Raw genomic sequence first — 72,089 nt, forward strand, 5'->3', positions numbered from 1 at the left:
TAAAGATGATATGCCTTCTTCACTTGAGAATTGATACTTTTCTTCTGGTTGGCAAATGTCACTTCCCCACAAATATAGCAAAAATTGTCCGCGGTATTAACACACTTTCGAGGCATTACTGTTCTTTATTGTACGTAAATGGATAAAATAATAAGTTTTATGTAACAGTAGCTTGAACTGTCTCGCACAACGTCTAAAATATTTTAAATGCTGAACCTATCTGATTGGGCTTTATATAGTACACTGCTTACGTCAGCTTCAGCAGCCGCCTGGCATTAGTATAATAGGCCTACACATGTATAGTACACTGCTGACGTCAACTTACTTCAGCAGCCGCATGGCATTAGTATTGCATTGCATCAAAAAATGATGCAATCAACTGTGGATGATGTGAGCATGATGGTATTATGCAATGTTACATCATTATTCCGGATGTTGCTGCAGTCCTACTGGAGAAATTTACACAGTGAAACATAGAAAATGAGGTATATGAATATCTTCAAAACGAGAGCCAATACAAATTTTTCACGGTTATATTCGTGTTCGGCACACCAAAATACTACAGATTAGGGCCTTTTCAAGTCAGTAATGATTTCACTGTTGACCAGTGTAATAATAATAATAATAATAATAATAATAATAATAATAATTCTTGACAAAATAAATTGTTTGCAAGCGTTTCAAGCTATAGCCGTTCATATCGAATTGTTGATTTTCATGTCTGGTAATACCATACTCTAGCAAACAGGTCTAGCGTTACCGAAGCAATCAAGCCAGTCTAGATTAGTCACGTTGTGAGATGCAAGAAAGAAAAACCGATAAATAAATTCACCTCCCCATGAGAATACATGCCAGCTGTTGCCTGAAATGTATTACTAAACACGCCTGGCGGCTTTCTTTTTATTAAAAGTATGCGTTGGCTGCTGGTATTGCTTTGTTTTACCGCTGATCTGTAATTGCATTAAAACAGAATACAATGAGACATTAAATGAAAATGACACCAGGTTTTGATACACTGCGCACACACGGAGCCCATAATAATCAACCAGCGATCATACCTCTTATTTTGATGAACCAGTCATTCTATTTCTGCGATCTGCCAATCTGTTTTGTACGTTAAACTGATGCAGATCTTACCAACTGCCCTACATCGTTATGCAAGCTAATCAAATTCAATAAATACAAAGATGAAGTTTTTGGCATGGATATTTTTTGAAGTTATTGTTATGGGAAATTTAGTGTGAAAATCAACGCCATTGATTGTAGTTTATAATGCAGAATTGACATAGATGGCTGTCACTGGAAATTTTTTTACAGTCATTGGGTTCTTCACAGAAATTTGCGGGTAAATAGATTATTGAAATTATTCAGCAAGCTTTTAGTATAAAGCAAGAATAGTATTCGCTCTATTCAGAATCTTTGCTCAAGCTTTCTTTTTTATTTTGTTTTAAAAAAAAGACCTCTGGAAAGCAAACCTACTGAAATTAGTGGCGTTGTTTGGCTTCCATTTTGAAACCGCACGTACTCTAGTAAGCTCCTTATATGATATCTTCAATTAGACGTAAAATTGATATTTGGCCTTCAAACCGATTACCCTGTGAGTCGGTCGGGAGAGGCGTCAGAATGAATGTCTAGCGGTTGCAGGGCCCGTCGGTACAACGGTGACCGTTAGATGGTTGGTAGCCCTTCGCAACTACTGTTTTCCGGCTGAAAACACTTGACTGTTTGAGGGTGCCACTCCCCTCACGAGGCAGTATAAAAATGGGTATTTTTAAAAAATCAGTTGAAAGAAATGTTTCTTCTTTTTTTTGTAGACTGCTTAGTAATTGTGCATATACTCACTTTACGCTCGACATTGTATTACGATGCAAATACGAGTGTGATTGACTTAAAGAAGCGAGTAAAGATATATGGTGGACAAAGCTGCTTTGTATGGTATAAATATGGCAGAGTTTTGAAGCGAATGTAGAGTCTACTATGCTGGAAATTTGGTACTGGAACGTGGTCAATTACATGATATATGTGAGTTTTGGTGTCAATAATGTGTTAAGATTCACGAAGAGAATAGAGAACAGATCAAGGAGATACATTTTTGGCAAGTAGGTCAATTCCGGCCACGAGGCAGCCCCAAGCCCAACTGTCATTTCTGAATCATAGCCAGCCGATTCACCTGGTTTAGTGGTTGCCAACCTTTATTTTGCTGCGACCTTAAACTGGCCACCGACAGGACCTCCCGCACCTCAGGCTTCTTTACCTAAACCTAAATCTTTATGTCAAGATTTAAATGCACGTCACGAAGTTTCACCGTGCGCTTGCGTTTGACCCCAGAGCGCGGATGACGACATGAATATGATTCAATACGGATCTGAGAACCAATTAAAAGTGCACAGTAATATCGGTGAACCCGTTTACCGTTGTACTCTTTTCCGGTGATAGGTACCACGGTACTTTTTCGCTGTCCTGGTACTTCGGTAGTTTCTTTCAGTAAGGAAGGCAGGGAAATTCCAGAGTAATCTTCTTAGGAATTTAATGACAGTAGCAGCATGTTTTCATTTTGCATGACAAAATAATTTTAAAAATTATTTAATTTTATACAAACTAGTCATATTTGTCACAAGTAAATTTTAAATATTACAGGTTTGACAAATGCCAACGTCGTGGTCAAACGGGATGTATGAAAGATATTCAGGCCAAACCAAATTATTAGAAAAAGGAAAGAAAGCAAATGATATTTGAGTGATTTATTAGCATACGTAATGTGTTGATCACGTGCATTTCATTGAAAAAGACTATACATCGTCCTACTATTTTCAGGAGAGGTGTTATTTTCTGATTGAATTTTTTATAATTTATAAAAAGTCCATACAATATTTGATTGAATTAACGTGTCTAATGCTTATTGACCCCTTCTGATAAATATCTTACCCGGGTGTAGTCATCCATCTTAAACTTTCCCTGCCTATTGTGTCAATTGTGTAGCTAGCGAACTGTAGGCTTTAGCGTCGACACTTCCTATTTGTATCAACAAGCTCTCCAATGCCAGTACAATGTCTTTCACAGGGTATCATATATAGCGTAAGCTTAATCATCCCACTTTACTTACGTCTCTTAAATTACAACTTACATGACAATTAACATACACCTAACAATTTCATCTACTATAAGGTACTGACCATTAATTTTCGGGGTGGGTGCGGTTATGGTTTTCTTTTGAGCTGAGATATTTTATTTTGTTTTATTTCAAAATAATTAATTTATTTCAGATAGTATAATGGGAATAATATGGTGTTAGTGCTATAAATAAGAGCAAACATTTTATACACTTATTGACGGACAGAAATATTTCTTAAAAAAGTATAAAACCCATGCCCCTGAATTTCTTAAAAAAGTGTAAAACCCATGCCCCTGAACATTAAATGGTTGGTCCCTAATATAATTGTTGTATACCTTGGTACGTATCGCAGTATGTTTGTTTCCTTTTTCATTCATAACAATTAACATACACCAGTCAAAATTGTTAGAGGTACCTAGCTCTAGATCCAAGGCGAAGCCAGAGTTCGAAAAGGACTTCTTCAAACTGATGAACAAATTTGTCTTTGAGAAGATTATGGAAACTAAGAAAACGGACTCGTTTGCATCTCACGAGGCCTGAGGGTGAGGAATAACAGGCCCGTCTTTTTGCCCACCCATCACTCAAAACACAAAAGAACTTTGACAGCACCCTTTTTGCTTTACAGTCCGCAAAGGCAAACCTGAAGCATTACCGCCCCTTCTAAAGGGAGCGGACAATTCTCGACCTGATCAAACACCTTATGTACGACGTGTACTATAATCAAATAAAAGCGCGCCACAGCAACAAGGAACACCCGCTGTACACGGACACTGACAATTTGCTGAGACCATGACTACCGCACTATGTTGAATCACCTCTCGACACGAAGGACATCCTGGAGAGTATATGCTATACAACATAAGAAATATAGAGATAGTAGGAAAGTTTACGGATGAGAGTTCGTGATAAACCAATTGCTCAATTTGTCGGCCTTCACCCCAGCATGCACTCTATCCTGACGGAAAACATCACAGAGAAAGGTACTGCAAGGATATTTCAAAGGTATAGTCGGGCACTTGATGGTCATAAGATGCTGATTCGAGCGGTTCACAGGCATGCACGGTCTAGCCGTGGCGACTGATGATCATGACAGTGTGTGAATGCATGTTATCAAAGATCTCGCGTTTGCTTCAATGTAGCAGTTGTAGAGGCTAGTAAGAACTTGCCATCTTGCATGTTGGCTGTGCGTCCATGATGATGAATCGTGACATATAATTATAGCTGCTGCCTGGAATTTCTTTTCAATTGTAGCGTTATGCCTTCGCTTGCGTTTTCAATGTTCCTCTCTGACTCATGGAGCATGTAGTTTTCCGTTGACCTCGTTGAAGGGCAAACTGGTTTTGGATAAAAGCACAAACATCAATCGCCTGCAACTCCGTGTCCTTGATAGAATCCCTCGTCGATGTTTAGGGCCTTTTCGCACTGCTGGTATCTCAACTGCCCATCGGCATCCATCTGGTTTGGGATTCCCTCGATTGTAACGGACATCTTGTTAATAAAAGGTTGCAGTATTTGATCGTGTCACGCCCAAATGCAACATTCCTTTCCACATCATCGAAGAGTAAAACTATCACATTCATTCTTTTCGCCTGAGTCTTTAGGTTGATGTTGCATGTATCGTCACCACCGTACTGTGATGTTGCATCACTGAATTATACAATATAGCCATTTTTTCATAGACTTCTGTTTGATCATGCTTGCGAGTTCTGCGTGCTACCGATACATACCGCTTAACTATCTTGGTATACCCTTCACAGGTGACAACGGGAAGATCCATGTCAGTTGGAATCCCGTAGAGGCTGCCGACAAGACGTAATCTAGCTTTCTTCTGTCGAAGCATGTCTTGTTACTTTTGTCTCGACTTCTGGAGGTCTTCGACTTGTGACATCATATCATCGACATTTGCAAGAAACTGTATTTGGTCATGAAAGGTGGTTCCTACCCCTATTGGTGAAGTCATGGTTTAATCTTGTGTGCCACAAATTTCTACACATATGCTTGAACGCTATCTTCGAGAAGCTCTACTCCGGCTAAAGTTAAACCTTGTGATTTAAATAGCATGCAGTGTGCTAAACCGTTTGCAGTCATATCGTCTTGCGCAATATATCGAACGTGTCACATATCGTTGGTTGTTGGTCCCGCAAACGGTTAATGAACGGTGTCCCACGTAACAGTATTTAGTCCATATAAGCCAGTACGGCTGACGTTAACGTACATTACGTAGTGATCGTTAGTTTTGACTTTCTTTTGTTGTCATTGTGTATTTTTATCCAGATGAAATTAATTGCAAATGATCTTGTAGGCATCCATGTTGACAGTATTATCAAATGCGTCCCAGCCTGTTTGGAGCGGAAGGGAACCCTGCATCTGGTTGAGGTTATTTTATCGTCTAGAATTTAATATTGAACTGGTAAAAGCTGCACATCTGCGATTCCTACAATGTTGACATTATGAATGCTGACATATAAAGACACTAACATTATCGCCTCAACCGGTGATCGCTCAGCAGTAGGCAGAGTTTAAGCTCATTTTGACAAAATTTCCTCTGGTCGCTTGAATTACGGTCCACGAATTCCTGTGATCCGTGAAGAGGTAGCACATACTTGTTTGTTATGTCGATTAATCCGGTTTTATAAGAAACAGCCTTTCGCAAAAACACTCCGGGGTTCAGCAATGCTTGCGAAAGTTTGCTATCCCACTCACATATGTATTTAAACGTCAGCGACGCTATATTTGGCACGCTGTTGAAGCGACATTTTTGTAGTACTCGTATCATTGCCTCACTCTCAAAACGCTGCAATGTTACAGATGAATGTCGTATTGACGAACCTTCTAGCTGTACATAGAACAGTTGATCACATTTGTCCTGGTACCTGTGTAGAACTCCGAGAACTTTTATTCATCCAAGGACGCAAAACATTTCGGATGCGTTTCGTACACCAGATTTGATGTGAAATGAACCCCATCCAGCTGGTGAGTAGCCGTTCACGTACTCTACGTGTATTATAGCATGAATACGCTCTAAAAGGTGATACAATCTTCCACTCCTGTAATAAGTGAGAAGTTCAACGCGGCAACCGGATGGGCCAGTACCAAGTTCACTGACTCGTACTATCAACTACATCACGAGACGTTCGCCCCCATCTTCGGATTTAAAGGCTTATACAAGTTTTACGAAGTTGACATGCACACAGCACCCAAAACCCCGCGTTTATCCGCGTTCCGCGGATTTATGTCCACCCTAAACATAAACTCTGCATGGGATGTTGATGCGAAACACTGAATCCTGCAACAAGTTTTTGTTTTTGTGTAGGTTGTGAGTTCTATGGGAAATCAAGTTCTGTGTCTTTTGGAATGCTACGTAGGTATAGACTGCAAGACGGTGGAATCCATGGAACTCCTATTAAACAAAAGAAAAAATGAATAACTTACTATGAGTCTACCCAGTCCTGCAAGCGCGTTCGGACCACCTCCCCGTTTAATGTCACGTCTAGATGCTCCGACTTTTGGCCATGAAGAGCGCAGTGGAGTTATACCTGATCAAGCACAGAAACTGGTGCCGCCCTAACGTTCGAGCACTTAACGGACCATAGTATCACGTAGGTCAGCGGAATGTGTCAATGCAAAAATTCAGGGCATTGATGGTTGTACCTTCAGCATCACCAACAACATTGTTGTCGACCCATAGATTGGGTTTGACTTCATTATATGGCCGAATTAAGGCTTTGGGGTAGTACTTAAGATGGTGAGAGGGCTTATAGGCCTACAGATACACCCTGAAAGCAGTCCTTAAACTGCCCTTTATATGTGTATACTTATTATAGATATATTAGTCTAAGTATTAGACAATATAGTTTATTTGAATATATTGTAGTAAATTTAGAGTATGTGCACGTGGTTGCAGTGCCCCGTTTTAAGCAATTCTTAGATTTGTGTGATTACTTGTTTGATTATTGGAATTTGGCGCCATGGAAATATTCCTGGCCCGAACTAATGAGCTAATTAATAGGAGCAAACGTCACGGAGTGAAGTGTTAGTGTGTTTCCATGATGTCCTGGTTCACTAGTAGTGAATTCCGACCAAAACCGAATGACTGTCCCTGTCGTAAAATAGTACATATTAAAATCTAGTGGTATACATTGGTAGCGTGACTGCAAGGACAGCACTTACGGTATTAAACCGGTAAATTACACAAGGGCATAAATAAAAAGGGACTTGGCAGAGACCGTTTATGTCGCCATGCGGGCGAATATGGTGCAGTTATATCGGCGAAATGTGCCTGGAAAGCATACATTGACTGGCCTAAGGTGGCGGAGTTAAAATAGTTCCCATTGTTAGGGAGTACTCGTATATGTTCTAAGGCGTGAACGGTTGGTGGTACGGAAACATAATGAAGCCAAAACACGCAGATGTACGGTTGATGGATAGTTGACAGTTTGGTTTATCTGTGGTCTTGCATTAATTAGAGGAAAATTTAGGTATAGAATGGACACGTCGGGCTTTCTGATTTACAACTGAGGTTGTATGGAAGTCTTTGGAAAGTCGGAGAAACTTATGACTTCTAGCGAGAATCGCGCCAGGGTTTGACAACCGCTCGGTCAAGTAAATACCCGTGTGCGTGTAACAATATGTAATTTTATCCACGACAACCAGGGGGCCCCATGCCTGGGGGATGGATGAGCTGGAGAATCTACTCCCTGTGCTCCCTCTCTTAATCTGGCCCTCCTTGATTAACCTCCATAGGAATAGATGTGACGGAACATGGACAATCTTTAAGTTCGTGTAAACGGATTTGTATGGGCACTTAATGACAGTTGTAATCATTTTGCAGTTCTCTATTACGTCGCACACAAATATTTACAATTAGTTTTGCGTATATTTTTCCTGCTGATGCAAGGGCCTCGGCATCAAGTCACATGCGTCGGGGTTTTCCGTTACTTTAACCATTGCATGCTTTTGCAATTAGAACTATATTTACTTTAAAGACGAAGAAACAAAGCCATTGGGGAGCGAAGTGACATCGGCAAGGAACACGACTCGTTAGTGCATCATGCCAATCGACGACATATAGGGATTATTGGTATAGCTACATCATATAGGTGAGGAATACAAACTGATGGTGCAAGAGTATCTGCATCCTTTTGGGGCTGACACGTATCCGTTCATATTAATTTGGAACTAGGATGCAAAGCAGATGGATATCAAGCACTATGGTCAGGGCCTGTGCAAGAGTATTTGGCGCCTTAGGCGAACCTTCCACCTTGCCCCCTCCTATCGGATCATCGCTTATCATAAACTGTTCATTAGTAATAATATACGTTCGGCTTGATAATTTATTAATTTCATTATTTCGCCTATATATTTAATTATAATAAATGAATAGCATACAATGTACTTCGTTTTTGTCTATCTTCCCAAATCTTGGCGCCCAAGGCGGCCGCCTAGTTCACCTAATGGTTAAACCTACCCTGACTATGGTTACCCGGATCATGCCAAACCAACCCGCGATCAGCTAGGGTTAATTACGATTGCTTTGTCAGAACAACACCTAAAAGTACAACCCATAGGGACGATGGAGGGATTCCTACTGCAATCTTCCCTTTGGGATATTGTATACACCCAATCACTCGTCTCGCCTGCAAAACAAAAGACGAGATATGTTTGAAAAAGGCTCGCTCTGTCGCACCAGAGCAATCGGTCAGAAAACAAACATTCGGTACACCTGCGATTCGGTAACACTATAATGACTTTGAATCTCTGAATGTTCATGATCGAACCTATAATTATCAATATAATCACATTCTTTATGACAGTTTTTGCATAGAGAAAATCATATGAGCTATGGCATTATCTTGCTCTATATGTGTTCGAAACGCGTATTTGTTGTATGGTATTTGTTGTTGTTGTTGTTGATGTTGTGTTGGGTTTAACACCATTGTTTATTACACGATAGTCTATACATGGCGGAGAGCATATTTCGTGGAGGAAGAAGCCGGAAAAGCCCTTGCAAAAACCACCTACCCATGGGAAGCTAATGGCAAGCTTTCTTACGTTCCCACATTGGCCAAGCCCGAGACGCGAACCAACGAGGACAGAGATGAGATGAGAGTGTTTGGTAAAGGCGACTTCTTTAGATCAATCGGCCACCAGGGCCATAGACTGGTATTTGTGACTATTAGTGAGCGTGTTGATGATAGTGTTATTTTCAGATGTAGTAACATCAGTGCACCTGACGCCTTCATTGGCATAACTGCTGTCTTATGAGTTCATCACGGTGATAGATTTGTGGTGCATGTCCGTAGTGGACCTAACTCCACCACTTCAGGACTCACGTCACTAATTCGTGATAATTTTTTTATAATAACTTTGAATCTCTGAATGTTCATGATCGAACCTATAATTATAAATATAATCACATTCTTGATGACAGTTATTGCATAAAGAAAATCATATGAGCTGCGGCATTATCTGGCTCTATATGTGTTCGAAACGCATGCTTTCAATTCTGCAACAAAGAGTCACCCGCTAATTTCAGTAATGAGTTTTGAAAACTCAAGTCTGTAAACGGACTGAAATTCTATCAATAAAACAATTACTCAAGTTTATTTTTAGTTACAGCTAGGACAAGCTCTCAAACGATTCTTTGTACTAAAAGCTTACATTCATTATCATCAAACCTTGGCCAATCAAACCTATATATATATTTTATCTTCACCAATTTCTAGACTGGTTCCCTTTCTTCTGTGTCATTAGTTCCGTGAGTACTTCAGATCAATGGCACTTATATATCACATTGCTTTTGAGCAATTATAACGTCACTATAAAATATTTTTCTAAATTCCAAACCCAACAACAAGCGAAGCTGCTACAGGTCCGATTCATCCAGGGAACAAACTAGGTATGAACAAGAAATCATCCAGTGCAAATTTTACCCACAATCTTTCATTTCTAACAATGCTTTGTAACAAGACTTTACCATTATATTTTTTCATTTAGGAAAAGCAGAAAACATAAAAAAGACCCCACAAGAAAATAAATAAAGTTAGGAAAACAAATGCACAATACGCCACAATCATCAAACAGAATTTGCTATGGTATTGTACGTAATGTACAGGCAATGTGAATAGAAAATAACAATGAGTATTGTCAGAAAGTAAGTAAACGGATCACTCGATATTTTCAATTTTAAATAAAACAAAACTATGCGCTTTGCTAATATACCACAGTGAATATGCGCATTTTAACACCTAGGCACTAAACAGAAGAAAAAAAAAAAAACGTAAGCATAATCTTTTCGAATATGGCATGCAATGACTTTGTCAAATGTGAAATTCACACGTACAGGCTAACCTTTTAAACCTCTTGAGCAAATCGAATTTCAAACAACGCGGAATCCGGTAATCACAACTGGTCAGATAATAAACTCGTCCCTTTCTTTAAAAATAATAAATTCATAATAATTATTCGGAGTCTGCGTATATCTATACAATTCCCTAGTGGCCGAGTGGTCTAAAGCGCTCACCGTTACGGATCACTGCCATTTCACCTCTGACTGTGTGGGTTCGAGTCTCGGATTCGGCCAATGTGGGTATGTGAGAAAGCTTGCCCAGCTTTTCGTGGGTCGGTGGTTCATTCCGGGGTTTTCTGGGTTCTTCCTCCACCATTTATACTGGCCGCCATGTATAGCCTCTCTTGTGCTGAAAAATGGCGTTAAACCCAACAACAACAACGACAATATAATTCCGTAGCTACTAAATAAACACGTCAAGATATATTACCTACTTTTTAAAGAAATTTCGACTGAAACGAAAAAGGCATATTACTTGGCCTGTCCTTGCAATCTTGTGCATGCAATGTACGTATCTTTTTAGCTAGTTTCGATGACTAAAATTTTCAAGCACAGTGACACTACTGTAGGAATAAGGTCTTTCGCTTTGGGAACGGTTGACAGGCACGCTACGGTCAGTCCTAATTAGTAGCTTGTCCTGTCAGCTTTCGGTATCTAACTTTGTCGTACATAACATCATTGTTACACATGTTTCATAGTTTAGGCTTGAATACATTTTTTAAATATCGAAATGATTGATGTTCGTCTCTATTATCTAGGCAAAAACTTCATCATTTATCAATTATTCTCAAATTCAGTAACACTACCAACAGGGTGAATTGGCACATATCTTCATGACCTTGTTTGTTTGTTAGTTTTTTTATATTTTTTATTTGTATTATATGCTATGGTTAATTGTATTTTGGACTTAACCTTGTCCAAAATCAAGTTCATTTTCTACCTGACCTGAATCATTGATTTTGACCACTTTGTTCCCAGATGTTCCAACTCGAACGAACAAAATCAACCATAATGTTGATATTATTATTACTGGATGAATCCTCTCAACTTTAAAATAGTTTGAAAAAGGAAGTTAAATAAGTATTGGAGAACGACGTTATTAAACAAAACAACAGAGACTGGAGTTCGCTTTGTATTCTTGTGCCGAAGCCAAATATTTGCACAGATTACAGAATAATGAACAGTGTCGGCAAAACAGCCTCACTACCAATACCAAGAATTGATGACTGTATTGACAGAATTGGAAATGCAAAATATGCCACCAACTTTGACCTGTTAAAATGATTCAAGCAGATTCCACTTACGGACATAGCAAAATAAATTTTCGCCTTTTCAACTTCAGATGGAATCTACCAATACAAAGTGATGCCATTTGGTTTGAACAATTCTCTCTCTACATTCTAGCGCGTAATGAAAAGGATAACATCAGGTATAGATAGCTGTCATGCATACATGAACGACGTAATTGTTTACCGCGATTCCTGGAAAGATCACCTGTAAACTATCAGAAAATTCTTCGTTTCCTAGAGTGATTCATATTGGACAATTGATCTAAGTTGAAGTGAGCTTTGCAGAACCCGTGTCACATTTTTAGGACATAATGTGGTTCATAGTCAAGTCAAGTTTCTAGAAACTAAAGTTAGAGCTGTCTCTAAAAGTCCCTGTGCCTGTCAGTAAAACGTAGCGGATGCGATTTTTTTGTGTGTGTGGCTGATATTATCGGAAATTGTGCTCAGAATTTTCAATAATTGCTGAACCCCTGAACAATTTATTGAGTAAGAAGACCACAATTTTTTGGTCTGACAAATGTCATGAGGCGTTCGATTAATTAAAGGCCATACTTAAATGTGCATTAGTTCTTTCAGCTCCAGATTTCAAACAATCGTTTTAAATGTCTATTGATGAAAGTGTTTAAAGGATTGGTGGCATGTTAGTTCAGGAAGATGCAAATGGTATGGATCATCCAGTGAGCTATTTTTCTTAAATATTAAAGTAGCACCTAAGAAATTTGTCCACTATCGAGCAGGAATGTTTGGCTTTAATTTTGGCCTTACAACAATTTGAAGTGTAAATCAATTCCGCTCCTTCTCCGATTATTGCATTCAGTGATCACAACCGCCTTACTTTCATCAACAAAATGAAAAATAAAAATTGAAGATTGTTGAATTGGAGTTTGTTGTTGCATTAACACATTATCGATATTCATCACATCAAGAGAAAAGAAAATGCAGTTTCACGTGTAAAGGAGTTTGATATTGCTTTATTTTGTATATATGTTTGTATATTCATTATACATGATCCTGTGTAATTTCATTATTATCATTTGTGTTTGATTAATATGTAAATTGAAAGCTTTAATGCATACACCTTTTTTTTCATAATGAGGGGATGTGTTATGTAATCTACATTTGTTAACTCCTAGTACATGATTTTATCTCATTTTTGTAATTTTTAGTCATGGCTGTAAATTGTACACAATATCTTTAGTAAATTTTGCTTATGAGACATGTAACAACATTACATAGGATCTATAAATAGATGCTTGCGTATGTGTTGACAACTATTAATAATAACCTTAACAATAAGACTTAATGGATTAATTTCGCATTGGCTGATGGGGTTTCCACGTTTCTAGAATTCAGTAACTTCCAATTAGTTGAGCTAGGTCACATGAATAGGCAATGTTTGGTCTGTCACGTGAGGTATATTGTGAAATAAGAGTCGTAATATTAGGTGTATACAAGGAATGAACCGAGAAATCATATTAATTCCGATTTTGAAGCCATTCTCATTACTTGTATTTCTTTTGTAAGTCTGCAGACGTGTTTTATGTTGTACTTTGGTTTTCATGGAGAGGACAAAAATTTATTTGGACTGTTCAGTGAAAATAGAAAGGCATCTTCAATTGGACATTAATATTATTCTGGAACTGTTTCGAATTATTCGAAGGAGTTCTGGACGACACCATCTTGACAGCGTCGCGATTCTTGGTGGACCAGTACATGTCCGGTTTTTAAATTTATGCAGAACTTTTCATTCATTTTGGACTGTCAAAGACTTAATCTAGATTATTATGGATTCACATCATAATGCAGTCAGTTCCTCTCAAATTTCCATTTATATCTTTGATGATTAAATTGTTTGTTTAGTTTGTAAAAAACACTTGTTAATTTTGCTTCTTTTTGTTGCTTAGTTTGTTACCATGGAGTCGTAACAACGTGTGTGTGTGTGTGTGTGTGTGTGTGTGTAAATACATTGAAATACCGAAAGCTTTAGGGATGCATTAAAGTTTCGGTTTTCAGGTGTTTCGGGTTACTAAGGTTCCTAAGTATCTCTTAAAAATGAGACGTGATATCGCTTATAATCTTAAATCCTAAATATGTTTTGGCAAAACATCAAAAGCCAGTCAAGTTTTAAAAAATATTTTCTGATCAGGATTTCATTATCTATTTGTGTCCTTTCTGTGTTTTATTTCAAATCTGAATGACTTTATTTTGTTTAAAACCCTTTATCTGGTCGCGTGCTTGGTTAAGTTTATATTATATGGGGATCATTTTAGGGTACATTTATTGCTTTGGAGCGAAACAATCGCTCATTTGTCAGCGTAGACAAATATTGGTTTAACGAATAAACATTTATTGAATTTATAGAAGAAAACAATTCAGATACATACAAGTTATCCTAGATTCATAGGGATTTCGATTTGTTGAGATTTCTGTCCTTGAGTGGTTTCCATATCTAGATAGTGTTACGCATTTTTAATTTGCATTGTTTGTTTATTTTTGTTTATTTTTTTTTTATTATATGCTATGGATAATTATATTTTGGACTTGACCTGGCCCAAAATCAAGTTCATTTTCTATCTGATCTGAATCATTGATTTTAGTTTTGTAGTAAATATGTTTATCTTAATCTGAGTCCTGAACTTTGGAAAGTCCCATGAAATGCCGGGTCTATATGTTGTTTACTGCATTTTATATAATACTTTTAGAAAAAAATTTTGAATTATAAGTAAGATTTTATCTTGCAAACATTGGGAGCCTTGAGGAAGGAAACTATCAATTAGGTAATGTATTTTTTTTTAAAAAAATGCTAATTGTGACCTTAGGTTGGGAAGAGAACTATATACTCTTGTTTTCTTTTAATAGAAATTAATTACTTCGTGTTGTAAAATCTTAGCAGAATCAGTTGATTTTGTTGTGTCCAGCAATTTCTCTGGCTGGAATTTATTTATTCAAATTGTTTAATTCAAGTGATTCTTCTCTGGAAATACAAAGTGCTCAAAAATAGCATTCTTGGAAATATAGACTTTGAAATTTCAAATAAGGATATATTCTTGGATAATATCATTGTGATCCAAACAAAAAGACTCTTGACACATCACCACTAGACGAGCCACCACAGACTCATCAATACTTCCAATGTTGGATTTAATTTGGATTTCCACAAATGTTTATTCAGATCGTGAATAATTATTACTCGTATCTATAATTCTAGGATTATTTGGGATTTAATTCGCAGTACCGTGAGTTTTTTTAATTTACATTTTCACTTTATATTCCAGGGAAATAATTTATTTGTTGAATTTTACAAAGCTTGTTGCTTCTCACTCTTTTATGTTACTTGTTTAAAACCGTTGAGTTGTAATAATAGCTAGATGGATTAAGTGTGTGATTGTAACAATGTAAAATATTAGGAAAACATCTTCAAATTAATTTCATTTTATTGGATTACAATATTTAAAAACAAATAACAGTAACTGAATAAACAATTATATTAAAGTGAACATAGTAGATATTTAACATTATCAGCACCTTTGAATTGAGCACACATACACTTAAATTAAACAGCTGTGTCGAGAAGAATTTTGCTATTTCGTGATTCGTTTTCACTGAAACTTTCAAGTAAGATCGCTCTCAGAGGGTTGTAGATGAAAACTAACCGAATAAATGATGCATAGGAAAACTTCTAATTCAAGTTCTACATATGTTTTTCTTTCATCGTGAGTCGAAACGAGTTGCTTTGAAATCACTTCAATGTAGAAATCACTTTCATCATTTGATATAAACTGGACAATGCCATGCCGTTTCTATGTTTTTATCTGGACACCTGCAATGATATTATTTTAGATTTCAAATTAATTTCTTCCAGGGCCAGCACAAAAAACATGTTTAGGATGAGCTAGCCGACTGTACATCAAAACTTTAAATGCCACCTGTATATGCTACCATCAATATGACACAAACAACATAAAGCTTATATATAGTAAATATAGTGTATGAATATGTTGTAAATTGTAAACTGTACTATTTTCATCCAGCTGCTTAGATATGCATCTTAACGGATCTTACATAAACATTGCTCGCAACTTTAATGAAACCCTTGCTTCCAGAAACAAAACAGCGTAATAATTTTATTTCCTTGACATACATCCTAAACAAAGAACAAATTGTTACTCCTCCAAACAGTTTAACGGCTTAGTTCTTTTGGCAAGAGGACACTACTAACACGTCTGTCTGTCTGTCTGTCTGTCTGTCTGTCTCTCTCTCTGTCTGTCTCTCTCTCTCTCTCTCTCTCTCTCTCTCTCTATATATATATATATATATATATATATATATATATATATATATATATATATATATATATATATATATATATATAAAAACTAATTTCTTTCCCTTTTATCCCTTACATATTGTTTGTAGGATGTAACATGAAGTTATCCCTCCTATGCTTGCGAGATTTACCATGAATATTTCCCTCCTATGTATGTGAGATATAACATATGTTCCCTCCTATGCCAGTGAGATATTACATATAGTTTTCCGTCTATGCCAATGAGATATAATATAAAGTTATTCCTCTATGCCTGTGAGATATGACATTCAGTTGTAATCCACTGACAACAGTCTTAATATGTTGCTTTCCAAAACGTTTTGATAAAAAAATTGAAACATGAAAACTGTCCTACCAGATTTGTCTTTGGACAGAAAATATTGTTTAAAAATATTTAACATTTTAAATACTTACAGATATTTCTTAGGGTGCATCTTTTTAAGACGTCCTTCTATGACTTGTTTTTTGAATTTTAAGATAATCTTACAAATGAAATCCACGCCTCTGAATGAATGATATAGTTTATGTTACTTTGATTTTGCTTTTGTCCGTTTTTTTATTATACAAAGTACAGTATCACAAAATCTCCTCAGGATAAAGAGTATAGCTTCCAGATGTCGTTGTAGAGCCATCGTCATCATCTCGGGATTGCAATGTACCTGTATTTTCAAAGAAAGAATTCACTGAGGAATCTCCCGTAAAGTCCAAGGGAGAACGTGCTGTGACGTAGGAATTTCTCAACGAAGAAGATTTTCTCAAGTCCTTGAATGGTCTATTTACATAGTATCTATTTAGGGATCTGTCATGATAGTAGTTTGATGTAGTATTGTCGCTAATTTTAGCACTATTTTCATTAGGTAATAACGATGAACACGGTCGCTTCAGCTGACGATAGAGGTCTTGACTATAAGGCTCCAGATCACTGACCGGACGTAGGAATTCTGGACACTTTCTCTGTATTTCTGCTTGGGGAAAATGAAATACTTTATGGTCATCTAGAAAGAAAACAGATAAAACATGAATCAGAAAGCTTGAAATAATTCTCAAAGTTAAAATAGTTCTTACAAGAATGATGGCTCTTCTAGTACAGGTAATATGTGCAAAACATATTAGACGAATTTTATTCATGCATTGATTGGCTTCGTTTTATGAGTTTAACCCCTTTTTTTCCAGCAAATAATAGGCTATACATAGCAGCCAGAATATTTGGTGGACGAAGAACCCGGGAAAGAGCCACCAACCAACTGGCAAGCTATCACACATACCCATGTTAACCAGCCAAGACTCGAACCAACACAGACAGAGGTGAGATGGCATTGATCGGTAAGCGAGCGCCTTATAACATTTAGCCTCTCGGGGCATTTATCCACTCGGCCACCGGGGCCCCTCATAATTGATGATGAAAGGTCCTTGGCATTACTGAGGCACAACTGATAAAATATGATAAGTCACTGGCTTTAATCCGAATCCATTACCTTCTATATTGAACATCTTGTAATCTTCAGCTGTGAATTTATGATATACAATACGCTTAGACTGATGATTCGTTGTATGTCACCAGTCTTTATCACAAAGTTTCTAGTTCATCTTGCATTAAAGTCAATGGTGCTTGACCCTGCACTCGTTATGTGTACGTCCGCCAACAAGTGCTTGTTACCACTCTTTAGTCCATATTCATGATCAGCTGAGCGAGATCCACGCATAATAATGAGATAATATTCCATCTAATTGGTTGACCTTTTTAACACTCTAAAGGCCAGAATTCTGATAAGGTCGACTGTCAAATAAATCAAATCAGCGATATCAGGTCTGATCGGGCCTCTTGTTTGCTATAATTTTCCTGATTTTACGTGCGTCATTTTCTAGAAACTCTAAATATCTTCATAAGTATAAACATGTTTGAATTTAAAGTCAATACAGATTTCTACGAGCAATTCAAGTTTGAGGAACATTTTTCCCCCCTAAACCAATCTGAAAAGTACGATATTATCTGCATTTTTAGGATAAGGGATAAACAAAAATAATTTCATGACTTTTCATGGTTTAAGAACAACGGTGGCTGAGAAGTAAAGCCTTGAAAAGTATCGACAGAAACGAAGAAGACCTGGTCATTATATTTTTAATCGGTAAGTTTTTGATTATATTGTAAAGCACGTACGTTCGACTTATCACATGATAACAAAAGTAAACTAGTGCTTTGATCGAATTCTTCTAAACCGATAGCATGCTTTTACCTGCAGAAGTTGGCACGCTGGACATATCTTCTTCACTGCCACCTTTCCCACTGTCACTTGGAATTGTCTCTCCAGACGAGTGGCTGTGACTGTCCTCCGGATGACCGGGGGACTGTAAATCAATCAACAGCAACAGTGTCAATTTATGAATTGCAGTTAAGTTCTATATCCGTTTTTGATTGCTAGATAACAAATAATTTTTCGATAGTCATCGATCGATCATTTCCTTCGTCTAGTTATCACTATTCTTACTTCTATGGATCATTGCGTGTGTGTGTGTGATTTCGGAATTTAACGTAGCCCTAAATTTTTCAGTCATATCGCTACGATGCCTGCATTGTGGAGGTTTATAGTGATGTCTAACACTGGGGCATCATGCCGCAGACATGTTGCATGATGTCCCACCCAGGCCGACCAGTCGTAACCTAACCTCTTAATGTTGAGCGCCTAGCGAGGCAGCTGTTAGTACAATTTGTGTAAGTCTTTGGTATGACTCAGCCGGGATCAAACCCACGACCTCATGCATCCGAGACGGACGCTCTAGCCACTTAGCCACTGGTGCAGATTATAATGTATTAATATTAAGTAGTTGAAAGTACATGTTGAAATATAGTGTGGCACAAATGAAATTCGATGTCAGGCAGCTAACAATTGTATTGACCATGATTGTATCTTTTTTAACAACATCGTTGTCATTTTTGTCGTTGTCATCGTCAGCATAATCGTCTTCATGATCAATCAATATCCTTCTTCTTCGTCATGTCATTATTATTATTATTATTATTACCCATACCTGCTGCTGATGTAGCTGATGTTCGTGTACCCACTGTTTGTCGTGTGCCTTTGACATCATCCGCTGCACTTTAATACTTTGCAGCTGCGTGTTGCTCTTGTCCTGTTCCAGTAGGAGACTGGATCTCGTATTACTGTACAAGCTTGGAGAACGGGGCTGCAATTGTAACGGATGATATTACTATGAATGACAACTTTCAGCTGGTGTATTTTAATTCTATTGAATCTGTGTGTCTCTGAGACGAGCAGACAGACAGAAAGACCTATCTAATCATTTACACATTAATTTTAGTAAGATGACAAGGAACATGGAGTCATTAAAGTTTGGCCTGAAAGGATTATAATATGTAGGAACACTGCAGAAGAAAAATGTATTCTTCAAAATAGACGTCTTGTCGCTAATGTTACAATTTAGCGTGTAACTTAGTACTAGCATTCCTTGAGTTGCAATACTTTTCTAATGCACAATTCTTCTCCTAGCTCTTTCTTGATGCAGAACAAGCATATTTTATTATGTATTATCTGTCCATTTAGAACAAACTATCTTAAAACTGTGCACAGGACAGATGGAGCATTTACCTAAAATGACCAGTGTATTATGAATGAGAACGTATTACCTGTCCATCTGTGTCAGAATCCATTTGAAGTGTGGAGTAGTCAGACAAACTGATGAGCCTGTTGCCGTTTAAAAGGTGATCATAAGAATTAGCAATGCTTAAATTCACATCGTTCTTATTCTGTTCATTATGTTTTTCTGTCCGACTGTCTGGACCTTTTTGAAATCTCTCTTTCGTACTTAAGGGTGTATTTGTTGTCAGTTGCGACTGAAATCCGAAATCAGACTCTGATGGGCTTTGCTCCTGAATAGGTTTGTGTTTTCTCCCATCAAGGTGTCGCAAGAAGAATATAACACCAATTATTGCTCCTGAAATCATAACTGTTGCCAGGACAACCACCACAGAGATAATAATATATTTACTTTCGTTGTCTGATGCTAAAGACGTAAGAGCACTAAAATTAGAATATATGAGGTCAATATTGAGAGTTACTGAAGAAGAAAGGGGTATTTTGCCTTTGTCTTTCACATGGATCGTCAGTAAAACCTTTATGTCAGAATCAATTTTAACAACATTTTGTACGAAAACACGTCCAAGGTTTTCATCAACTCCAAAAATTCCAAGATCGTTTCCTGCCGATATACCGTAAACTAGAATGCTGTTGACTCCTTCATCACTGTCATATGCCTGAATCTGGCAGACAAACGTATTCTCTTTATCTGGGTACAGAATAGAGATGGTGTTGTTTTTTTCGCTTGGATAAGTAATCCTTGGCGCATTGTCATTGACGTCTGTGACAAATACAGAAACATTAGCAATGCTGCTAAGTCTGGGTTGACCCTGGTCAGTAACCATGACTTGAAAATTGTAGCGACTCTGCTGCTCTCGATCCAGTTCCTTGTTTGTCTTGATTAGTCCATCTTTAAACACAACAAAAGGGACAGATGAATACTCTCCTAACATTGCAAACGATAACTGAGCATTGATTCCAATGTCCCCATCTTCTGCCTTTAGATAACTGACACTAGAATCAGATGGCAGGTTTTCTGAGATTCCAAAAGGGTCGGTAGTGCTAACGAACCGTGGTACCTGATCATTCTTGTCCTCAATATGTAAAGTCACTGTCGCAGTACCTGTCAAGGCTGGACTACCGAGATCTATTGCAAGAATCCTGAAGATAACGCTTTCATTTGCTTCTCTATCGAAGATTGTCGCAGCATAGATAATGCCATTATTAAGTCCAACTGTAACTATTCCCTGCCCATCCTCATGTATATAATACTGAACCAGTCCATTGTTGCCAATATCCTGATCAGTGGCAGAGACCTGTAGAATGACTGCAATGATATCATTATTTTCTGGGATGTATCCAATATAGTTTTCAGACTTGAATAATGGTTTGTTGTCATTCTTGTCAGTTACACGGACAAGAAACTTTGTTAAAGAACTTAGTCTGGGAGATCCATTGTCAAAGCAAACTATGGTAACATTATGTAGATCTTGAGTTTCTCTATCCAGTAAACCATTTACCGTCACTATGAATCTCTTAAGGGTTCTTGTGCTTCCAAGGTAGCCAACTGAAAAGAGTGAGCTGGATGACACACAAGAATTATTTCCATTTTGACCCGAATCAGTATCGATAATCTCTAGATTTGCCACAAATGTTCCTAAAGTAGCTGATTCTGAGATATTGATAAACCGTAAATTTCCTCCTACCGATGGAACAAGTGAGACTTCTGGAGCATTATTTTCAGAATCTATTATGTCAACAATTACTTGTGACTGGGATACCAAAGGCTCCACGCCATTGTCTACGGCCTCGACAATAAATGTGTAGCTATTTCCTTGTTCATTCACCACATCAATTTTTGTCTGTAACTCACCACTTTGGGCGTCAATAGCAAACATCGTCTTGATTGTGTCCGCGTCTGACTGATGATCACTAATTCTGTAAGTGACTTGACCATTTTCGCCAATGTCGGCATCTGTTGCAGACAGAGTTAGAATCACCGAATTTGGAGGTGTGGTTTCATTTATAGAAATTGTGTAGGTTGTGTTGCTGAACTCTGGTCTGTTATCATTCACGTCTAGAATTGAAATATTTACAGTTAAAGAACCTGACATTGGAGGGTCACCGCCATCTTTAGCCACAACGATGAGCTGATAAAAAGCTTGCATCTCTCTATCAAGTTTGCTGTTGACTATTATCTTAACCTGTACACTTCCATCTAAATTCGATTCTATCCGCAATCCAAATACACTATTTCTTGGGACAATGTCAATACCCTGGATAGAGTTATTTGCCCCTGTGTCCCTGTCCACGGGACTATCGATGCGGAAAGCTGAACCAATCTGCACTCCTTCTGATATCTGTAAGGTCGTACTCTGCTTTGTAAATAATGGAGGGTTGTCATTTATATCCTCGATATACACTTGCACTGTTATATATTTATAAAAGCGACCATCCTGATAATTTATTCCAACATCAAACCTCAAAATACATTTGAATGAAAACTCACAGATTAACTCTCTGTCTATAACAACCAATGTGGTGAGATCTCCCGTCTCTCTGTTAATGTGGAACAGACTCTGGTACTGTGGGGATGAGAAAAAGTAGTATTCATATGTTCCATTACTTTGGGTTATGTTGGCAAGGGCTGTTTGCTTTTTTAAGCTTCCAACCAGAGTGCCGATTTTTAATTCCTCAAGCATGGTGAAATTCATGATTGGTGCACTGGTTTCAGCAGAACTACAGAATGTCAAAACAGAGCACATTATCAAAAATAGGTCAATATTTACAATCAGAATCACGCTTGCCATTCTTGACACTCAACTTCCTTGTTCCAATATCAACCAAAGTAGATGACTTTATCTGAAAAGATTAAATTAAGAATATTTTAAATCTAACATAGATAAAATTACCTAACAACAAGAACAATCCTCCAAAGAGTATAAATAAAATAAATAAGCGGCTTATACTAGTAAGCTTAGTAAGTTTGAAAACAAATACCAAGAAGAAGAAGAAAAAAAAAACAATTGTTGATCAATCTTTGCCATTTTAAATGTTCCAGCTTTTGCGCCACACAAAACCGCATGCAGTTTAAATGTCTCAGCTTTTGCGCCACACAAAACCGCATGCAGTTTAAATGTCCCAGCTTTTGCGCCAAACAAAACCGCATGCAGTTGTAAAACGTGCACAAAAACTCAAACGCAACGACCTGGAAGAAATCGAAATTATTTTGAAAATCCTCAGATCGGACATGCTGTACGATTATGAATGACCAAAATCTCCTTCACGCTATGTGCGTTCCAACTAACGCAATGCTCTAATCATGCCACCTTTGAAAAGAGAATCGGAGAGGTCAAGGGGTGCCTTAGAAGGTGTGCGTAGAAAAGGAACTACACTAAGGATGCTGTTAACAAAAGTAGACTTTTCGACAGACGAACCCTCCAGAAATTTAAAACATAGAAAACCAAAATGCGTTTCCCTTTCGTGCAAACTTTCCACCCCTATGCCCCAAATGTACGATCATACGCAAGCATCGGCATCATGTTAAATCATCCTAACGTCTCAAGGATATGTTGAAAGTTTCTATGGTTGCGTACCGTAAACCTAAAAGATATGTGCCACTCAATATGTTTGCAAAACCATTGAATTCGGAAAACGAATTAACAATCACAAAATCCACATTCGGAATAAAATCAATGTTATCAAAATTACAGCCAATTATTAGTTTTTCACCCGACACTAATTTTGCGCTATTTTTTGAGCAAGTAATTATATTTTATTACGTTATTGCCTTTATTATTATTATTATTATTGTTATTTATACCATTAATATAGTTTTTGTCCATTACACAGTTATCTTAACATCATCCCTTTAAAACCTCCTAGCATAACTCTACCGCGATATAATTTTTTTACCAAATCTTGTAGATGGCGATCGATCTCTCGCCACTCTGTGTTTCCGTCCGTTGTTCACAAATTAGAATTAGGTCAAATTATACTGGCTCGCTATGTGATAGACACAAGAACCGGCTCGTCTATTAATTTTTGCATTACTTTGTATTGCTATAGCTCTCGTTGTAAATTGCGATAGTGATTTTCTAAAATGTAATTTATTTAGTAGATTCTTGTTTGTTTTATATATTCAAATTGTTTTTCCCCGACGAAACGTTATCAATATTTGTGTGTGTTTCTCTCTATACACAGACAATGGAATGATTTAATTTTTTTATGTTTTATTTCAATTACTGTTTTATACACGGTAGTTACAGACGCTAAACTTGTGAACTTTATGTGAAGACGTAACAGTTTATTTTATATAAAACAAACTTCACAACCCTGGCATCACGAGATAATAATAAACCATGGCATAGCAGCAGCATAATGAACTGATCACAGAAGGTAAGAAAATGATCCCAAAACTGCTTGACTTAAACTCTCTTGTTTAGGGCAATAATAATAAACAGTTAAATAAAGAAGCAAATTACCAACACAATGCCACCTAAAACCTTATGATTTCCTACGAACAAAAAAGATATCGATATGAATTGCTTTTTTAAAAAATATATACACCATAAACAGTATTATTGTTATTATTATAGATTTTCTTACTTTAAGGAACGTTCTCCAAAGCCAAGCACACACGATTGGACTGCCCATTCAAAGGTACACATCTCTTGGACATGGAAACGTTTGAAATGATGTCATGGCTGATTTTATATGTATCTCTGAGACATATTTCAATAAGGTTATTTGTAAAAAAAATGCATTAATTTATGGAAAATGAAACTGGCAGCAAGCAGTATTTTGTACATAGTAAAAACAACAAGAGGGAAAACAGGGTAAGGTCTGATTACCGACTTAACAGCAATTGCGGTTACATGACGAAAATAGTTTTACCTCATGGAAAATTCCAGTTTTAAAATTCCTTCCATATCCTTGTGTTTACTCCGAATAAGTTGGTAGTGAAATATACAGAAACTATACATACAGCAGAAAGACCACGTTCTTAAAACAAGCTGCAAAAGTGTTAGATTCCAATAATAAAATGGACCCGTAATGAGAACTTCTTGCACTCATGTTTACCTGAAAGGTAATCATTTCACTTTCATGCTGGATCGTTTCCTCCTTTAATAGGTTTAATATATGTTTATATCTTATAGATATTTGCACATGTATCTACACACCTGGCAGTTATAAAGTCTGAAAGCTTCGTTCGAAATGATATTGTCTAATCCTGAATATGCCCACCTTTTATCTAATTCTGTATTATGTCACCAATCTAAATTTTGTTTAGCCAACATAAAAGAAGAGCTTCACTCCAGTCTTAGAGTCAATGTATGTTATTTAATTCTTCCGTTTGTTCTGGTTCCATAAAATCACTCCGTAGATCTATCAATTCAGTGCCTGATTGACAACACAATAATTTCCAATAAAGAAGAGAAAATCAGGAAATCCCATGGATTATCAATGCCCAAAACATGAAAGCCTTGGTATCTGTATCAGTAACAACTCCAATAATAAGTCACTACCAAATGCTACCTAGATCAAGTCATATAAAGCTACGAGGAGCGTCTCCACATTTATCACTCTTAAACTGCGGGAGTCTATGATAGACGGGTTCCCTTAACTCCTCAGCACAAAGGCGCTAAAGCTTAATAACCAACAGCGAGTCTCGTATTTCATATTCATAATTAAGTTCAAATGTTAGGCACTCAAGCAGACACTCCGATGCTCTCGAAACGTCCTGTGATTTTGCAAGGTGTTTGCAAAGAGGCGCATCGTTTTCATGTCCATCCACTTTTTGATACAAAAGCCCTGGTGTGTCTCGAGTGAATTTTATCAGCGCAATAGGGCAGGCCATGCAGGTCGCAATATCAGGGTTAAGTGCAATGAAATACATCGATTAGTCTGTTTAGGTGTATCGTTGATGGTCTACCGCACAGCGATTGCATTTGAAAGCTATTTTAAGACATATCGATTAAATGGCTTGGTATGAAATGATTTGCTGTGAGTGAAAGTCGGGTGAAAACTTCAACAAAGAAGTTAGAAATGATACACTGCTGATGACAAGCTGTTTAAAAAGAACTTAAATGCACTCAAGACGATAAAAGATAGAAATAAAGTAGCATGTTTGATTTAATTATGACTTCAACAAACTCCTATTCAATCAATAAGTCTGAAATCCTTTTCTTTACTTGTTTTAAATCAAGAATTCCTGTCAGTGGAATCAAACGGACTTTAAAAATATTTTCACATTAAATTCTTTTTGTAAATAATAGTTTTGCTCAATTTCTTGGTAATTCCACAACATTAAGAAGCACTTTCGATTGCAGAATACGTCATGATCTTAGCAATTTGATTTTAATCATTTAAAGAAAAAGAGACACGTATTTATTCCATCCCTGATATTCTGCATGAAGTCTCGTGCTAACATTTAGGATAAAGTGCATAATATTTCATGTCTCTCGAACACACACGCACGCACACATACATACACGTACGCACATATGTATAAAATATAATATAAAACCCTCGATCATAGTATTCTTTGAGTAAAACGTGATGACATTGATTGTGTGTATGACTACCACGATTACATTTAAGATGGAAGTGTCAGGCCGCCTTACAAGAAGAACAATATGTGACCCGTCACCTTCTCGTCATTGAAGCATAGTACAGACATTCGTAACAGCTACCTTTCAGTCAATGGTCGGTTTTTCTTGCACGTAGATGTTTCGTGTAGGACTTAAAAGATTGACGTGTTTAAATTTTACGTGAAGAAAGCTTCTTAAATTATAAAAATAAAACACTTGATCGTGTTAACGCTCTACCTACATGTGCCTTTTGCAAGGAAATCACGCACCTTTTCAGCATCAGTGCTAGAAGCCCAAATTATGCTTATGAAAAATATGAACACTAGAGGACACATACTGCTCTGCGCAATCGCGTCTCGGCTATATGGTTATTTACTCTACAGATTTGGATATTATCCATACACAAAACAAGTCGGCAGACATGTATATACATGAAGAGTCTAGTTCCAAACAATTGGCTCCTTTACCTTGTTTACTGTGAGAACTTGCTTTGGTCAGTCTAAATTATGTCTTTGAATGTAATTGGAACTAAGTACAACTGTTCGTAAAAAAGGCGTTAACATCTGTTTTTACGAAACGTAAAATTACCCTTGCTTATTGGAGCACTTCAGTTATCAAAGTTTTAGTTTCAGTAGTGCGTAGGTTTTCACCCTATCAGGCTCTTTACATTAGGAAATATGTCAGTCTTGAATGTAGTCTATATTTATATATTACCTAAATGGAAGTGGTCGGTTCAGAAAAACAACGGAACTTATGAGGTTTGGACAAATAGTACACGTCCCATACACTCTCTAAAACTCAGGTGGTCCAGTCTATTCTGCATATTTAATAACGTGATGCAAACGGTAGACTGTAGAACATCAGCTGATCTAATTTCAGGGCTGTAAGCTATATCCAGGACTGTAAGCTATTACCACTTTATCCAGGAATGTAAGCTATTACCACTTTATCCAGGACTGTAAGCTATTACCACTTTACTCAGGACTGTAAGCTTTTGCCACTTTATCCAGGACTGTAAGCTATTACCACTTTATCCAGGACTGTAAGCTATTACCACTTTACTCAGGACTGTAAGCTATTACCACTTTATCCAGCACTGTAAGCTATTACCACTTTATGCAGGACTGTAAGCTTTTACCACTTTATCCAGGACTGTAAGCTATTACCACTTCATCCAGGACTGTAAGCTATTACCACTTTACTCAGGACTGTAAGCTATTACCACTTTATCCAGGACTGTAAGCTATTACCACTTTATGCAGGACTGTAAGCTTTTACCACTTTATCCAGGACTGTAAGCTATTACCACTTTATCCAGGACTGTAAGCTATTACCACTTTACTCAGGACTGTAAGCTTTTACCACTTTATCCAGGACTGTAAGCTATTACCACTTTACTCAGGACTGTAAGTTATTACCACTTTATCCAGGACTGTAAGCTATTACCACTTTATCCAGGACTGTAAGCTATTACCACTTTACTCAGGACTGTAAGCTATTACCACTTTATCCAGGACTGTAAGCTATTACCACTTTACTCAGGACTGTAAGCTATTACCGTTTTACTCAGGAATGTAAGCTACTACCACTTTATTCAAGACTGTAAGCTATTACCACTTTACTCAGGAATGTAAGCTATTACCAGTTTAATCTGTTAACATGTACTATCTCTACATGTGACTGCACTACAAGCTGTTGTATCATCGTACACTATTCCGTATTTGCAACACATAATATGTAACAAAAGTTTTCTCTACCCACAATTCCCTCGTAACGTATTATGTAAACTCCAGGTGCAACTCTGTTGATTAATAATGGGGTTGGCTAGGAAATATACATTCTCATTCACGAAGGCCTTTGTGTTTAAAATCACGCTTTTTCGAAACAATTAAGATGATGAATAAACTAATACACTAATATTGTATTACTTCTGTCAGTTTAACAACCTCATAAAATGACTCGAGATAATTGCTGATACTTTGCTCCCAGTGGATTATTGTTACTGAAATTTTACACGTTTAGATGAAATTCCGTGCCGCGATATAATATATTATGGCTAAAATAACTTGATTGTAATGAATTAATTTTGAAAAATGATAATTACGCCAGAGCCGGTTACATAACTCTTAATGCTAATTGAAACGGGTTTTTCATTTTCCTACACCGTGTCGTAGTGTGTCATATTTCGTCTCCTTTGTTAGAGCTCTGTAGTTTTTCTGAGTGAATGAAAAGTTGTTTCCGTAGTTTCTAATGGCACTTTCAGCAATTTATTTGACTATACCATCCAGAGGTACAGGTAACAAAGTTCCGGTCTCAAAGTCAAACCAAAGCAGACAATCCGGATAGTCTTGAATGGACATTGAACATGTGACCACTAGGTTACGACTCTGACGCTCAACCAACTGAACTTTCGCGGCATCCACGTGGATGTCGTTAGTTTCCCAGCGATAAATCAATCTTTTATAATGAGGACTCTAATCACTCCGAAATGTGGAACATTTGCTTGGTGTTTAAACGCCAAATCCGCTTATTATGTTTCGCTTGTGACTGGTTTCAGAAATGTATCAGTGAGCTGTTTGATATATATAATGCATCCATCATCGAGGTATTACTGGAGAAGTATGACATGTTGTTTGATATTCTAGGTTACCTGCATGCAGGTACAATGTACCAAGGATTTTCATCCAATAATTATAGCATATGCCAGAGAAAACGTTTTATGTGGCAAATCTGAGATTACTAAAGTTGTCTAGTGTAATACATAGATCAGACAGAAAATGAATCTGCATTCAGCATTTAATAATATCCACCCCTTCTCTCAGTAAACGAGAAATCATTTCCGTTGGACAACTTGATATAAATTAACGTATTGTCGTGTGTCACTCGAACTCTAACGCGTGCCGGTACCTGTAGACCACCGACTAATACTATCTGAGGCAAAGGTGTGAGCATCACGTGATTGCCAGGCACACTGCCAGGATGATGGACTTTCAGGCCTAATGTCCGTCACCTGTTGGACTGCCACTATGTACATATACAAATTAAGATCGTCATAACTGAAAAACTTTCATTCAGTTTCAGTATACACCACAAATCAACACTTCTTCACACTAGATAAGTGACTACAACATACTGATTTGATATATGCAGGCGATGTTATGTCCGCTCTGGCAATAGGTCATTTGTAACTAATATAGTAGTCATAAACTTACATGAGTGATAAACACAGTGATGTTATGTCTCTTTTGAAGATTCTTGTCATTTTTCTTTTCACATATATATGCAAGCCATTGTAATATAAAAGTATGCCTTAAAACGTGTTTTTACTGTCGAAAGTAGTATATGAATTTGGATCAGTGTTTCACAATAGTTGCGATAAACGTGTAACACTTGAGGAAGAAATATAGCAAAACCATCGAATCTTAATTCTGCATACATGTCATATCTAAAATATTTCAGTCAATACGATTCACTTACTGGTAAATATCACTCCATATCTGTGTCTGTTCATAAGCTAGTTTCTGGTCCCCGTGGCATTCGGTTTACGTAAGTTTCACTGCATATAAAGAAGTCAAATCTTCCCAAACAGATAAAAAAGAGTACATTTGTACTTGACATATCTTTTTCATTGGAGACAACAAAGTTTACCCCGGTAAAGTGACACCAGACGTCATAACTACAAGTCCTTGTACATAAAAGGGAAAAACAAATGCATGCATGCAGTTGTTAACTCCACAGTATGTTGACCATATATGATTCCTGTCAGTGAATGCATAAATATCCGATTGCAAATGTCAGCTATATATGACCCACAAGGGTGATGAATTGCAGTGTTTTGTTCATAACAGGGAAAGCTTACACCTTACCGTATTACAAACCCACATTGTAACTACCATAATGGTTTTTTTTTTCACCGTTGAATAATACCTGTTATCATGCCGGTACATCATAAAATGACTATTTATTATCAATCTTGTAGCTAGACCCAATCCTGTGTATTTAAGCTGTTTATCTGATGTGACGGAAGAAAAGTCGAAAATGATTGCTCTCGATCAGGTTATTTTGCTTTCTATAATAGATGAGATGTCTCTCCCAGGGACCACTCCGGTGGCCTAGAGGTTAGTGCGTCCGCCTCGGATGTGGGAGGTTACGGGTTCGATCCCCGGCCGAGTAATACCAAAGACTTATAAAAATGGTACCTACAGCTGCCTCGCTAGGCGTTCAGCATTAAGAGGTTAATGTTAGGACTGATTGGCCTGGTGTGACTGGGTGGAACATCATGCTACATGTCTGCGGCATGATGTCCCAGTGCTAGATATCACTATAAACTGTCACACTGTAGACATCGTAGCGATATGACTGATTTATATATATATATATATATATATATATATATATATATATATATATATATATATATATATATATATATATATATATATATATATATATATATATAAAGCTACGTTAGAAGTCTTAATCACACACACACACACACACACACATAGGTAATTTTAAGGCTTAGGCTTCAATGCAGTTTATTGTAATGGATACGTTCATGTTCAATGAATTTATAATCAGAAAGCATCATGAGTTTGTTACGCAGTTATTATCTTACGACCATTAGAGTGTGGACATACATGGTTCTAGATATAGTGGATCTGAAAGACTGTCTGATCGAAAAGATGATAATCCATTTGCCTGTAAGCATATGTTCATAAATTAGGTTTATATTTCGTGTTTTGAAGGACAAATAATTATCTGAAAAATACTATCTACATGAAAAATATATCTATCTGACAAATACTAAATACATAAAAAATATGAAAAGCTAAATTGAGGAAGTGTATTTAAAAATAGGATATACTTTGTGTAAAAATAAATAAAAGTGCAAAATACAATTGTGTTAACTTTATATTCGCCAACAAGATATCGGAAATTGTAAATTATCAAAATCGTAAATGCCACAGAGTTTGATAAAAGCTGATAACTCAGTTTGTTATTATTCATAGTCAGTTTGGACGACAAACAAGGCAGGAAGACACAGACCAAATCAAGAAAGACTACAAATCAAGAATGAGGACACAGACCAATTCAACAAAAACTACAAATAAAGAATCATGATACAGACCAAATCAAGAAAGACTACAAATAAAGAATCATGACACAGACCAAATCAACAAAGACTACAAATAAAGACTGAGGACACAGACCAAATCAAGAAAGACTACAAATCAAGAATGAGGACACAGACCAAATCAAGAAAGACTACAAATAAAGAATCATGACACAGTCCAAATCAACAAAGACTACAAATAAAGAATGAGGACACAGACCAAATCAAGAAAGACTACAAATAAAGAATGAGGACACATACCAAATCAAGAAAGACTACAAATAAAGACTGAGGATACAGACCAAATCAACAAAGACTACAAATAAAGAATGAGGACACAGACCAAATCAACAAAGACTACAAATAAAGAATGAGGACACAGACCAAATCAGGAAAGACTACAAATAAAGACTGATGACACAGACCAAATCAAGAAAGACTACAAATAAAGAATCATGACACAGACCAAATCAACAAAGACTACAAATAAAGAATGAGGACACAGACCAAATCAACAAAGACTACAAATAAAGACTGAGGACACAGACCAAATCAACAAAGACTACAAATAAAGAAAGAGGACACAGACCAAATCAACAAAGACTACAAATAAAGAATGAGGACACAGACCAAATCAGGAAAGACTACAAATAAAGACTGATGACACAGACCAAATCAAGAAAGACTACAAATAAAGAATGAGGACACATACCAAATCAAGAAAGACTACAAATAAAGACTGAGGACACAGACCAAATCAACAAAGACTACAAATAAAGAAAGAGGACACAGACCAAATCAACAAAGACTACAAATAAAGAATGAGGACACAGACCAAATCAGGAAAGACTACAAATAAAGACTGATGGCACAGACCAAATCAAGAAAGACTAAAAATAAAGAATGAGGACACAGACCAAATCAAGAAAGACTACAAATAAAGAATGAGGACACAGACCAAATCAAGAAAGACTACAAATAAAGAATGAGGACACATACCAAATGTTTACCCTTAATATGCATCGGAATTTAAAACTAAAGGTCAACACTTGTAACCTCAGAGTATTTGATTGTTAGAAATAAAACTATTTTCTATGACGACAGGAATAAAGACAGCAACTTTTGATAAGATGGCACATATTGCGGATCAGCTTGGGCATATACACTCTTTCATCATCATTACAACTCGGTTTGTAATTTTGGCAATATTAGAGCTTCAAAAATATGCGTTATATTTTGGATCAGACTTACTCAGTAGAACCAATGGTTTTAATGAGTCTTGTACAGTAGAACCAATGGTTTTAATCAGAATTACTCAGTAGAACCAATGGTTTTAATGAGACTTGTACAGTAGAACCAATGGTTTTAATCAAAATTACTCGGTAGAACCAATGATTTTAATTAGACTTACTCAGTAGAACCAATGATTATAATGAGTCTTGTACAGTAGAACCAATGGTTTTAATCAGAATTACTCAGTAGAACCAATGGTTTTAACGAGTCTTGTACAGTAGAACCAATGGTTTTAATCAGAATTACTCAGTAGAACCAATGGTTTTAATGAGTCTTGTACAGTAGAACCAATGGTTTTAATCAAAATTACTCGGTAGAACCAATGATTTTAATCAGACTTACTCAGTAGAACCAATGATTATAATGAGTCTTGTACAGTAGAACCAATGGTTTTAATCAGAATTACTCAGTAGAACCAATGGTTTTAATGAGACTTGTACAGTAGAACCAATGGTTTTAATCAAAATTACTCGGTAGAACCAATGATTTTAATTAGACTTACTCAGTAGAACCAATGGGTTTTACACTTTAATATTAATGATGTCAATTTTCATTACATGCTCACGTGGATAACAAGCATCACTGGTCATTGTTGCACATTTAAGAAAGGAAAGAAGAAAAAAAAACAATCGTCATGGTTACGTATCTTAAATAACATAAGCAACACTAGCATTTTCTATAAACATGGCACAGATAAACTTACCAATATTATATGCTGTCCATGAAAAAGATGGACGCAAGTCTCCACGTTTTCCTAGAAATGATAAAAAATATGCATTTTCTTCAACTTATACTGTGCGCCATATTGAATCTTTTTCTATAGAGGTTGATTTGGCATTTTCACTGTTAACGTTAACGCCTCTGAGTACATCTGAGAGGCACCCTGAGGCCTGACTCTATGAAAACGTTTGATTTATAAGTCAATATAATTGACAATTGTCAAATGTCACAAATCCTCGTACATCTTAATTCTTTAGGCCCCACTACTCATACAAACCCTTCCTTCTATCTGTTTCTGTCAAAAATGAGAGTATACAAAATGTATATTTCAAGCTCTATGGAAAACCTTAGTAAGTATATATGCACCTTAAAGATTCCACGTGTGCTGCATCTTGTAGTAACTGGATTCTTGACACAGACAAGGACCTACGTTCGTTAAAAACTGACATCTGACTAAATTACAGACAAATATCGCATGATATTATATAGAAGTGTCAGACTGACCCAGTAAGAACTTGTGCAACTGCTAGACTAATTATGTTATAGTTTCGATGCGACTCACTTCATCCGTGTCACAGTCATAAGATGGGACTGAATGACACATACAGAAGTGTAACTACATTGCATGACAGAAAGAAGACATACAAGTGTTATCATTTTCTGGTATCGATGTATTTTCTAGAATCTTTTAGATCATATTCTCATCAACTATTTTAAAGTAGTTTTCAAATATAAATGTGTCATGTGACTTTTCTTTAGGAAATGAAACATAAATTTATATTTCTTGCTTCCCTGCCAAGGGTTTAGATGAATGTATGGAATATATTTGTTCTTGATACGACGGGATGATTAAAATTGAAACAATAAAGAAGAAAATGCAAACTTTAATGAACATCACATTCAATAAAATAAATGTATAGCTGCAAAACGATGTAGTAAAAAACCAGAGTCAGCATACGCAGGAGCACTTGAATCAAGGAAAACAGAAATAAAATATGCTCCAAGGAAAACATGTTTTTGTTTCACTTTAATCTGTTTTGTCTGATACCATTTCCTGAATCTTTAATCTACCGGGAAAGTACAACTTACCGCGAAATAACTAGTTCCAAAACGAGTTTATATTTGTGGAGAAGCTCATATTTCTTTTTTATTATATGTATTTATTGTGAAAGGTCGCCCAATGATAATACTGAATTTTAAAAGTCCTTTAAACAAAACTCATGTCTCGGTCAAAAATGTTAAAATAGAGGAACCAAACAGAGAAGTTGAAAGAAAAGAGAGAGGGAATAAATGAGAATAAAAAAAGAAATAAGTGAATGAACTGAAACCTTTACAGTGAAAGAAGTGCAGATAATTATTTAAAATAATGCGTCAAAATTTCTTCGTGCTGAGCTGCATATCATAATATGGTTTTCTTGTATATTAATCATCGTAACAGATTAATGAGATTTTAATTAGACCCCAAATTCATGTCGCCTGTATAATTATTAAAACATCTCAAACATTGCTTAGGGCATATACATCAGAACCTCCCAACTAAATTAGCTTTTATTACCAGTACACGCTCTTGTGGTTAGTATAGGGAACTTGACCTGTTAAAGAGGCAAGGGTGTTAGTTAGCATTGTCCGGTACCCAATTTTCAGACTCTTTATGGCGCTAAATATGGAGAGCGGGTGTGTACTAATCACACTGCAACACCCTTTTGCTCCCTAATGGGGTATAATCGTTTGACTATTACACGTATGCCATATGGAGTTCAAATTTGCAATTACATGAGACAGGTTGATACACTTTTGGATTTTGTTTGCGAAGATATTCCAGTTTCTGCTTTTTGTTGTTTTATTAAAAAAGGGAGAATGCACTAATTCAATTATTGAAAAATTATGTTATTTATATTTTCTCTGAGCTTTCTGTTCATTTGTTAAAATTGGGAGAATACACTTATTCAGATATTGAAATATAATCGTGTTAATGGTATTTTCTCTTAGTTTAACAAATAGAAGTGAAGGTTTCCAATAGTATTCTACAAAGCTGGTTAGACTGACATTATGCAAAGTTTTATATTCAAATTGTCCCCAAAATCGTTACTCGAAGCTGACCGTGCAGTATTGTTTCAAAGAAGTATTCTTCTAACGTTTGTATTTAAGAGATACATTTACTGCATTTTCATATACGAGAATAATCAACGTACTGCATTTGTTATAGGCAAAAATGTAAACAGCATCTCTTGTGGTGAATAAAGCTAATTCGTACTCGAAAACTGACAGAAAATCTTAGTCTCACTTATTATGTTAGATTAAATTTTCAGTCACGACATTTGTTGGTTGTTGAACTAATTCGTTTTAACTTGGTATATTATATTCCAACAATATGTGAAATGATTTTGCCAGTTTGTGGGAGAGCTTTTGGCATCAAAAACATTTTTTTTAATGTCCATTTTCTGATTTGTGATTTTGTGATTTAGATTTGGAGCGTAGTTTTAACATTTTTTCAGTCATATAGCTACAATGTCTGCAGTGTAACAGTTTATAGTGATGTCTAGCACTGGGGCATCATGTCGCAGACATGTAGCATGATGTCCCACCCGGTCACATTATCCTGACACCAGGCTGACCAGTCCACTAACCCCTTAATGCTGAGCGCCAAGCGAGGCAGCTGTTAGTACCATTTTTGCAAGACTTTGGTATGATTCGGCGAGGGTTTTAACCGGCGACCTCCCGCATCCGAGGCGGACGCTCTAACCACTGGGCCACCGTAGCGGCATATGTCCATTTCAAAAGTTCTAAAAATTAAACCCTCGCTCGATTTAATTGTTAGCATCAGTTCGCGGTTTCTTTATATTCTCTAATACACATATTTTTAACTCACCCTGGTAAATAGGCTTAATTGGACAATCAATCAATCAATCAATCAATCAACCAATCAAGCAAGCAAGCAAGCAATCAAGCAATTAATCAATCAATCAATCAATAAATCAACGATCAAACGAACGAACGAACGAACGAACCAACCAACCAACGAATGAATGAATGAATGAATCAATCAATTGATAGTACCAACGTAAATATGTCACTATTCCTTTTCGTAATATCAGGGTCAAATAGCGAGCCTTTATTTCTCAGTGTCACGTACTCTACTTTACCCATAATCTTCAGTTCAAACGGAATGTTTTGTATGTAGTCACTACAGTCCATACTAAATAATAACGTAAATGCAGAGACCTTTAGAGAGTACTTTAGATTAAAGAAACAACATCCCCTCTAGCAGACAATCAGTAGGAGAATAAAAAGGAAATCAATAATCCCCAAATAATTAACAATAAACATAATTAAGAAATATTGATTTGAAACTCAAATATATTAATCTCCAAAACATTTTACATTACAATGCTACACGTTTTGCGTGTCCTTTTGATACAACTTTATGAGAGATGAAACTGCCTTTTTTGATGATGAACGATGAAAATTAATACATTGCAAGATTAAACCTTACCAATATGAAACAGGTAAACAACTGTTTCCTTACAGTCAACACGATACTTTCCTTCTGTAAAGGTCAATCCAAATAAGTTTTTCTTACAGGAAACAACTTTGCCTGAGCTTAAATGAAATACTCTTCCAACTGGTGAAAGTTTGAATTCAGCACCTTTCCGTCATACTCCTGAATAGACAGGAAAATTTGAATACTGATAATTCCTTGTCTCCACTGCAATCACTGTATCAAAGATACGATCTTGCTAACATAAAATTCCTCATCTGACTGGCAAAACAGCCACTTGATCTGGGGTTTATAAAGAAATACCCAGGGTGCATCATTAATTATCGATGTCCATCTTCTCTCTGTAATTAAGTGTCAATTTTCAATGTAACCTGTCACACAATGATAAACTACATACCTGGTATTTCTCTGCCACTTATACTGTGGAAAATACATTTCATTCTAATCTTTAAATCCAATTTTTATTTTCGCTCATTTTCACTCTTCTGCAATAAAATTACACCACTTTACTCAACTCAAAATTGACCTCTTTGTCCATTACTCAATGTTGATTGCCAAAGAGTACTCTCTGAAGATTTCCTTTCTATCTAGTCATACCAGATAAAAGAAGTTAACATAAATTTTCATTGTCCGCCACGGTACTTAACCTCATTGATTGAAATTGGCAATGGACATTTAAGATAAACACCTAGGTAAAGCCCCAATTTAAACCCGTTTATATTGCTTCTTTAGATTATGTGTGTCTTTTGGTAGGTATCAAAGGTGACTTGCAATCAATACTAAACTAGCAGCTTCAAGTGCACACAAGTGACCATTGTCCAGTGTGTTACTCAATGGTGTCTTTGTTGTGGCGAATCCAAGTTTATCTGCTACTTCCCTGTCAAGAAAACATTGAAAAGATAAATTGTATTTATATCAGTTAACTTCGGTAAAGAATGCGTATGGCTTGCTTTAATGAAATAAAATCGGGACATACATTTTCACAAAATAATTCTATGGTGAAATGCCTAATGCTTAATGACTTTTTCGTGCAAATTTTTGACTTTTTGAAGATAGAAAAAATAGCAAGGAGAGAGAGAGAGAGATATCTTGATCTTTCAAACAGTACCTTATTATGACCCAAAAAGTGCATTATTGGAGAAAATATTGTTACGCAGTGCTATAGTAAAAACGTTTTCTCTCTTCAGAGTTGTAGATTTCTAACTAAAAGTCATTTGCTATAAATGCATTCACATAATACGCTATTTTGCGGATACCGAAATTAATCATGAAACATTATGTCTCTTAGCCGAGGTGCCACGTGTAGCGCATTATGTCCCTTAGCCTAGGTGCCACGTGTCGCGCATTTAAAGTAGGGCAGTGACATAATATGCCAATATTTATGATTATGGCAATGATCTTGATTTTATATAACACCTTAGGAAACTAGGAACACGACCATGCATAAACTTTGGATTCAGTATATGTATAACAATATATGCGTGTTATATATTCATTATGTATAGAGACACAAGTTTCGACAATATCCATTAGGTTTATGAACGTTTAATTTAAATGACTTGCCTCGAAAGACATTCTTGTAATTTAAATACAGAGCCTAAACACAGAGTCACCGACTCTTCCTTTCTGAATAATCAACTGTACGTTAAATTCAGCTGCTGTGCTGCAGGAATTCTTCAGTCCTAACTTCCGGTACCTAAACAGACTAAAACTTATTTCAATATTGAAGAATTGCGATCTGCGCCTACGCATGGAAAATATATTCATAAACTGTGTATGAAAAGTTAAATTAGCATCCGTTTTTTTCATTAAGCGAGAATGTAATATTTACCCCTAATAGTCTGCATATCCAAAAGCCACTCTGTGATGCTGTCAAAAGTGAAGAAGTTGACAATTAACAAAATATAAAAGAAAGGCTCAATAACACTTACTATTGTGAAGGAAGACAAACTGTTCTTTTAATCTGAATAATTGCAGTGTATACCAGCACACCGCAACACTGGTATCGCAGTTTTTCGTTTCCTGCTGAGTTTAATTAGAGTGGACTACATGCTGAGTAACAATTTGATTTTCGTTTCAATACATATTTCCCAAATTGTCTGCTTAGATTTTGTTATCAAAATTCATGAATGCCAGTTGACACTGATAGCACGTTTCAACATAAAATTTGGTTAAAGAGTTGATAAACATGTGAACAGACATGCATAAAGACAGACAGACTCACATACAGATAGACAGACGGATAGACGGACACTGTATTTCTGTCAGTGAGGAGGGGGAAAACAAATTATCCTAGTTTCATTAACAATCTTGAATGGTAGTTTATAAAAAATTTAAATAATTGACTCATGCTGTCAATTTTATGCAATTTAGCTACTGAAGCTGTTTCCCATAGTGCCAAAGGAAAAGCTCAATATGGTTTTTACTCCTTTCTATGTCGATGAAAAATAAAGAAAACTAATACTTCATATCCGATAATTAATGCTTTATTTCGTTTATATTTAGCACTATTTTCCGAGTCTCGTGAATTTTAAAGTTTGAAAATATAAGTTACAACCAAGTTCGCATAAGTTTTTCATCAGAGTTGATAATTACTAACAGTCCAACAAGTGCATTTTGAGAAACCGAACAGTGGGTTTTTGAGACCAAAACCTGAAGGTGGGTTGCACTATGTGATTATTTACACCAGAACCAATCGGCTATAACTGATGCAATCCATAGCAAATAGACCAAAAAAGGAAAAGAAACAGTAACACAAGGAAACAACTAAGGAACAGAAATCTCATCCTCCTTACTCGTACGAATTCATCCAACAATGATTGCGTGCTCACATTACGGCCAATTCTTGTTTCCAAATTGTATCGTGCTAAATGCCTGCCAATCTAAACCGGAAAACAATTTGTATAGTGTCAGACGACGGGTATGTTTTTCTGGTCATGACTTTGAATGGCTGTAGGATAACCAAAACATATTGGGTGATATATATCTTTCAGAATTTGGTTTGCCTTGATTTATTTCAAGAGTTGTTTTAAGCCTGCTTTAGATGGAATGGGTTCACTCAAACCATAACAGGATGTTTTGTAATAACACGTAAGACAACAGCGCATTGTGTACAAATTCGCGTTTCAAAATAAAACCAATCCCTTTTGTCCGACTCTACAATTTCGGCACATGTCGACTAATAAAGTATATAAATAATAAACTCCAGCGAATGTTTGGTAATTATTCAACCAATTAAGTGAAGATGACCATGTTCCATCAGATTCATTATTTAAATGACTACAAAGCTTTCTACATTTTCTAAAACTTGTGTACGCAAACGAAATGCAATGCCCCCCCCCCCCCCCCAATCAAACACAGCATTACTTCTCTCGGCGTTTTTTTAAACATTTATTTTGCAGCAATAAACAAAAACTCCCTTTAAATTTTAAAAGGAAATTAGGACATAAGATAACCAGTAGCTGTACCGTTATATGTCACGATTCAAACACAAGAGGACATTGCCAAAAAGTGACTTATGGACAGTCAGTTATTTTTCGGACAATCAGTTATTTTGTGACAATGCAAAAAGGTAATTGAGATGGTTTTCCTCATCATCCATAATCTGATAAATATGTAACGCACTGTGATAAAAATATTAAGATTAATATATACTGACGAAGAATTTTGCTGATAATGTCATAAAACAAGAATCAGGTAAAATACTGATGCAACTATTATTATTATTATTATTATTGCATGATCGCTATCCAGGTCTTCACATCGGCAAAACACATTTGTCAGAATAAAATGCGATGTAAACGTGTGAAATAGGAGACTAAATGAAGCCAGTGATGTGTCTAACGGTATAACTGCTTAAGTGCACTACATAAAGTTGGCAAGATAAAACCAATAATACTGATCTGATGTATAAAGATGATATACATACATACAGCAAAGAAGATAATTTATTTATCTTTTCTCAATTTTGACTTTTTAGCCAGAAACAATTTTAAATGAGCAATGAAACATATTTCAATTACTCCACAGCCATCAGAAATGTCAACAGTGAAAAATGGACAATATCAGTCATAATTATGCAAATTTCTGCACGAATGTTTTGCTGTCTGGTCTTTTAAGCATCACGCTTTACATTTGCATACTGCATGAAAAAAAAAACAAAGAAACAAAAACATTCTTACAGGTGAACAATGGGATGAGACTCATCTCATGTTATTCTATCTGACAGATAACGAGCTACTCTGGAAAATTACGGTCTTAAAGCGACGTTGTCATTCATTCACGTGTAATGAAATCACGAAATGGTTTCCCATCCTTTAACAAAATTATAATTTTATCCCTCTCATAACATAAAAACTTTCAAAGTACCGCTGAATCCCGATTGTTCGTATGTTTGGTTCCTCGTAATTACATCCCGAAATATTATATTATATTACTAGTTAATCTCAACTATCGGCGTTCGAAACAAGCCATTTTTAAGTCCCCTTGCGAATACGAATAATTTATAGTCTACTGTATTAAATATATGTATTATAGCTATATCGTCATCACACGGTGAAACCTATCGAGAAAAGAACATGAAAAGCACCTCAACTTTGTTTTTATTCGGCAATGAAAGCAAAATGAACAAAGGGGGTTCACAAAATGAAATGTGTCCACCGAACAAGTATCCTTTTTTAACATACAAACAAGTCTGCTCAGAAAAGCTGTACGACACTAGTATCTGGAAGAAACCTATAAAGACATATTCCATAAAATGCACAGTTTATAAACAGTGTGAGAGAGCAAAAAATATCAGCACATACAAATCTTCTCATTATATTATGTGTTTCGGTTTTCCTTATTAAATCGTGCCTATTAAACCTAATATACAACGATTTTTTTTCTATGTTACAATATGGTCTAATCCTATATGGTTGAAGACAGTACTGCATAATTTGTATTTTTATTGTAATAAAATGTTTGTATTTTTGAGAAGACACTGAATTCACACTGGATTAAACTGCGACAAACGTTCTTTGTTTTGTTTTGTTTTCTAAGCTTGTGTTCTAATTCTTTCAATTTTAATATTCCTCTGTACTGGATCATGGCAAATAGCTGATTTGAAAGTTTCTAGTCCCCACCCCATTTAAATTTTGCCATACTGACGTGAACAAAGCTGCTTTCCTTATAGACAGAAAGGAACTTTAAAAGCTAAGCATTCCATATTTTGTGATCAAGGGTCGGATGAAAAAGTTGGATTTTACCAAATTTGTATAGCACTCAAAAATATGTTACTGAACTGAAACAGTGTTTTCAATATCATTTAAAGATACGTTTTTGAGGCAAAAGCATAACAAAACAAACCTCTAGTAGTATTCGAGTAACAAAGAATATGAACCAAAATCTAAAACAATTTGTTCAAAATCAGCATTAATATTCTCCCAAACCTTCTTCTAATTCTCAGGCTATTCCGCTTTCTCACACCGGCACACACACGGGCCAATAGTGATAACCATCGCGGGCGGATTCAAAATACGAGCTTAAATCATTTCGATGAACGTGTACTATTTTATCCATACTCGTCATGTAGTGTAAGTCGTATGGAAGCATGATAAAAATGTCTAATGGTACTGTTTAATCCATACTAGTACTTTAAGTCAAGTCGTATGGAAGCACAACAATAGTATTCCAAGACTTGTCGCCAAGATCTGAATTGAAAATGAGCACAATTACAAGCGAAGACAGACTGCAAAACGAACTGTCTCTTTGACAACTGTTATTGTGAAAGCATATTTATCGAGACCATCTTCTAACATCCCTGCTTTGTAATCGTCGCCATTATATTTCCAACGACGTTTAACGAAATGCCAAGGTAATAGTTAGTTGGGGGAAAAAATGACACATTTTTAAAATACAAAGCATTCCAACAATTGTCATTCATTGTTGTGAAAAGATGACATTTCCTCCATGGGAGTGAATGAGAAAGTAATTGGGGCGATCGTTTTTGTTTTCGTTTGCGTAAGGGTCCTTTTTTGATGTCATGGTCAGTTTTACATCATCAGTAAAGATAATTGTAACGTTCTGACCAGACATTTGTGGTTGCCTGTCGACAATTACAGGGCCGAGATTTTCACCTGCAACAAGTCAGCGAATCTAACACAGGTAAAAAGACATAACAGCTAGCCGAAATAAGCTTTTGAAATTTGAGCATTGTGCGGTGGGTCGTGCAAACGTTTGGTAGGAGAATGAAAATTGTAAAAGATCAGGGATGGGCTAACAATCGTGATCATAGGAAGATACCAGATCACAAAAAATATACAAAATTGCTGTCTACTGAATCTTATCAGAATAATGTAATATTAAAATTTGCAATTGTCCTCCATGTGCAAAAATAAATATCAGAACACTAAATTTATTATTAGCTCTGTTTGGCTTGATTCTCTTAGCTCTGTTATACTTGTCAATCAAATGGGCGTTTTTGTGTAGGTGATCAACGGTGAAAACAAATTTCCAACCATCTGTCTTAAGTAAAAATAAGAAATATTCTAAATTCTAGCCAAATATCGGAACATAATATTAGCTTATTCATTCAAGCTGAATGTCAAATATGTCTTTCATTTAAGCCAGGCTTGTGGATGGGGTATATTTGAACACTACTCCTCATTTGCCCAAATTCAGTACTACTCTGCACAAAACAGTATTTACATATTGTGAAATATCATTTCCAGTTATGATAAACAAAAACCAAAACTGTCTTCTTTTCGAAACGCGCTTCGCAATTTTCTCCGTTCTGATTATACCATGGCCCAAACAAAATGAGAGACAAGACTTGGATGCTCCCACTTCATTCCGATCTACCGAACCTTCAAGCATATATTATGATTGTTTTATTACGATGTGTAGACGAGCCATAACTTGAAAAAAAAGTCGCGAGGCTTGTGACGTTATCAGTTGTATCACGTCGTAAATCATTACATCATGACTTTAGTTCTAATGAAATGTTGTTTTAGAAAACGAAAATAATGAAACGATGGCAGAAAAAACAAACTGACTTTTACAAATTCCCAAAATGAACGAATAAAATTTTAATATCTTTAGCACAATGAATGTACTCGCTTAGAAGTCTTCCAGTTGCAGATACAGATCAGCCGTTGCATAATGTGCTGGCAGTTTAGGGTCTATTTAGTTTATTAGCAGTAATCAATAGAAAAAACAATATAGATCCTGATTTTTCAGCTCATAATTCGACGTTACGCCAGAGTCTGTGTTGTTTACAGTGAGTACATAAAGAAATTTGCCTTTATATTTTTTAGATACAAGTTTTGTACCATACGTTGAACATGTTAAAATGACTATGCTACAATTATTTGATACGTAACAAACGAAATTGGTCGATGCTGATTATGAAATATCCTGATGTTCTACTCAACTAAAGACCGACAATTGTTGTTTTTGTTTTCAATTACCATAACAGTCAGTATTATAACCAAATTAATATCCAATTTTCCTCCCAAGGTTATTTGTATATTAAAAGAGTAACTTAAATTCACAAAGCTAATGTGATGTGGGAGAAATAGAATCAGAAATGTTTTATAAATTATGAAAGTGCATATTAAATTTATCAAACTGAGGTAAAGTTTCTTACGTCGTTGTATATATACAAATATCTTTTAAAGGAAACCAAGGTAAAAAAAAAGGTGTAATGTTGGATGGCTGATTGTCACCTTTGGTTTTGGAGATAAATTACACTTCAATCTAATGCACATTGAAATTATTGGCTCAATATTTTCCTAACACGCCTTTCAACAAAAAAACTTAGATTGATTCTAAAATAATTATAATTTCTTTGCAACTGAAACCATAAATTCAAATAAAATATATAAAACGTGTACCAGTCAATGATATAGCATGAATACGTTTTCAATATTTACTTAGAGATCTATTTCTCTGAAGTGGTTGGTAGTAAATAGGAGATATTATTGATTTAAAATATTACAATCTATTTAAATATTTGCAAGTTAAATATAATTCACTCCTCTATGTGTATTCAGTGAAAAATAATGCACTGCTTTTTCATCATCATGATTACGCATTTATAACAAGTATAAAGCGCAATTCGAGATTTCTATATCGTTTATAGATGTGGACGTTTGAGTAAGAATAATCCGTTTCTAATTCATTTAGTGCCAAAAATGCTTTCAGAACCAGTTTCTCACAAATTATTGTCAAACAATAGCAATGTTCAAAATATTCAACCATTATTCTTGTTGTTGGTGATTTAGTTAAAGTCTATATCCCCCAACACCCTACAACTTTTGATTCCTTTTTATATCGTTTTTCAGAAAAATGTTAACGTATGAATCTTGTTTCCTGTTTTAAAAAGTTTTGAAAGTTTCATGTTGCTAACATTGTATAACGGGTAATAAACAGGCCATACAGAACGTTCTCCTTAGTGGCAAACATGAAGTCATGACAATATCACATTGATTATGCCATCTTCTGTATACTTTTAAGTGTTACAGGAAATATTATCTATACATTCATCAGTGTTATCAGTAGCTCGCCATCTAACAAAAATCTGTATTAGAGAATGACATACCAAATATAATTTTGTAAACATATATAACACTATTTTAGAACATGTATATCAATTAAAAATGCAAATATCTGAACTTCACTGAAAATATTCTTAAGAAAATTATTGTTCAGACTAAAGATAAGTTTACAAGTATGTCATTGCCATAATTATTTAAAAAAACATAATTTTATGAACCGATTAAAGTAAAGTTACTCGAAATAAGTTAAATAACTTGAATAGTTCTTTTCTATCTACAGAATAAGCCTATGCAAAATAAAACCTGTTACATGCATAAAACCTAGAAAAATGAATGATAAATGCATAGACCTTAGACAACCATTGCTACAAGTATAAACCCTAAAAAGTGAATTCTACAAGCATTGGCCGTAACATAATTAATGCTAGAAGCGTAGACCCTAAAATAACGAATGCTGGAAGCATATACCTTAAAATATTGAAAGATAGAAGTATAGACCCTAAAATATTTAATGCTACAAGTATTGACCCTTAAATAACGACTGCTAGAAGCATATACCGTAAAATAACGACTGCTAAAAGCATATACCGTAAAATAACGACTGCTAAAAGCATATACCGTAAAATAACGACTGCTAGAAGCATATACCGTAAAATAACGACTGCTAGAAGCATATACCGTAAAATAACGACTGCTAAAAGCATATACCGTAAAATAACGACTGCTAAAAGCATATACCGTAAAATAACGAATGCTAGAAGCATATACCGTAAAATAACGACTGCTAAAAGCATATACCGTAAAATAACGACTGCTAGAAGCATATACCGTAAAATAACGACTGCTAAAAGCATATACCGTAAAATAACGACTGCTAAAAGCATATACCGTAAAATAACGACTGCTAAAAGCATATACCGTAAAATAACGACTGCTAAAAGCATATACCGTAAAATAACGACTGCTAGAAGCATATACCGTAAAATAACGACTGCTAAAAGCATATACCGTAAAATAACGACTGCTAAAAGCATATACCGTAAAATAACGAATGCTAAAAGCATATACCGTAAAATAACGAATGCTAAAAGCATATACCGTAAAATAACGAATGCTAAAAGCATATACCGTAAAATAACGAATGCTAGAAGTATAGACCCTAAAATAATGAATGCTACAAACATTGACCCTAACATAACGAATGCTAGAAGCCTAAACCCTAAAATAATGAATGTTATAGGCACAGAAATTTAAAATAATGAATGTTAGAAGCAATGACCCTGAAATAACGAATGATAGAAGCACAGACCCTAAAGTAATGAATATGACAAGTATAGACCCTAAAATAACGACTGCAACATGCATAGATTCTACAATAATCTGCTTCATGTCTAGACTATAAAATAATGAATGTCTGATGCATAGACCATAAAATATTGAATGTTACATGCATAGACCCTAACAAATTTAATGTTGTATGCGTGGACCCTAACATAGTGAATGTTGCATGAATATGACTCTAAAATAGTTAATACTACATGCACAGACCCTAAATAATGAATGATAGTTGCATAGACTCTACAATAATGAATTCTACATGCATTTGACCTTAAAATAATGGATCCTACGTCTTTGTAATAGAATAAATATTTCTGAATTCAAACGATGGTTCCTTGTCTGATTTAATTAATATCTTTATATGTTTTGAATTAATTAACAAGGGCTGAATGCAGGGGCTGACATAAGGACTGGATGCAGGGGCTGACATAAGGACTGGATGCAGGGGCTGACATAAGTACTGAGTGCAGTGGCTGACCATAAGGACTGAATGCAGCGGATGACCATAATAATTGAGTGCAGGGACTGACCACAAAGTACGTAAGACTATTCAAGTAGATGCATGTAAGACTATGCCTTAAAAACAAAGACACTATCAGTTGTGGAGACAAAATTTGATGGCTGACCATTTTGAGATACACATAGATACGTATGAAAGCTGTGCGCAACTAAAATCTGACGTGCGCCACGTCAAATGGCAGAAATTCCGTTTTAATCAGAACACATGCAAATCAACAAAAATAAAAACGTTTAAAGTACCAAGTATTTTATACTGCAATGTTTAAGAGTCCTTAACCATAGCCACGATTAACTTTGTTGTTTAATATTTAACAGTGAACCATTATGATATATAATTTATAAGAAATAGCACGCTTATTCCTAATCGTTATAAAATATAGCGAGTTCATTAGACTAACCTCTTCCGTAATCCAAACGATAACTGCATTTACAGAAAGGACGATAGTTCACCAGCAGCCAAACTCATAAATAACGGTAATCCATACACATGCGACAGCACTCCGCTTCTGACCTCCGTTTTGATATTTACAGCCGTTTTCTTGCCTATTCGAGAGAAGACGACTGTATAGATGACACCGTACGTTAACTCAGTCACGTGACGCATTAATTACTTTACTCTTTTTATCGAATATGAAAATTATACCTCAGCAGTTGAATCAATGGCTTATATTTCTAAGCAGAACGCGGGTTTGCAGACAACAATTCAACAAGAAACAAAGGGACTGAGGTAAACTAGCCACAAATCATTAGTCACACAGACTTAAAGAGGGGATGTGAGTAATAATAATAATAATTATAAACTATCTTTAACGAGGATAACACATTTAGTCATGGCTGACCCATCTGCCATGTGGTCCTCAGCTTTTGTAATAAAAAAATATTTTAAAAAAATAATAATTTTTTTGGATGTACCATAATATATTAATTTTAAAGCATTGTAATGACAAATGTTTATAATGCGATCGATCAAAGCACACGACATAAACCTCACAAAGAATAGTAAGTATGTATGCCAAACAAGTACCTTTACATTAATCGGTTGATATAAAAGATTACTGTAGGAAAAAATACATCGAACTTCAGTCAGGTTTCACATATGGATCTATTGGAGTAAACATTATCAAAATTAAACAAATGTTTTTATCAACATACATATATACATTGGTACGTACGTACACGCACTCACTCACACACACACATACGTACGTGCGTGCGTGCGTGCGTGCGTGCGTACGTACATACATACATACATACATACATATTTTCAGTCAAAGTAGTTTATGTGATGCAACTGGATGTGATATGGGTAAAAATAATATAAGAAAGGATAGCCAGTTATGTTTTCTTGGTTTGGTTCGGTGGGACAAGATCTGAATTGTAAAGATTGAACGTACCAATGCACATTAATAATAATGAATATAACATTTACGTTGCATATATCAAATAATTATTTTTAATTCCTGACAGATGACACATTTACAGTACCGTCCGACAAGTTAGTGTACCACTTTTCACTTCAAAGATAAATACGTTCAGTGAAAGATAAAAAAGATATAATTTGAAATTCATTGTCAGTGAAAGCTTGCATTGCTGTGGGCAAATATTTACCAAATATCCTTGCTTTTCCAGCACACGCTATATTTTCTTGCCAATCAAACGTTATCCTGAGATACGCCCATAAGGTAACTTTTGGTGTGAAAAGATAAATCCGAGTAATGGAAATACGAACAAAAGAGCGGACAGATGATCTTCTATTAATTTAGTAAAACCATTTGGTGGAATCAAATATTGAACAATTATTTTATGACAGACCATAAAAGCAGGAACTGATTTTAATAACAACAAATATCCCAAAGGAAAAATACTGGTGATATTATATCGTTTAACGGTATAGTGTCAGTAAATTGTCCAAACTAAAACTTAACCTACATTCTCAAATTCCATATGCTGTAGTTTAGTGCTTGACACTTATCAAGCTTCATTTTCAGCGTAAAGTCACATAGAAAAATGAATTAAATATAATCAAATACATTGGTTGATATTTAAAGTTAATCAGTGGCACATTGCAGTGGTGTTGTGGCCAATACACAATTAATAAATACGAAATTAATATGAGATAAGTTTCCAAGGATAAATATGTACATATCTAAAATTTATGAATATATTTTTGTGATTTATTTTTTTACATTTAAAGATACAAGCACACAAATGTGTTTCTAAAACAAAATCTCCTAAGAAATAACGAATGTAAGTTATTTGGAAAAAATATGACCAGCTAAGCAAGCATTCTGAGATCTTTTTAAAACTAAAATAGACAGAGTGGTATCAGAGTGGATATACCTGGATTCTTATTGTATTGCTGTCACTGATGCTTGGTTATGTCATGGATGATTGGTTATATGGCCATGGGAATACGATTCAAATTAGAGGTGTTGATTCTTTAAAACCTGGATGAGGGCAGTTTTTCTTTGAAATATTCCTACTTAACTTAAATAGTAACATACACTAGCTTTACATTTTGGGAGAATTTTAAAGTTTCACATTTTCAATGCTCTCAATTTTGTAGATCTAATACTAAATATTTTGTTTTTTGGCGGGGTGGGGGAGGACGCCCCGAGTGGCCGAGTGGTGAAAAGAGTTCACCGTTACGGAAAAATGGCATGTCACCTCTGTCAGCTTGGGTTCGAATCTTGGGCTTGGCCAAGTAAGGTACGTGAGGAAGCTTGCAAGTAGCTTCCAGTGGGTCGCTTGTTTTTCCCGGTTTTTTTTTCCAGGGTTCTTCCACCAGAAGTTAGGCTGGCTGATATGTATGCATATCTTGTGCTGAAAAATGGATTTAAACCCAAGAACAACAACAATATATTTTAGTGGGATACTCATTAGTGCCCGCATCAAAAAATAATCCTAAATAATAACCGGCAATGTATCCTGGGACAACACCTTAATTAAAATTCATTACAGAAATATCAAAAGACTTCATCAGTTGAAACAGTCACAATAAGGTCTTTTATTCTGCTACAATTCATAACTAAGGACGCTTAAAAAATGTTGTACAAATATTAGCATCTGTGGGACATACTGTGGGCATTTGTCACCATGACAACAGTTCAGTCAGATCAAATACAGCACCTCACGTGAGACAAGTATTAATTATGCTGTACAAGAGCTCATCGCTATATTGGGTCAAATGAAGGGTAAATTCTGGATTTTGAGACTGAGGGTATTGTCAAGCTGGCTTGGTCGTTTCTCAAGTGTCCATAACTTGACAGACACACCAAGGGCTACTGTTTACAGTTATAACTTTATTCTCTTTTATTTCACTCTTGAATGATGACTGAAGCCTTTCATTCAAATAATTCCCTTGAATGCTTTTCTGAAGCCAACAAAACATAACCCCTTGAAATGTATTTAAAGTGAACAAATATGTCATTTACTTAAAACGTCATTTCACCCAACTGCATTTTCGTGATACTTTGCTATCGAGAACGAAAGTAAACTGTTTAATTATTGTGCACTTTTACGTCAAAACATTTACTTCAAAACAATCCATTATCATATTGACAGTCTTCTTGACAAAGAAAGAAAACTGAAATAAGATGCTCGCTCAATTTCATTTAATTAAAGCTTAGAGCTGTCTCACTTTTAAGCATACCCGCTTTTCAAACATACATTAGAAAACAATTAACTGGCTGTAATATCCTATAAAATTTTCGTATTAAACAATCTAACTGGGAGAAAATGTCTTCAAGATTCGAACGCCTTACAATTTCAAAAACCTTGCACATCGCATGTATACTGTTCAATAGTGATATACAGATCATCAGCATACATTTTGGAAATACGTCACATTTGCTGATTAAGAACTGTAAAACTAAGGCATAAACCATTTATTTTGTGTGTTGTCACTCTTAATAGCCGATAAATCCATCTACTTAAAACATCTACCGTATGGAAAATAAATCAGTTTCAGATAAAATAGCTGAAAGAACCGATAGTATATTTAACTTCACAAGCATATATTATCTTTCCCTTACAATTGTTATTTTACTTTGAAAACTGTTCTATAGACTATGTTTGCAATTTCTTCGATAAATTCCACAAGCCAATCCCTGCGTGTGTCCAATTTTGCGTGAGAACAATACATAAGAAACCCATTGCAAGATTGCAAACTAAATCGTATGCTAGCAAAGAAATGTAAACAGGTTAGATTACAAAAGCTCAACAGATTAACAATTTCTTTAGTTCAGAAGATAAAGAATTATGAAGAGGTGGAACGACGTTATAAGAAAGTATTGAATAACTCATATAGTGTTGAATTGGACTGAAGGTTGTTCCGCCAAGGAGGCAGATAAATAACCTTTGCCACCTTTGCATTATTGTTGGGTATAAAGTAAATGTTACACTCAGATAACGTGGAATGGCAGCAATTGTATCATCGTGTTAATGCGTTGAGCTTTAATGTCTGAAGAGCTGAATTATTTGTGACAATGTCTTATATTGCGCACGGATTACCACTGCTGCCCCCAATAAGTTTAAAACCAGAGACGACGTGGTTTCGAAAGCCATCGGTGCTAATAATATCAAAGAAGAAAAGCTTGGATCCTCCGTTCAGTAATCGAAAGGAAGATATGAATTTTGTGTTAGAGAGTTAAATTTATCTTTTTTTTATCACAACCTTTTAAAAAAAACACGCGTAAAAACAGCTCCGTTATTACATTAACTATTAAAACGAATCCAACATCGCGTCTGTTGCTTATGGTTTTTAAAATCTGAACATGTACTTGGAAGCAATCCGAAAAGAAATTTGAAGCAACGAAGAAGAAGAGAATAATATACAACAGTTATGTTATAGTCCGAAAACCTTAATAACCATGAGTAATGTTTACACGGATTATTTTGCTAATTTACAGTGGTACATCATCGACGACAGCAAATACAACGAACGCATTTTTCTTTAAAACCCAAAAATATCTATTACCAGAAAGACACAACCTATATAATTTTTGTAATGGTGGTAGTAGTTGAAAATGGGTTTAAAGGCATGTTCGTACAACACTGGCTACGCAATACCAGCAATGGTAGAGCTCCAAAAATATAAATATAAAGACTTGTACAAAAATAACTATAGGAAGATAAAACCTTCCAAATAAACGGTATAATGTAGAAGATAAAAATCTGAAAGTTAGATCAAATAAGAGATGAAGTAAATATGTACAATCTAAAATCCTTGTAAAAATGATGGTCAAAATTAGTTTAATATTCAGTGTTAGAGTCTATTCCTGTGAGGGCAATTTTTTGCGGTAATTTTTATCGTGCAACAATCATGACCAATATAAGCCATAAAAAAGGAAGTTCGACCGAGCGTTAAAGCCTTAGTGTTAAAGGTGAAGAAGTTAAAATGATAACCTTTCAGGAAATGCCTGTAAGTTATAATGTTGTAAATGATAGAGATATCTCTTTTAACGCTAGGAAACGTAACACTCGATTGATCCGTATCCAGTGATCAAAGAATTAAGTAATATTCGTTTAAAACAAATTTGGTTATCCCGTGGACGAATCTGATGCAGCTAACAAAAATGAAATGAAAGGTGTTAGTCATCACGTTCGTAATACCGTGGATTCCTTCGACTTGCAAGACACTAAAAGTGGGGTGGGGGGTGGGAAACCATGTGGTTCATGCGGTAACAGATATTCATAGTGAAAAAAAACCATGTGGTCCATGCGATAACAGATACTCATATAATCTCAAAAGCTATAAAGGCACCAACTATAGATTTATTAGAATAGAACATTTTTAGATGCAACTCACACGGAGATAAAAAGAAGCATGAACCCATATGAGTCCCAGTCTTTTGCAAATAAACAAGACTGTTACTGCTAATGCGGAATGGTTCTATTGCCCTTGTTGCTAATGCGGAATGGTTCCATTGCCCTTGTAATCTGCAGCACCAAAAGGATATGAGCGAGATTAAGAAGGGTCAAGAACAATGAAAAACAAATAGAGTTTAACGAAACTAAGACTAACAGTATTAGAACCATCTTTGATTTGTATTTTGTTGATTTAAATCACAAGATCAAATGATACACGACCAGATTCTGCCAAATCCTTACAAAGAGCCCACGTATGATAGAAATAGCCTGAAATACAAAGAAGTGTATTTATACTTTGCAGAATGGAAAGGGTGATATAATCATCAACATAATTAAAAATAGCAAACGATCTTGTATGCATTAAGCATATAGCTTTCGGAGAAAGCATAGTCAATTAAATCGACATAGGAAAAAAGATTTTTGAATTAAACTAAAATGTGATTTTAACACTGGTTGTACTGAATATGTAATACAACCCAATAGTTTGTGTAAGGTCTACCTACAAAAAGGAAATTTAGTTTAACCTAAATTTTATTCACGAATCTGAGCAGGATAAACGCTTCCTTTTCATACATATTCCGAGTGCACTAAAGTCGTCGACTTCGTGTTGAGAAAGTTTCTGATGATCATCCTAGATTAATAAATTCTCGCACCTTACAAATATAAAATATACATTTATTTTGTACTGGTTATTTAGGAGCAGGAGACATAACTTAATTTTGTACAATAGTTAAAAATAAATCCTCCTTGGAACAATTGTAGCAAGTGCTGTAAATAATACGGGTGGTAATAATCCAAGCAAAGCACGATTAAACTATGGCGAAACAGGAAACAAAGCAGGAGATTATGACAAGGAAAGACAAAACACTTGATTCACTAAATGAAACATGGATGGAGCCAAATATGTACTACATGGTATTTGAATCAATTAGACGATCCTGCTACCACGTATGTATTGTATGGTTCATTGTGAGATATTGAAATATATGAGTGGGAGACAAATTATATGGCCACAGAGGCGATACCGCTTTTATCGGCGCTGAGGTACTATCACTTTTGGAACTACTTTATTTTTCCATTTAGGAAGTATTTCGGCCCTTATTTGTGTTATTCAGACTAGTGGTTCCATATTTGGGCCTATTTCGTTTTTCTTCTGTTGAGGTTACTGCTCACTCTCCCGCCCTGCCCCTCCCCCCCCCCCGCTCTCTCTCTCTCTCTTTTATCACATCACATCACATCAGGATTAACAGAACTTAAAACGTGTCGACTGTAGACACTTTACATGTATACAATCGAAAAATATGCCATCAAGATATGCCTAAAACTCAAATGAACTATTTTATCATTAGATTTCTATGAGAATCCTGGAAACTAGCAGTGACATAATTTACATGACCTGTTGATATGTGTCTGACGTACAGTGTTGTATACATGTACCGCTACACGACCAACGGTACATGTTATTTTAGGAGAGAAAAAAAAGCCCATCGTGATTAAATATAGTAATGATATTTTTTTCAGGAAACAATTTTTATATCGCATTACAAATATGTTTGAAAACAACGAATAAATCAGTCCGGTGATTAGCGTTGATTGCAATTTGAAAGTCAGTGACAACCTAAAATTGGAAGCACCATCTGCCAAGGTCACACAAAAAGTTTAGTTTAAATGTAGAAATAAACATAATGAAGAACGAAAATCTTTGAAGTAAACACACAATCACTAAAAATAAGAAAAAATTCACCAAAGAGAATTTCAACATCTTTATCATGTGATTGCCTACAGTAAATGTTAAACATTTGTATGCCGGAACATTCTTTCTCTGTGATGGTAGTACCTGGATTTGTTTCGTTGTTTCAATGTCCACGTCAAAGGGTATTCTGACAAAACGTGGTAGGACTGGAACTGGAAAGAAGGACTGTAATTGATAATGAGGTACTAGAATTGTGTACGAAACTGAATGATTTTAATGTTTGGGTGATTTATATATAGCAGTGGTTGCCAGAGTCATTTGATCAGAGAAGCACAAACTTAAAAATTAGGTAAACCCAGCATGGGTGCTTCTAATATACTAAATACAGATAAGAAATCTATGCAGTATATGAACAATTAAAATTTTGACTTAAAAATGCGTAACACCGTTGAAATCTGATTTTCCTTCAAACATTTTATTTAGTGTTACACTTCCTAAAGTTTCCGAGTTCACAGAGGACAAACTCTATGCGTTGTAACATCTGTTTCGAATTAGACATCATTACGTTTCTGTCTCTAGCAACATTTATATGGATATTCATTTTTTTTCTTAACATTAGTATGAAACTAACCTAACTTGTTCATATTTCTTGTGTAGCGTCTATATGTAAAAGAGTCAGTTTTGTCTCCACCGTATCGGAGGTAGTATTTTTTGGCAGGAATGTGCTAATATGCTAACTTGTAATCAAGATCCACGTGTCTTGCCACCAGCTTGTCACTCGTGAAAAAGCGATATTCAAACTCAGCGAAAATAGCCATGTGTCAAGAATAACATTATCGGATTCCAATTCCTGCTAATATTGTCTCATTTGAGTAAATCCGTATTTTCGTATGAGAGTGAGACTAAATTTGATTTAGGTTATCAATTGCATAGGACATAAGTGTTAAAAACGCAGTACTCTTTCCTCAGTAGCATTGAGAATTCAATGAATATGCATGTGGAAATTTGGAATGGGTGGCCATTTTTCTTGCCAGTGATATGTATCTCATGTCAGAATATTTGTTTTCTCAATACTGAGGGAGCGAAATTCCTTCGCCAGTACTATTTTTTGGTATTTTTACCCAACCCCCAGCAAACGTAGCTGCTGCCACGACAAGGACATTATTATAAAGATACATTATAGACTATTGCCTCCTAACACCTGCTAATATTGTATCATTCGAAAAAATTCGATTACACATATTAAAGTTAGAGCAATCCTAATTGCATATATCACTTAAAATGCATATAAATGTAAAACAAAACTAAGCTTGTTTGCATAAACGTTGAACATATAGCATGTGGTCAATGTATCTTGCCTGCAGCTTGTCTCGCATGTGAGAAGATTTGTTTTCTCAAACAGAATGAGAGTAAATTTCCCCAATGTTACCAATATTATAGCAGGGAAATAATTATCGAGATGTGATTTTATTGAGACAAGTTCTTGAAGTATTTAGATTTGACTTCAGATGTTAACTATATGTATAGTTTAATAAATATACAACTCACTGCTGACAATGGGTTCAGTATCCGAATATCGATCATCGAGCCCGCTGCTAATTTCACATACATTCCTAGTTATATATATAGTGAACTAGGGGTAGCTCAGTAAAATGTACACAAAATCATCAATTTGTAAATGGTTTTGGATCGCCGAACACATCTTTGTGAAACTATACATTTTTGTCATGTTGTTAAATATGACAACGTTGTACAAGCGATTATCGCAAAGTAGGACCATAAAGATGACTTTTCGCAACGTATTTTCTTTCCTCAGTTGGTAGAGCGTCAGACTTGTAATCCAAGCGTCCCGTGTTTGATACCCAAACAGTCTTGTTGGGCCGAATGATCACGTGTGTTCTTAACTCCCATTTTCTCTACAGTAATGTGTTCAAAGTCTAAAATTTTCTTTCATTCCCTAGCAACAAATGTGGTGCGTTGACATGACATTTCGGTATCTCATATCCTAACAAACAAACAAAAAAACCGATTAGTTTGCAAAATATACAACGCAATAAAAAAATTGATTTCAGAATGCATGCAAACCAGGTTTATAAAAAGTTTGACTGGATTTGAAGGAATCATGCACTATTTCACTCGCCACAAAGACCAAACAGTACACCAGTACCTCATGTATCTAGATTCAATTACAGTCAATATACTCTTATCTCGATAAGATGTCATCCGAAATAACATTAAAAAAAGAACCCACTCAAAAGAAACATTACAAAATGGAATTATTAAGTTCCTAACTACACACGTGAAGATTATGCGAAAACTAATTTAGTGCAGTATGATTTCTGTCATTATAATAGAGTGCTGCGATGGTGTAAATATCCTATAGAAATTACTATAATTGTAATTTAACACAAGCCAAGAAAGCGATGAATATTGGTGTTTTGCTCACAACAAGGAAAGCTGATAACCACATTGATTGCATACTTACTATATATATATATTTCTGTAAATGTCATAAGGATGGTTCACTTTTGAAAAAGATCTTTTATCAAACAGGTAAATATAATAATGACGCCGCCACTGTCTGTTCCCAGATTATCCGTAGATCCCACTTAGGAAATTAAAACTGTATATCTGATGCAAGGACTCAAAACTCTGACATGAATGCTTCCGAACACGTTATCATGATTTCTATTAACAATAGGCGTGACTTTCCTTCCAGGTAATTTGCACAATTATTGCTACGAAGTGTGTAGGATTGATTGCAGATAACACTTTATATCTCATAATTACTGCACAAGTGAAACGAACTATCACCACCCAAAAATCCAGTAACAATAAATGTTCCTAATACGACGGATTGGATATATTGTCCAAAACAATAAGACGACAATCTACTATTTTAAAATAAGGAATTCATGCACTAGGCTAATATTTCATGTCCTGAAGATGTTCAAATATGAAAAACGGATGAGTAATATCTACTTTCAAAAGATAAAGATCTAAATTGAAATAAAAACTTGAGAAATGACGATGGATAAATGAAACATTAGTTTCATACCCTTTATAATCTGTTAAAAAGTGGAAAGTATTAAAATCATTGTGCTTTTATTTAAAATGAAGTAAGATTGCAAGCCAGGCAAGAAGGTACAAACCAAATGCAAACGTTTGAAATGCACCTCCGATTTTAAAAAGGTATGAGCAATTACAGAGATTCGTTATGAGAAGTTGGGTCGTTTATTTATCACAGCAATACTATTGTAAGGCAATTCTTTTACTAAAATAAAATTAGGCAAGATGAGAGGGACTTGCTTTTATTTTTGCAAGAGTAAAGTATTGTAAATTATCTTTATATCGTAATTCAGATTTACTGAGAAGAGCCAAAAGACTGAAATCTTAATGATGTATGTGTTCAAACTTCATTATCTTATGCCATGTTAATATATCCGTATTAACAGACCAAACACTCCAACATGAAACGCGTGAACTTACCAAGATTCCAAGCTATCCTTTAAATAGATAAATACAACGATCCTCGTTTTCCTAATAAGGGGGTGGGGGAGGTAACGTATTTCCATTTGTACTCCGCATTCAGTTTATTTTGTGGGGGTTGTTCTTCTTCTTCTTCTTTACGCTTTAACTATAGTTTCTCTGTCATTATAATCCAGCGACTGAAGTGAAAACCTCAAGTACATTAGAATGACAAGGCGGACAATCTTGAAACCTGTATTTATGTGAACTTTGATTTTTCAGTATGTCTACAGTTCTGCAAATGGCTTCCGTACATCTTAAATCTATAGGCACTACTCTTCTCTGAAAATCCTTTCTTCTCTCAAATTGTTTGAAAAGTGGGTGAACAATTTAAACGTTACATACGTCAGGAAGCATTTATACGCCATGCAGAATCAATTTGTTCCAGAAGGTTTGGTAAGAAAAACATACGCTGCTGTAAACATTGACTTCTGTCTGACCTACAAGACAATGAGTAAGTCTTGATACAACTTTGTGAATAACCCTTAAGATCTGTATATAACTGTTAGAGAGAGTCTATGAAACTGTAAGACAAACAGTAATTAGATTTTCCCACTCACCTACTCCATGTCAAATAGTGTGGATGGGGTGTAGAGTTGTTAAAATATAGAAAAAAGGTGGAATGAAAATTACATAACAAAGAGAACAAATAAACGTGCAATAATTGTTCAGGGTAAGACGACTTTGTAGACCCTTGTGGTCATTTTCTTCTGAATTGACTTTGAAAGTACAGTATTTATAAAACATTAGTTTGGCATGAGGTCTCATGTAAAAAAATGGAGATAAAATGTATCTTTCCTGCTTCCCTATAAATGTTTCTGACGAAGTGTGTAATATGGAATAACATTCTTGGGAAAACGGCTGATCTAAATAAAGATTCATTAATCAAAGGAACAATTACCGTGTGGATAAAGTGGTAAGAAAAAAGAAGGAAAATATGTTTAGCTTGAATCCATTTCTGATACCATTTCCTTAATTTTTAAGGTTTGCGTTTAGGTAATTATCTCGCATAAAAGTAAAATGTATCACTTAGTATTTTGTATCCAAAACTTAAACGTCCAAAAAACATAATAAAATATTATTCGCGGACACTCGTATTAAGCTCGGAGTATTCTTTTTTATTAAAAGTCTTTTATACACAGTCTTAGTGAATAAATGAGGGTAAAATATGAAAGGTAGAGAAATTTAATGGAACTGTTATTAGTTCGAAGAAATAGATTTAAACAAGAACAATAAAATTATGTCAACTTTCCTCAAGATGAGTTGTTTAACATAAACTATTTTACTTTTAGTTCAAACTAGTTTGTAATTTTTAACAAAAGACAGAATTGTGTGTGCCATATGGTTGTTCTGCAATTGTTTCTTCTGTTGTTCATGAAACACCTAATTTATTAGTATATTCCTCATTAGACTAAAGAAAAACATTAGTGAACGGGATGATGATCCCACTGGCATGGTTTCCTCCCAAACACGTGAAGCATTTGTTTTCCATACCATTTTGGTGATTTAAGTCTGAGCGAGATATGGTGTCGCCTAGATAATTCATAAATCATACGAAATCTTGTCTTAGGTTTCATGCATCACAGCCATCATCTGAGTTCTCTTTCATTAATAACAAGATAATGTTGTGGTGATTAAAGGGGAATGTGTCTCCACTAAAGAGGCACGGGATTTATTTAGCATTGTCTGGTCCCCAATCTTTTAACCCTTTATGCCAACAAATTTTGACATGGGATGGGAACCATTCACACGGTGACAGCGATCGGCTCCTGAATGCGGCATAAACATCTGACCATTGCACATATATGTCATGTAGCTTCAATAAACCATTACAGGATACTGCTTGCTAGATTTTATTTATAAATGTAGTCAGGTTTCTGCTTTGTTCTTGTTTGTTCATAAAGAAAATACGTTTGACTATTAAAATATTCCCGCTTTTATCATCTTCTGTACAGCTGTTTGTTGGAAACATTAAGGGTTGGTTCAGAATGTGTTCTGAAAAGGTTCATATTACGTTATCCCCATTATATATAGAGCAGCTAGCTCTGAGTTATTGTTTCAGTAAAATCCTCTCCAAATATTCTGAGTTTTCAAGATTAAGATACAAAATATAAAAAATCGTTACAACGTTATCCCTTAAGGAGGTAGAGTTACTGTAACCACAAAGAACTGTGTATGCCACCGCCGTAACCACACAATAACCTTCAATAACAACCATTCTTGCACGTGGCTTGAACTGGTCCAAGCAACCCTCACAATGAAACAAAGGTCAATCTATTTTTGCTGCCTCTACGGCCCTCGTCTTAGTCGGGGGAAAAAACGAACTGACTGGCAACCTGAGTATTCTTGGAGATATAAACTTTGACAGTCCTGGAAATCCATACACATCAACACTCTTAGATGCCAGTCCCGTGTTAACCGCAAATAGTAAATTAGCCAGCCAATTTATAAAAATGGTCCCATTTTGTTCTATATTCTTCATAGACCTGATGATAATATACTACAGCCTTCGTTAGTACGCCACTAACGTAATCCATATCACATGTGCTTCATACGCCATCTTGAAGTATCAGTCCGTACTCCTATATCGGTGTTTTCTCCTTAGAGAACCACCGTATCATAAATAGAACTCAACCAATGCATGACATCCAAGCAAAGCAAACAACTTTGCTCCAGCAGCTGAACAAATCGATGAGTGCTTTTCTTCATTACCTGACAAATATGCTCCAGCAACCAAATGTACAGCATCCATGCAGGTATTCACGGTAGTGTTAGGGGCCAGCTTCAGGCTGCTAAACTCGAACAGCGTAAGGCTGAGAGGCTTTGGCTTTCATCTAGTCTTTCAATTCCTAAACAAATGTATGAAGGCAATAAGAAGAATGTCAGGAACATAGCTCATGTAGCGAAATAAACCTACTTCAGTACTAAGATCAATGAAAGTTCCAACCGCAAAGATATTAATAACAAGCTAATGCCAAGGAATAAATGTATACACTTCCAACGACCTGCTCTCCAGTCGACGTTCCGGACCTGTTTACAGATTTCTTCCTTCACAAAGTGCAAACCATAAGAGATCGACGTAACAACACAATTAAAATCGACTCATAGTCAGCACACAGTTGTGAAACAGTTTCAACGGCAACGTTTAACAGCACTTGAGCTTGTCTCTGCGGGTTTATTAATACAATCCTGACGCACCAAGGTCGTGTGATTTGTATCTGATTCCGACATCACTGCTGCTTGAGTGCTGAGTTTAAATATTTCAATAATACCTTCACTAACCGATGTTATTTATACTTCTCCCTCATCCGGTGAAATCCCGCCATTTTTGAAAGCAGCCATTTTAAACCCGGTGTTGAAAACACCAATGATTGACTTTAACGATTTAAGAAACTACCGCTTGGCTTCTAACCTCACACTCATGACAAAAATCTGATACATATTGGCACAGTGGAGCATCATATATATATATATATATATATATATATATATATATATATATATATATATATATATATATATATATATATCTTCGCCGTCTATAGCTTGTATTTGACAACGTGATACAGCCTTGCTATGGTTTAATAATTCAAGTTCTACTTAGTCGAAAAGACACAAATTGTTATCTATGTCTTGGTGTTCCACAGTGCCCTGTTCTTGGACCCGTTCTCTTCATATATACTCAGCCCTCTCAAGTATTATAGATCGTCATACGGTGTCGTACCGAGCGTACGCTGATGACTCTCAAATATACAAATCTAGTCACCTGTCTAAAATCGATGTTCCTGTCGGAAGCGTAGAAATGTGCATTTCTGATGCGAAGTCATAGATTACATGTAACAAGCTACAGATGAATGATTATAAAACACAAGACATTCGGATCGCCGGATACGTACGTTTTTTCGTTCCTATCCATAAGGATCAGCTACAGTCTGTTACATTTAATTCACACAATCAGTACGAAACATAGGTGTTACTCTCGACAGTACCCTCCAATCACACGAACATGGCACGAAGATATTCAAGGCCGCATACCTGGAGCTGTGCTGCATCAGTTCCAATGGCAGTTTACTTTCTGTTGATGTTACTATAACACTCGCGTGTTCCTTAGTGCGTTGTAAAACTTTACTAATGCATTTCTCTTTTTCATGATTCCTCGCAATATACACTACAAAAGCTTCAACATGTTCAAAACACAGTTGCTGGAATCGTCCTTTGAGTGCATGTACCAAGAACCGAGCACTCCTCACATTGCTTTGTAACCTTCGCTTGTTACCAGTTCGCTCCAGAATCAAGCATAAAATATGTTCACTGTATTATATATAGTTGAATAACTATTTGACGTCACTGATGTGTACACAAAATATGTTCACTGTGTTACATATCATTGAATACCTATCTGACGTCACTGACATGTGCACAAAATATATTCACTGTGTTACATATCGTTGAATACCTATCTGACGTCACTGATGTGTACACCCGTTCCAGATACTTATGTTACTCTTCTCATTCTCGTATACTCTTTTGTGGACCCATTGCCCATCTACGTGGAACGAATTGCCTCTTTCCCGTGATCTCATTCAAAAGTGCTCTAACAACTCTCCTATTTCGACTTCAAGAAGAGACTCCAGAGATAACAATGGTTCCTTACCCAGAATAATTGTCAGCATGATTTTGTTTGTAATTTCACGATCTTTGTTTGCTTTTTTTTTGTTGGTAATATTGTCTATATTTAGAGGTTACTACATTTGTATGCGAAATATGAACGAGTTTTTCTAAGTAATACTAAATAACGCCATGAGTACAGTATTACTCTGGGGGAAAAAAACTAGTTCATATTTTCCGATGCAAATGCATTAACCATTTCATTATACACTTATTTTGCTTTTCTCCCAAGGATGAATGATAAAAAGAAAACCAAAAGAAATAAAGTAATTGAATTTCTATTATATTCCAAAGCAAATACAGAGACAAATTTATAAAACAAATATACACAGTAACAGTATTCATGCATATATAGCACCGTCAAGCGACCTTTCATCTTGGAAGAGTATCACGCGCTAGGTCATTCATTTAAAAAAATTGAGTTACTTAAAATTTAAATGTTGGGTTATATTGCGAATGATTGTGCATTAGAACAATTTTTCGAGTTGGTCTGCAGTGGATGGAATTTGTTTTTATATCGATCCAATTAAATTCTGCTTTTCTGGTTGTGATGGACTGGATTTATTAGTTGCATCAATTCAATTCTACTGAAACCCGCCTTCTTCGGTTGCATGTTGTGTTGAATGTAGTGTTTGGACTGACTCGTAAAATGGGACTTATCTGATAAAGACGGGATAGCCATTGGAGTTATAATGCCTTTCTATGCTATTTGTATAGACACTCTTCATAGTCTGAACCTACTGTGGACAGTTATTAAAAATATCTCGGAAATAAATGTTTAAATAATCAAAATGGCATTTTCAATACTGCGTGTCTCATATTTGTTGTGGGCAATGTCGTTTACTTGGTTGAAAGTTTCTATTGTGACTCAGTGAACTCAACCAAATCGTTGGCTTTATCATCTCTATTTTCAAAGGGACCAAACAGTCTGTTTAGTTCATCCACAGACAAACCTAATAAACCAAAAGCTCCTCAGTTTTCCGTGGTTCTTCTTCAACCAATTATTCTTAACACTATATATAGCCTATCGTGTGCTGAAAAATGGCGTTATGCCTGAAACATCAATTATCAAATACAACAAAGATAGAAATGAATATAACTGAATTATGCCTTTCTGTCTCACACCCAAATGCATACAGAAAACTTGAATATAACTAATTCTTTTTCCTCACCGCATCAAACAACCGATGGTAGTGATAACATAAATTATTTCACTAATCTCTTGCTATGGGTTATATTATGAAATACTCTGGATGCATCATTAGGTATGGCTGTCCCTTTCCCACCTTTGATTAGGGGTTATTTGACTACGCTTCCTGGTTTAAAATGACATACTATATCGCTATAGCTCTTCTGATATTTAAAAACAGAAAACGAGTTTGACTCTGATTCTGTTTTAAACACAGCTCTTATTTTCCACTCATTTGTACCTCTTCTACTAAAATTACATATTTTTTACGCAACTCAGAATTTACATCTTTATCCGTTATTCAATGGCTATTATCCAAGAGAGTTATCTAAAGCTTTCCTTTTACACTAAGAACATCGTGAAAGATAGTCGATAGTAGATACTGTACACTATCTACCCTTACATACTTCGATTCAGAGGGGCAATGAGCGTTTAAGAAAAGCATCTTAGTTTAACTCCCAATAAAAACCAGTCTAAATTGTTAATTGTATATTTTGTCCTTTGTAGGTATCCGACAGACAATACTAATCCAAGAACTTCAACTGTCCACAGGTGACCATTGTTCAGCGTGTTACTCAATACTCTCTTTATTGTGGCGGATTGATGTTTATATACTACTTTTTCTGACAATAGTCCTTTGAGATACATTAATTGGGTTTATGTCAGCCAGGTCTTGGTAAATAATGTGCAATATTCGCTTTAATTTAATGTCACGGGACGTGCTTAATAAAACAAATTTTATTGTGAAAAGTAATTGCTCCCTCCGCTCGTTGCAAATTCATGACTTACTTCCAAAATAGATAAACTTAGCCTGACATATGTACGTTCGAGAGAAATAGAGAGAGAGACAGAGAGATTTCTTTCAAACAGTACCTCGTTACGTTCCGTAGAAACTCGCATAGACATTATTGGAGAAATTAAGATGATATGCAATGGGATAGTTTTAACGTTTAAAATTGATTTATTTGTAACTGTATTTGCAAAATTTTGCGTACTTAATGTTTATGCATTTATGTTAATGAAAATGTGCTCGATTTCGTTGTCCATACAGTGTTGCCCGAGGGTGATTTATCTATAGTCGTGGCTATTTCTAAATGCTGAGTTCGGTTTACTCATTTCTGCACACGCAAACTTCATGCAATGATAAACCCAATTACCTCACGTTCTCTGTCTCCGTGGATCTCACCATCACCAATGCACTTATATATTTTCGTCTTATATCCCAATACATTGAGTGTTTTTCAGGAAGCTATAATTTTACAGAAGCAATTCTCAGATGAAGAGATTTTTGTGTGACAGATAGAACTCTGTGTGGTTTCATGCAACCCGTATGTTGTGTCTTAGGTAACGTTGGCTTGGATGACGGTATTAGTTTGCTCGCAGTGAGAGACCAAATCTTTGGGACCAACTCGACTGAAGGATATAGGGAAGCTCTTGAAGATCTTTCGGCATACTGGGCTAGGCAGGCCTTGCTTGGTGGCTCCTTGACCATTTGATGACATCTGTGAAACCTGCAATGCATAGTGATCGTCTAATTTACGCTACGAGATACATATGTTCCATTTTTGAATTTATTCAGTATCACTATATGAGTGAAATGCAATAGTGCATGCATTCTACTTGTATATGAAACATGCATTATTCATATTTTTGTCTAAATTGTATACATTGATAAACCATTGTGATAGATCCATATATCACTCATATTATGTATAAGATGCATACGCTGATTATCCATTAATTATTACTCGTTGAAGTTTCATGTTCTGATTAGCTATATGTATGAACTCTTTATGAATCCATTTCCATCTATTAGCTGTTATACTACGTACGCATTGTTCTATTAAATCCATTGTTGAACTTGTATGTCAGATTCATTTGTTGTTCACTTACATTATAAACAAACGTCTCATTCAGGAAAATTGCTTTCATTGTCGTCATTAAATTCAATTATAATCAGGCTTCATCCTATAACTGTAACGGAAATTCATTGGTTAGACCGTAGTCCAAAAATGGAGGTACTCCATACCTCCATCCATACCTCCATAAGGCAATAGGATGTATTATTTTATGTTTTGATCATTTTGGTATTTAAGCTTTGTTAATATTTCTATTTAATTTGCCAAGTATATAAAATTATATAAAAAAAATTGAAGGTTCTAGACTGGCTTGCATAATCACTCAAAATGCAACACATTTTTCGGATAGGAAAAGAAAATTCTTAAATCTAGATTTTGCATTTTCAAAATTTGAAACAAGGATTTGTCTGTTGTGCTATAATATATCAACAAAAACTGTTTTGGTATATAACTCTAATTATGTTTAATGAACCGTGTCAAGGAATTTAGAGGAAACAGTCTCCTTACATGTTATAGTTGTCGATGATCTACAGTTTGAATTCAAATTTTCAAAAGTACCAGACGTTGAAATTCATATACTTCTAATTCCAGACCTCTGCTAAATATAACAAGGACTGATTAATTTAATTAACTTCTGTATAGGTTTTAAAATTGTAAAGTTAGAAGCGTATTATTTTTGAACATCGATGTTCAAAATGTGCAAGCTTTGTTTTTCAAGAGATTTATATTTTAATAAAGATATGGTCTCTTAGAGAGACTCATTTCATGCCTAACTGATACGAGATTTCCCTTCGATGACCTACTTACCTATACACCTACATAGATACCTACCTACCTACCTAAATACATACCTACATAGATTCATACATAGATACATACATACATACATATATACATACATACATACATACATACATACATACATACATGCATGCATGCATGCATACATACATACATACATACATACATACATACATACGTACGTACGTACGTACATACATACATATGTATACTTTAAAATTTACGCATACGTGCAACCATTTGATACGAAAATACGCTACCTCTAACATTACCAAGGAATTTACATTTCATTCAGCATCACACGTTCTTATTAACTAGGTGTTCGAGATTAAACTCTAATAATATTGTCTTCATTTAACAATGAGTGAGGAAGTCAATGCAGTTAATTTTAACAAAGATAGTGACTACAGGATATTTAGCACAACATACAATCAAAGCCCATTAGTTCTAGTTGTTGATATATTATTCCATTCACTTAGTATATTCATTGAGGATACTTATCAAGTAAATTGTTTACTTGTTTTTCTTATTATTAAAAATACCCGTTACCCCCAAGAATGTTGATTTTCATCAAGAGACTTATGCAATCCTGACAGTCTGATTTTATGTTTAAGCCAAAACACCGAGTTCCACAGCACTATGTCGTTATTTATGCCATGACTGATTGGACATTACTGATGTAATGCATGACAAATATCATGCAAATAAAGGAAGATACGTGTATAACTCGATAAACATGAGAAAACTGAAACCGCATGCATACTCACAATAAGTCACCTAACAATGATTACGAGTTCAAATTGTGGCTAGATACTTATTTCCAACTTGCTTTGTAACTCAGTTCGTGCCAACAAAACCAGAAAACAATGCGAATCATTTGAGATAACGGTTGAATTTTTCCGGTCAATAATTTGAAAGAATCTATGATAACCCCAACTATATCGGGCAATACATATTTTCCGGAGGTTAGTTCGCCTTGATTTATTTTAGTATATATTTCAAAGCTTATTGTAGGTGGGATGAGTTCATATAACAGTCGCAGCTCTGTGACATCCAAGTAACGATACTTCAAAAGATAGAAAGATCAAGAGGGTTGAAATAAAGCGACGTATGACGTTTGTGACATTTGAGAGATCAGATTTAAAGATTAATCAAATATGACTGATTAAACAATTTATTTGCGTAAAATCTTACATATTCAATTACCAATATTGCACAAATAATAAGTGTTATTAAGAGCTTGTTAGTTGTTCGTTCAATTAACCACAGACTAAGAATATTATATTAAATTTAGTATACGGGTGACTAATCAGTCTTTGACATTTACTGAAATTTGTTAACGTTAAGAACAATTTAGTCAAACATTTATTTATTTATTTATTTATTTATTTATTTATTTATTTATTTATTTATTTATTTGTACTCCTGTTAAACTTCTGGCAGAAAAGACGTAAGACAACTAGTTACTGAATCACAGTGTGTTACAATAGAACTATCTCACTATGAGGCCACACTTGCAAGCAAAATCCATATGTGCGTCATCTATTCAAAAGTATTCTCAATGGAAGTTATCATATACTTCTTTGCTTGCTTGCTTATATTAAAGTGGTGTGCGTACATAAATTAACTAATTGTCTAAGCGACAAATAGAAGTGTAGTCACTGTTAGGTAACTGGGTTTTAATTTCATATACTTTATTAGCTGGGTCATTATATTAACTATCGAAAAGGTTTACACATTGTCATTTTAAGTAGAGAAAAACTAACACTTTTACTGATGAAAGCAGAATTAAAACACGAGGTTAGTTGAGTTTTCAGCATAATTTAACAAACTAAACACTGGGGTAAAGATTTTAAACTTTTATCATTCACTCTCCTTTACTTTCATGAGCAATGCACTTTACTCCACATATATTGTTGTACTGTAAAGAATCAAACCAAAATGAAACCAAAACATCCAGCAACACTGTCGCGCCGTTGTTGAACAGATTTTTGCTGTTACCCTGTCTTCATATGTTTGCACCAGCAACGTCATTATGCAATAGAGCAATTCAGGTACTGGATGATCTTAACACTAAGGGTATGTGTTCTTATGGACAAGTCATAATTCAGGTACTGGATAATCTTAACACTAAGGGTATGTGTTCTTATCGACAAGTCATAATTTTGTGATAATATAGTAAGGGTATGAAGATGGTCGTCTTCGTCAGTAATATGAAGCCGATATCATGTGAAAAACATTATAAAGAATTATATTGAGGACTAGTATTGCACAGAGGTCATGACTTAAGACACAAAAATCTTCATTCTTCTATTCTTCTTCTTCTTCTTATCATTATTATTGTTATTATTACTATTATTATCGCATAATACTATCCAAGTTTTGACACCAATGAAACACGTTTATTTCACTATAGAATACAACCCGGAAGTGTGCAATGGGAAAGTACAATGAAGCAGAGTAAACTATGGTTAATTTTTTAGCTTTAAACTTAGCTTCATAAATGTCGCAAGCTAAACCAGAAATAATGTTATCCTCCATAATAATTAAAATATATGATGTATTTTTTAATTATAAATCTAGATTTTCTTGAGGTTAAACTTTCTGTAAATACAGCTGTAAATGGACAATAAAACACTTAAAATTCCCCCATACTATCATGGTTTTGTCTGTCTGGTCATTTAGGTCACATGATTAAAATTTATATATCCTATAAATAAGGAGAGAAATAACGACTCACAAAAATAGTACCACCCAACAATAGCAAATAAACAAAACATATCTGCAGGTGAAGAGGAACGAAGAAACACATTTCACATAATTCTACCTAACAGACCAGGAATAGCTCTGGCAAACTGCATTCTGAAAGTTTTTAAAGTGTCATTCAAATACATATTTACGACTCATATTTTGTTCCACTTTTTGCGATAAATACTTTAAATGCACAGTAGAGTCCCTGGTTCGTTCAAACTATGTTCCAGTAGCATTTCTAATATGTAAAATAAATTATCGAGTATCCGACCGCCCCATTGTTTCAACCATGCCATTCTCAAGTCCCCAAAAGAGTTTGAATAACTGATATTCTACAGCATTCAATTTCACTGAGATGTCGTCCTCATATAGCGAAACCTGCCTATAAAGGAACACTAAGGTACCACTACATATGTCCTCTTTGAACAGGTCTACCTTATATTGAATAGATTATGAAAATACATGAAGTAACGAGACTCACAAAATGGATATTGTCCACTATGAACAGGTGCAGAATCCAGATATTGGCTGAAATCGTTTGGATGAAACTGATTAATAGTATTTGATGAATTCTAGCCATACGGTACAGGATATATAAAAGCATTACAGTAATAGTTCACCTAGATTCCAAGACTTGTCATCAGTGTTTGAGGTCATAATGTGTATAATTACCAATGAAGACTGTCTGAAGAACACACTGTCTCTTTCAATGCAATGAAAAGATGGCATTATCACCAAGGGCGACAATGAAACGGTAATTGAGGGCAAGAGTTTACAGTTACGGGACCAAATATTTTCATATGTTATATCTTAACGAATCCTTCGCGAGTTAAACATCCACAGCTAGCTAAAATTAGCTGTCAAACTTATGAAAGAGATTGTCAACTGTGATAATCATGTCACTTTGATGTAATAAACATGATCAAAACTGTGCACAGTGTGTGTGTGTGTAAAGTCGAAAATATGAGCATTAAATAGCGTTCAGTGCCATAAACCATGCCTATTCAAGGTCGAAGAAAAAGTTTTGAGAACGTGATCAAAGTTGAAAAATTTCCAATCTAATTGTAACATTTCTAAGTGAAAAATTTAAAATTCTATAGCAATTTGACAATTTAAGCTGATAATTTTCCAATGCAACAAGTTATTTAAACCAACATTTTGCTACGATTTATCCACATAACGGCATGTTAGAGGCATTCTTAAATGAGCCCTCCGAGGCATACATTTGTATGAACTGGACTAAGATGGCAAAACAGTATGACAGGTCGGTAACTAGTAAAACTGTGTCTCACGAATAGTTAATGATGTAATTAGCACGTCAATGACGTCATTCGTATAACGAATAGTTGGAAAATGTCTCACTATACTTTAGTGATTAGTTGGTAACGTCACATCAGCGCAGTGCATCATGGACACAAAAAAAAATGTACCGAATTTACGTAGATTCAAGTTGTATGATGATGGTTATGTGGGGTCAGGCCAGGATAAATGCTTCTAGGACAACTAAGTAGTTCATATATAAATTTAGAGGTTTTGTTTGGCTGTACCATTTAACTGTGAAATATTCATGACAGGAACTTTTTTTACCATCAGATAATTGGGAGAGGGTCATTTTTATTTTGAGATGACTATTATTATTTTGTTTATGTAAATAATGTGGCGCAAGTGTAATGTAAAGTCAGTGTGATATATGGTCACGAACTATGTTTTGATTGACCCGGAAATGGAACTATGAACAAATTGGTATTGATCAGATGTTAGACTGAGTAACAACTGACAAGTCTTTTGGTGATTTTAATGGTCAGTACTCGCCATTGATAAAGTTCAGGACTTGCAATCACATACGCTCGTTGAAATCAGTCGTTGAGGCAATAAACCGTTCGAAGAACGAAAATGTAATCATTGTGATAAAAATTACATCGGGAACAAATACCAATATTTTTTTATTTGTCCCAAATTTCACAAAGGAAAGGGTATGTTTCTAAAACCATTATATTAACGCAAACCATTTTTGGGGAAAGTTACAAACCTTTTTTGCCACCAATACTGACACAATTCTCCAAAATCTTGTCATATTTGTTACTGTAATAATGAAAACAATATCATTAACTTTGTGTTATCCGTGGAAGCGTAAATTTTCCATACTTTACAAATATATAATATTTTTCTCTCTTACAACTTTTGTACACTCTACCAGATACATTGCACTCTATCAAAACAATGTTACGTTTATGTACCCAAAAGATCTCACATTACGTCAAAATGTTTAATCTGGGTGTGATTGTAAATGTTGAAATATGATGTGATTTGTATCTCCATATGTTGGTGACATCACCTAATAATACTGTAGCAGTTGTGGTATTCTCATAAGCCACCTATGTGTGGTCTGAGATTTGCTGTTATTAATAAAAGTATTGTTCCGTTTTGTTCCGCCTATAATGGCAC

The 72,089-nt window shown here is 35.3% G+C and overlaps 1 protein-coding gene across 5 annotated transcripts; it reads right to left on the reverse strand.

The window, feature by feature from the left end:
* Positions 1–15,165: 15,165 nt before the first annotated feature.
* On the reverse strand, positions 15,166–47,979 carry LOC149796909 (protocadherin-1-like). Of its 5 annotated transcripts, XR_016421745.1 has the most exons (6): positions 47,683–47,974; positions 19,720–22,531; positions 19,104–19,259; positions 18,311–18,422; positions 16,491–17,071; positions 15,166–15,569 (listed from the first exon to the last, which is right to left on the reverse strand). XR_016421745.1 is itself a non-coding variant. In XM_089961569.1 (5 exons), exons 2-5 carry the CDS (start codon positions 22,477–22,479, stop codon positions 16,653–16,655), a joined length of 3,447 nt encoding a protein of 1,148 aa, XP_089817695.1. In that variant the 5' UTR covers positions 22,480–22,531; positions 33,758–33,846; the 3' UTR covers positions 15,166–16,652. The 5 variants fall into 5 exon arrangements, 4 of the variants coding, with proteins under 4 accessions (XP_089817695.1, XP_089817694.1, XP_089817693.1 ...); XM_089961569.1 differs by lacking the exon at positions 47,683–47,974 and adding an exon at positions 33,758–33,846 and having other exon boundaries at positions 15,166–17,071; XM_089961568.1 differs by lacking the exon at positions 47,683–47,974 and adding an exon at positions 29,740–29,954 and having other exon boundaries at positions 15,166–17,071.
* Between the last annotated feature and the right edge of the window lie 24,110 nt (positions 47,980–72,089).

The sequence above is a fragment of the Sinohyriopsis cumingii genome, chromosome 6, assembly GCF_028554795.1.
Source record: "Sinohyriopsis cumingii isolate HCF-2022 chromosome 6, ASM2855479v2, whole genome shotgun sequence".
Lineage (NCBI taxonomy): Eukaryota > Metazoa > Mollusca > Bivalvia > Unionida > Unionidae > Sinohyriopsis > Sinohyriopsis cumingii.

Excerpts from the sequence above, each read along its gene's own strand:
- LOC149796909 (XM_089961569.1), bottom strand. The coding sequence starts at position 22,479 with ATGGCAAGCGTGATTCTGATTGTAAATATTGACCTATTTTTGATAATG. Across the intron at positions 19,260-19,719 it reads ATTCTGACACAGATGGACAG|CCCCGTTCTCCAAGCTTGTA; the intron begins GTAATACGTTCT and ends TTACAATTGCAG. Across the intron at positions 17,072-18,310 it reads CAGCGTGCCAACTTCTGCAG|ATGACCATAAAGTATTTCAT; the intron begins GTAAAAGCATGC and ends TTTTCTTTCTAG.